Source organism: Siphateles boraxobius, unplaced genomic scaffold (genome assembly GCF_051911475.1).
Source record: "Siphateles boraxobius isolate OS27281-9 unplaced genomic scaffold, OSU_SipBor_1 7, whole genome shotgun sequence".
Taxonomy (NCBI): domain Eukaryota; kingdom Metazoa; phylum Chordata; class Actinopteri; order Cypriniformes; family Leuciscidae; genus Siphateles; species Siphateles boraxobius.
This window is the reverse complement of record NW_027509197.1, coordinates 24,726,396-24,798,484: the sequence shown is the minus strand read 5'-3', so window position 1 is coordinate 24,798,484 and position 72,089 is coordinate 24,726,396. Positions and strand designations below refer to the sequence as shown.

At 38.5% G+C, this 72,089-nt stretch overlaps 2 protein-coding genes and 2 long non-coding RNA genes across 5 annotated transcripts in view; 2 read left to right on the top strand and 2 right to left on the bottom strand.

The window, feature by feature from the left end:
* Nucleotides 1-6,854: 6,854 nt before the first annotated feature.
* Nucleotides 6,855-8,378, bottom strand: LOC143723709 (uncharacterized). The gene is made up of 2 exons (XR_013197169.1): nt 8,203-8,378; nt 6,855-8,033 (listed from the first exon to the last, which is right to left on the bottom strand). It is a non-coding gene; the product is annotated as an uncharacterized LOC143723709 (long non-coding RNA).
* Nucleotides 8,379-54,704: 46,326 nt separating this feature from the next.
* Nucleotides 54,705-60,890, bottom strand: zic2a (zic family member 2 (odd-paired homolog, Drosophila), a). Of its 2 annotated transcripts, XM_077216435.1 has the most exons (4): nt 60,427-60,890; nt 57,572-59,144; nt 56,024-56,187; nt 54,705-55,712 (listed from the first exon to the last, which is right to left on the bottom strand). In XM_077216435.1, exons 2-4 carry the CDS (start codon nt 58,548-58,550, stop codon nt 55,518-55,520), a joined length of 1,338 nt encoding a protein of 445 aa, XP_077072550.1. In that variant the 5' UTR covers nt 58,551-59,144; nt 60,427-60,890; the 3' UTR covers nt 54,705-55,517. The 2 variants fall into 2 exon arrangements, with proteins under 2 accessions (XP_077072550.1, XP_077072549.1); XM_077216434.1 differs by having other exon boundaries at nt 57,572-60,787.
* A 2,319-nt stretch (nt 60,891-63,209) lies between these two features.
* zic5 (Zic family zinc finger 5) lies at nt 63,210-67,415 on the top strand. The gene is made up of 2 exons (XM_077216433.1): nt 63,210-64,459; nt 65,947-67,415. The coding sequence occupies exons 1-2, from the start codon at nt 63,403-63,405 to the stop codon at nt 66,390-66,392; spliced, it is 1,503 nt and encodes a 500-aa protein (XP_077072548.1). The 5' UTR covers nt 63,210-63,402; the 3' UTR covers nt 66,393-67,415.
* Nucleotides 67,416-70,010: 2,595 nt separating this feature from the next.
* Nucleotides 70,011-72,089, top strand: part of LOC143723929 (uncharacterized) — a 4,667-nt gene continuing 2,588 nt past the window's right edge. The window contains exon 1 of the long non-coding RNA XR_013197197.1: nt 70,011-70,142. This is a non-coding gene — a long non-coding RNA (uncharacterized LOC143723929). The remainder of the gene's footprint in view (nt 70,143-72,089) is intronic.

Genomic DNA, 72,089 nt, shown 5'->3' with positions numbered 1-72,089 from the left:
CTCAACCACTGAGAAGCATCATGTGAGTCTAAACCGAAGTCAAGAGACAATGGGCATCAATGAATAGAAAGGGTGCTTATTTTCAGTGAACTCTCTAATGCAATTTAGATGAGTGTGTGTTTGGAGTAGCAGACGTGACAGGGTGGTCATTGTGTCTCTTTAGTGGGTGGCGGAAGCTTTAAAATAATGCAATTAAACACTGACCTCTTTGATACGCTAACACACCCATCTGGGTATAGGCCTTGTCAATCAACTGTGACAAGTATTCCCCTTAACGTCGTTCAAACCCATCTGATTTTTTTTCTATGGCATACAAATTGGGAGGTTTTACTGGTCAATAGAATGTCCATACTACTCATGCACTATATTCCATGTCTTCACCCACATAGCAAAATAAATAAAGCTGTCACTTAAATTGAATGCATTCTAGCTGAATAAAAGCAGTAATTTCTTAAATAAATAAAAAATAAATAAAAAATCTTACTGACCCAAAACTTTTTGTATATTTAAAGAATATATTCAAACATACAAACATATTTGGCTAATAGTTGTAATCAAAATTATTCAACTCCCATTGCAAATCAGGTTTATTGGCAAGAATTTCAGTTCTTTGCAATAAACAAAACAAACAAAAGTAATAGAAATGGCTCAACAAAACAAATGTTTCAAGTGGTTTCCCCAAATTCAACTGAAAATGCTATTTTTAATGACTTCTGCAGTCTCAAAATCATTCAACCCCTTCATGGCAAGCATCTTTAGTACTTAATAGAACACCCTATTGCTGTTATGACCTGCTGCAAACAAGATGTATAACCAGACAGCAGCTTCTGGCAGTGTTTCTGAGGAATCTTAGCCCATTCCTCATGAGCAATGGCCCCCAGTTCAATATTCTCGGGTTTGTGTTATTCAAATCCCACGAGAGACTTTCTATGGGGTTCAAGTCGGGTGACTGATGGCCACTGTAGAATCTTCCAGGACTTCTTCAGTAACCAAGCCTTGGTGGAATTTGAGGTATATGCTTGGGATCATTTACCTGTTGGAAGGTCCAATGATGCCCAAGCTTCAGTTTCCTCACTGACGGCATGACATTTTCTCCTAGGGTTTTCTGATTTACAAAAATTAATCAATCTGGCCTTCCACACTCTGCAGGTTTCCAGTGCCAGAGGATGCAAGGCAGCTCCAGAGCATCACCGAGCCACCTTCATGCTTAGGCAGAGTGTTTTTTTTTTTCCAGCTTATGCTTCATTCTTCTTCCTCCAGACATACCGCTGATCCATAAGGCAGAAAATTTCCCATTTGTTTATTTGCTCCACAGAACAGAATCCCAAAACTTTTGTGGCTTGTTTAAATGATTTTAAGCAGTTTAAGCTTTTGGGTCAGTTGTGGTGTACGTCTTGGAGTTCTGGCATGGACACCGCATGCGTTTAGTACGCGCCTTACTGTGCAAGCTGAAACCTCAGTGCCTGTTGCCACCAAGCCTTGCTGCAGGTCTTTTGCAGTCACTCTCAGTTTTTTCTGAATTTGCCTTCTCAGAAATCTGGTTGTAGCCGTTGATAGCTTTCTTTTTCTGCCCCGTCCAGGTAGTGTAATCACTGTTCCTTTAACTTTGAATTTACGAATTATGCTTCCAATGGTGTCTCTAGGAACATTTAGTGTCTTTGCTGTCTTTTTGTATCCTGTTCCTTGTTTGTGAAGGGCGATGATATCTTCTCTTAACTTTTTTGACCATTCTTTTGAGTTAGCCATATTTCTAACATTCAGTCAAATGTGACACTACAGTTCAGATATCTTATGTGTTCTACCTCAAGCGCACCTGTTGAAACTGAAAATGAAGCCGTTGATTAGTTGCATCAGGTGTGCTTGAGACAACACCTGTTTTGCAGATTTGTGCTGTTGTGAGGGACTCCTATCAGGTGGTTGAATAACTTTGATACTACAGAAGTCAATGAAAGTTGCATTTTCAGTTGAATTTGAATATATATATATATATATATATATATATATATATATATATATATATATATACACACATACATACATGTATTTGACTATTAAATACATTTATATTTTTAAAAATACATTGTAATATGTATATATTTATATTATATTTATATATTTTTTCAAGACTGGAAATATATTTTTTTGAACCTTGAAATACGTTTTGTAATATATTTTGACATTTAAAGGTTAAACCAGTACCATTTTTCATTTTGAAAGCTGCACTGCTCTTTTTAAATGCTTAATTTTGTTAAACACCCACTACCGCTGTCATAGTGAACAGCAGTCAGAACAAAGTCCCCCAAAATATTTTTGTCCAGTGTTGCAGGTGGAAGTATTTCTCTCCACCTCACAAAGACCTCCAGAGCAGCTATGAAGACTAAACACTACATTAGTATTATGCTAACATAGCCCAGGATTAAAGGACAATTCCCGCCAAAAATGAACCTAGGGCTAAATAACACATGGGTACTGAGTCGACCGTTCTATGGGATACGTTTTCATGATAATCGAATGTACCCCGTTTTAACGTTATTTTAGTTTAACCACAGATTAGCTTATAACGCTAGTGAATGGGGCATCGAATAATACCACTAACAAGCCTCAAAATAGCCCCACACTAACACGGAAGCATAATTAGGGTCTCTACCTGCAAACCGAAGCATTGAAAACTTTGTAAGTGTACAGACAGTTTAATAAGAACATAGGCTACTTTGTAAAGACAGTACACTTCGCGTATACAAGCAGGAGCCATCTTTGGAAATCAGTCTTGACCAGTCGAACCACGAACGCCGTACAAAAAAATAAAATAAAAAAATAATATTAAAACTTGCTACATTCGATTAACATGAAAACGCATTCCATAGAACGGTCGACTCGGTACCCATGTGTCATTTAGCCCTAGGTATATTTTTGGCCGGAATTGTCCTTTAAGGGACATAAAAGGCAGGAGAAATCGATGTCAGAAAGACAAGCAAGTCAAGTCTACTTGAGTCTCTCTAACAGATAGAAGAAAAGCTGGGCCACACAGAAAGAAGACCTCCTTTTCTTAAAACACTACATTGCACTGGCATCGTAGAAACTCCATAATATACATCCAAAAAGTGTGTAGTTCAGCCTCTGATGAATCAATAAATATCCTCATAAATGCACAATTAGGGAGAAATATAAGCAAACGTTTTTAAAAATCTGAGCGATTGGCTGCCATTCAGTGCGCTCTCACTGCTTTTCTCCACTCCACAATCCTCTACGGATGTTTCTACTCCAGCTTCTAAAGGGAAATAATTATTTCTGCTGAGTATTTTATTTTATTAAATTTTATTTGATGGAATGCTAAAAACAAGGTTTTCGAAAGTGATGTAAAAGTGTCTTGAGATCACACTCATCTCTGTGTTTTCTGACACCGCTGCATGGCCTGGCTGCAATATTGAGACAAGTGCACTGCATATGAATGCGGATCACCCACTGAAACGCCTACAGCACAAAATATTCCTGCACCTTCCTGCCCGTATAAACAAAATAAATCAATCATGTTAAAAACCCACACAAAAACAAGCCATGTCAACACTATGCCTGATATGAGATGGATCGTAATTTTCTAAGTAGATTTTCATGTTACATCCTTGGCCATTACAACAGAACACAAATACAGTGGTGAGCTTTGATCACAGCATGGTGAAAAATTTATGAAGAACAAGATAGGGAGACCAGACCGAGGTATCAGTAGGCAGGACAGAAGGTTCTTGGATGTGCACAAAAATGTGCCGTCACACTTGTCTGCTGCCAAGAGAGAGACGAAGGGCTTCCAACAAACCTTTAAATCACAAGCTGTAGGAACAAGACACATTTGAGACATTAAATACCTTAACACAATCTGGACGTTAGGTTTTTGCAGTTCAGTAAATTCATGTTCCATTTGTTAATATCTGATGTAAAAATGTGTGTATGTATATATATAGTGTCCTCTAACATTTTGTTTTTACGTGGCCACATCATTTTTTTTTTCGCATTCTATTTTTTTATTCCTATTCTTCTATAATATGGGTGGCAGTATGCACAAATATATGCATTTAAAATGAGTATTAGAAATGGAAGTGTTTCATATACTTACATACTTTAACATTTGGGTTTTGGGTCATACAAAAACAAACAACAAAATAGGTTATTGGAGATTTTGAGTTGATGAGCAGCCCTCATGCATTCAGTTCCACTTGGTTCCACACAGATAAGACAGGAATTTTAACACACTCAAGCATGGACTAATTAAAACCCCACACTCTGTGTTGCCAGAACAGGAATCAATATGCTTATTTAATTAATCTATACATCACACAGGAACACACAAGATCAGCCCCAAAACAGCTCACTTGACTAAAAAAAAAAATACAGAAAGAGAAAAAAGACACATTCTTGGTTCTCAATTGTGCTTGACAATAACATTAAATGTTTTAAAACTGCTAAAAGTTTGTTCCTTGAGGGCTTACAAAGTCAATTACATATAGAAACACATATATACTGTGCACTCTATATCACAAACATGGGCCCTTTTCACTAATTGAATCGAGTTCAATGGCATTAACTAAAGATTCTCATTATCCAGACTTCTCCAAATGCTTTGCCCTCTGGAACTCTTTCACACTTTCAAGCCGCTCAGAAAACTCGGCTCCGTAAAGCAGGTCCCAGGCCTGTGAGAAGTGATAATTTGTAAACGTGCCTGTGAAAGAGAACAGAAGGTTATTAATAATTCCCTTGACCTTGTTCGAATCAGATATCCCAATGAAGGGTAATGTTCAATAATTGATTTACTCAGGCTCAGTTGTCACTTTAAGAATGATGATTTTTAAACATATTGACACTTTTGCTATAGTTAAGGAAACCGTCTTATTAAGGGATACTGGCAAAAACTGGTTGAGATTTTAAACCGAATGTGGGCTTAATTTTCTTGAGGCCTGGATTTTATATTCTAATGCAGTTTCTGGCAAATTGCACTGAAACCCCTGAAGGGGTCTTGAGGGGGTGTTCTAATTTTTGTCATTTAAAATGCAAAAGGTTTCAGTTAAATATAAAGCACAGAAAACATTGAAAGCTGATGTGCTAATAAACGTTAGACAAAACTGCAGCAATGATTTAGAGTGCATCTCTTCATCGGCCACAGAGAGTTCCTTTGTAAATGATGAGATGCTATTTTTTTTTTTTAAAGCAATTCAGAAATCCAAGAATTAAAAGAATACAATTCTTGAAAAGAAAACCATTAAGCAGTTTGGGGGGAAATTAAAATGGTAAATAACAAATTGAGTTCAGACATACAATGTCATGCAGTGAACGTAAATATTTATGAATATCAATAAAAAAAATACTATTTATTAGGGCTGGGAAAAGATTAATCGCGATTAATCGGATCCAAAATAAAAGTTTGTGTTTACATAAATATTTTCATGTATATACTGTATATATTTATTTATAATTTATATTATATATAAATATAAATATTTTATATATAAATAAAAATAATTTCTTATATGTATACATGCATGTGTGTGTATTTATATTTACAAAATGATTATACACAGTGCACACACATATATTATGTTAACACAAACTTTTATTTTGGATGCGATTAATGGCGATTAATCTTTTTCCAGCCCTACTATTTATATAATTAATCGATTAAGCTCACTCACATATATTTGAAAAGATTTATGCTTGGTTATATCACATTAAAATAAAAGTTTACAAGAAACAAAACAAAACAAACAAGAAAAGAGTACATTTATAAATGTTTTAAATTATATTCTTTCCATTCATTTAAAAGATGTCATAGACCCTCCTACATTGGCTTTGACCTCAAACGAGGATCTCGACCATATATTTTCTCTCTCCTCAGCTGTGACTACAGTTCAATCCCCTTTCACTTTATCAATTCAGTCTTCCCCTCTGTTATCTAACCCTTGTTTCTTTTATTTCTCCTTTTGTTTTTGGCCTCAAAATCCAATTAGCCTTCATCTGAAACACCAGCAGTGTGGGAACTTTATCCATTCATGAGGGGAGATAACTAAACTAATTAAACCTAGGTTCCTCTCTGAAGCTCGCTTGAATGTGCAAATTAAAAATGCAGACACAGCCTAGATTGGATTAGATAGATAGGCCATGTAAATAAGAGGAGGACGTTATCTTTAAATGCCACTAAATTGTTTTCTGCTCCCTCTCGGCACCCGGTTTTTACACCTCCTCTCACAGACACTTTTAATGACGCCACGGCGCAGGGAGGGAGGGGAGAGAGAGCAGAAACAGTGAGAGATCTGGAAAGCGGGGCCATCTGGGCACACTGGCTGGGTGTTAGTAGTGCCAAACAGGAGTGAATGAAGGTTGGGGTGATTTTCAGCAACATGTGAAGAAACGCTGGCTGTTTGCTCTAATGGCCTCCTCTCCAGCAGAGTAAACACAAACACTAAGCCTGCTGAGTCCTGTTTACTCCAGTTAGCTGCCCTCTCTAGCCCACAGGACCACCCTGTGCTCCCTAACACACCCACACGCTGCAGCCAGGCCCAAATAAGCTTCCTCTTGGGGCTTATGGCGCGTCCAATCAATGGACGGGGGGACTAGACAGAATGCTTCTGTTTGAGAGAATGAAAGGGTGATTAGGAGAAGATCCAACATTGTCGGACACAATGCATTCATCAGTCAGTATGTTAACATGCACTGTACAACATGACACAATGCACCATTTAATATTTGAAGGATTAAATGCGTGTCAGGCATTACCTCCAATCCACCAATTGTAGTCTGATTAACAGTGCATACATTGCCATTCAAAAGTTTGCGGTTAGAAAGAATTTGTTTTTGAAAGACGTCTCTTATGCTCACCAAGGCTGTATTTATTTGAACTAACATACAGCAAAAACAGAAATATTGTGAAATATTATTACAATTTTAAAAAAAACTTTTCTATTTTAAAATACTTTACAATGTAATTTATTCCTGTTTTGGCAAAGCTGATTTAGATTTTTCAGCATCATTACTTCAGTGTCACATGATCCTTCAGAAATGATTCTAATATGCCAATTTGGTGCTCAAGAAACATTTCTTATTATTGTCAATGATGAAAATAGCTGTGCTGCTTAATATTGTCATGGAAACTATGATCATTTTTTTCAAGATTTTTCAATTAATAGAAAGTTCAAAAGAACATTTAAAAAAAATTATATATTTTTTTTGTAACATTACATATGTCTTTACTGTCACGTTTGATAAATTAAATGCATCCTTGCTGATGGAAGTCTATTCGCAAAAATCAGACTGGTATGATCTGCAAAAAAAACTATTTTAAAAAGACATTATTTTAAAAATCTTAATGTGAACAGACACATAGGACCAAGTGTGAAGTCAAACTGTAAAAAAATTTAATGTGAGATTTATATCTATTCACAATATTTAGAACTACATTATGTTCTTGTTTTTCAGCCCTGTTTGCTAGGAAATTCTGGGAAAATTCTAATTGGAAATTTCCCTTTCACACAATCACAACACGTACTGAAAGCAAAGCCTACCAGCAGAGAGCAACTTAATTTGAAGTTTTGATCAAGTAAAATTAAGAGTATGACAACTGACCACGTTTAATATTACATGGGATCCGTACTATTACAGTAAAGAGGCCTAAAAAAAACATTTAAAGCTCTCAAGCATGATCAGATGAACACAGAGTAACATCAAGACCCAGTAGGATGTCAAACACGAGAATCGTGCATTTCAGAGGCGGATGATTGAGTTCAATGGGACTTGATGACAAGGTGATTACAGTTATTATGTTGGCACGCAGAAACATTTCTAACAGGAGATTAAATTAAGCAAGCGTCAGTCCTAGTAAATTTAACCCACAAACTCAGCGCTACAGAGCCGGAGAACAGCAGCTGTATCCGTAAGAACGAGCCTCCGAGGTTTCTATTCTCTCCCACTAGCCTTACAGGCCTCCTTGATAGTCCTCTGCTCATGTCAGCCACTGTCAAACGAGTATCATCAGGATCGTCCTGACTGTTTCACTGCAGAGAGAAAGAGAGAGGGAAATAGGGATAAAAGGAGAGGAAATGTGAAGGGTGATGATGTGTGCCAATGGAATGGGTGAGGGAAGAGGAAGTTGTAGCATGAGATAGGCAGCAGGGGGAGCAGCTCTTCTATTGATTGGAGGCAGTGATAGAGGTGGCTTCAAACCTGCTGTGGGGCGGCCGGGCGAGACCGGCCAAAACACCCAACTACGGCTTCACTTCAGCGGGCTCTGGAGGGGCCGTCTACCCAATCCTCCTCTGTCTCCCCACTGCTCTTATGTGGGAATCATTGGCTTTGTTGCTAAGCAGGGAACAGATGACAGCGGTGTAAATAAACTTCATCCTGTATCGCCGTCTTCTAAAATGACTAATCAAACATATTGCAGTTTTAGTCGAAAATGGATGCTAGAATTGTGAAAAGAAATTCAAAGACAATTATCTAATATTTTGACAATTCAAAAGCTGTAATGACAAAAATGGATGTGCATGTGAGTGAGATTAAAAACTACAATTCACTGTAAGAAATTAAACAGACTCCTCTGACAAGTCTGCAATTGAGTATTGGACAGCATAGCAACGGAGGTATAAATGAGGCCATCCGACCGGAATTAATACCTGATTTATCAGTTTATTTAGTATAAAGTAAAAGTATTTGTCATTTTAAATTGTGAAGTAAAAGGCACCTGAATGGAAGGGGGAAATTGGCAGAAAAGGTAATTTCCTTTCATTAACTCGTCTGCTCGGGTAAGTGCTTGTTAAATTTAGGGTTCACCAGATCACACTGAGGTGTGTGTGTGTTGTGGCCAAAAACATCTGCTAATGAGAGATTCCTGATGGAAAATTGGCTGGCGGACAGAACTAGGCGCAGCTAAAATCTCAAAATTTCTCGGTGGGAAATTTTCTCTTGGCATGTTTAATTCGGTCACTATGGATTTTGAATATATTTGCATGCATGTGCATGTGTGTGTGTGTGTGTGTTTGTTCTGCATCTAGGCCATTCCCCATTCATTTTTAGCTATGCAAGGGCATTCAGGCGAGGCCACTCAAGTCAGGAAGTGTTAAACTTGCCAAATACAGACAATTAAGGGCTTTTGACACAAAACCGAGAACTGAGAATCTGCAGAGCTGCTATTGAACGAGGTTTAATACTCTTTCATACTTTCAGAATTACACACACATACCGCAGGGTTGTTCACCTCCTCATCTTTGTGTTAGCCTCTAACCCCAATATTTTAACAACAGTAATGCAAGACTTAAATTGGGTGAAACCATTTTTCCACAGCCGCTAACCATATTAAATCACGGCCCCCGGAAGAGGCTTTGCTTTTGCAGCAGCATCATTAGGGCTTTAAATGTTTTCAAAACATCCCTCATTAGCAACGGCCCTTCCACCACACACACACACACACACACACACACACACACACGTACATCCAAAAACAGTGAGTTTCTGGATCTCATTTCATGGTAGGTAAGAATTTGCAACAGCGGCGACGTATCAAAAAAGGCATAATCTGTTATTCCTCCCAGAGCTGACAGCTAACTGACAACACCTAGTCTTTATAAACACACACATCAGTGCCGATGCCCCTTTGACGGAAAGACAGACGTGAGATGAGTCATTTGAGGTGGCTGGAAGAATAGACGTGTGTTTGTGTGTGTATGAAACTCTCCTCACCTTGACCAGCCCCACGCGCATGGGGGCACGACACTGACCTTGGCATCTTGGCGATTAATTTGCCCCTGATCTTGTCTCCCATGGTTTGAGTAGCATGTGTGTCAGGTCCGATGAAGGTGACACCTTCTGCTGCCTGCCGAGATAATAAAGGCTTTACCTTTACAGCTCAAGCATATCAGGTAGAAGCAGAGCATGTTCACTCGCGTGTAAATATGCGTGTGTGAGTGAAAGACAGTGTAGTTGGGCAAAGAAATTCCGCTATATATGCTCATTCCTACCCATTTTCTTCAGAGCAGCTCATCGTCATGTGAACAAAGCTGGAGATATTCACTTGAAACAGAGCGGTGGGTTCCGTGGCAGACCTCCGGGCCCATCTAGATCAGAGAAGGCAGGGCAGTACAAGACGCAGGCCGGTGGAAATTTAATCTGCACGCTGAAGATGAAACTGTGGAGAACACAATGTCTGTCTGCTAATTTCTGCTTGGATGATCCTGCACTCGGAAGTCATACGGACTGAGAGGTATACTGTAAATATAAAAATTGACATTAAAAGATTACCAAATTACAAAATGATGGCCCGGTTTCACAGACAGGGTTTAGATTAAGCCAGGATTAGGCCTTAGTTCGATTAGGGCATTTAAGTATCTTATATAAATGTGACTTAGAAACAAAATCATTACTGTTGTGCATCTTGAGACAAAACAATGGCACTGACATATTTTAAGATATATAAGTGCAAGTTGCTTTAAAACAGCTTAAACATGCATTTTAGTTTGGGACTAGGCTTAAGCCTTATCTGTGAAACTGGGGGTAAATACAAGGAATATTTATTTATTTGATTTGTTTATTTAACAGGGAATGCAGAATAATATTGCTACAATTTCAAGCAGCCGATGCTATATATACAAGCTTCTTGCCAAAGGCTTATTTGCAGCCCCCCAGTCCCTGGTGAGGCTTTTTTTTTTTAACACAATAATAACAAGAGGCTGAGACTGTGTGCAACCATCAATGTTCGCAAACCTGGTTTTGTATGAAACTATTTCGTTTTTAGTTTGTTTGTTTTTTGAAAAATGCTCAACTGTTTTCATTTTCAGTTCAACTGGCATACTGTTCCAAAGCAGTGCACATTTAACTCAAATGAGGACTGTGCTAATTTAGTTTTTCTCTTCGATACAATGCAATTCTGATTAGATGCACCTCTTTAGTGATCCCCTTATTACTCTGTTTGTATATTAATTGGCATATGATATCTGGAGCAAACATCTTAATAATAGACTAATTTATAAAATTTTCAAAACTAAGCAAACTATATTTTTGTAAAATATTACAATGATGCCATCTGATTGATTTCTTGTCCAAAAAGTTAAGTGTTTGTTTATAAAAAGACAGGTTTAGGCCTAATAGTCAATTAATATCAGATTATTTTTGTTTTGTTGACGACTGGAGTGATTTCAAAACTTACTGTGTTTCATATTATAAATAAATATTATCCAGAAACTATTAGACACAGTAAGAAATTAATACAGTATATAATGTTTTCTATGATGATGATTTTTTTATTATTTATTTTATATTATAAATGAATAAATCTCATTATTAATATTATTTACACATAATTCATATTATTTGCAATTTTATATTAGTTGCAGTATATATATATATATATATATATATATATATATATATATATATATATATATACACACACACACACACACATTTTATAGGTATATTATTTTTTACATTCCCAGAGGAACAATTTCTTCTGCTTCCCACAACAGCACAGACTTTAGCCAACCGTGATGTTGTGACATCTTACAAATTAACCACAATTAAAAGTTCATGCGCTCCAAAATGTCACTCACTTTCCCTTCACAGGTTTCTATTTACTTAAAACAAACCAGAGAGGGGCTGAAGGGGGTGACAGGAGCTGTTCTTCTGCTGAAAACAGGTGTTTCACTGTCAATGACTGTGAACAACCTCATTGCAGCACACTCTGGCATTTGTCTGTCAGTGTGAGCGTTTCTGTGTGTAAACTGTGTCCAATATCACTGTTATCATGCCATTGAGGCCCAGCAGAGGAGGATACGTGCCCCCTCCCCAACACAAAACCTTTACTTTAACTCACTTTTCCCTCATTCCCATTTACTACAGACTCTTAACATAATAAAGGGAACCTGGAGAAGTAATCCTCAGAAATCTGCTTTCCTCTCTCGACTGCTCCTTCAGGCAATACAGCACGAGAAAACACTTCATTTGAATTCTTAAACTGTACAAACTGTGAATGAGCTCCTTTTAGCTGCAAATGTCATTACATCTCCATTTCCAGGGGAGAGCAGTAGGGGAAAAGAGGCTCTCTCACATTCATGACAAACCCTTTTAAATAGGGCACAATGGGGCAAGGGGGCTGATGAACCCCCCACCCCCAAAAGGCAGGGGCCATAATATCACATGTATTTACCTGGCACTTATGCTGCAAATGGGGTTCTTTGCTCTCATTCCACAAAACAAATACTCACACTCGAGTGGCACTCACCCTTTTGATTGCAATTGTATCGCTGTCTCTTAAGAATTTAAAAGGATGAATAATTAAAATTTGACTATGTTGTTCAAAAAATTTATGAATTTCTTTCTTCTACAGAACATAAAAGATATTTTGAGAAAGAGTTTTTTTTTTCCATATTATGGAAGTCAATGGTTGCCAAAATGTTTGGGTTACCAACATCCTTCAAAACATCTTTTTTTGAGAAGAAAGAAGAATTTGAAACAGTAATAGGGTGATTAAATGATGACAAAATGTTCATTTGGATCGAACTAAACCTTTAAACCATGAATTGTGTCATGTTTAAAATAAATAACAATAATAAAAAACTCTCTGTGATCATTTTTTTTTTTTTTGACTGCTGAAAGTCTTTATTCTTAAGAAACGGTCGGAAAATCCATTCAAGACTGGTGTGTGCTTGTCATAATGACATGTGAGGTGTCCGTCCATATTCACAAACAGCAGTGAGAAACATTAAACATGACATGAGAGAAATCTTGACAATCCTAAAAGCCGCAAAACACAAGCACAACATCTTGCGGGAAACTAGCCAAACCAAACATGGCATATGGCAGCCATTAAAGTGATCCGGCATCAGAGCCGACTTCAGCCATTAAAAAAGCCACACACAGGATTTCTGCTTGATCATGTCACTTTAGCAGATCTAATTGGCTACGTTCTGTCCATGTTTCACAGCAACAGTAAACCACACTTCCCAGCCGGTCCCTTTCATCTCAGCAGAATTACATTAGCGCAGCTGTGTTCGACAGAGGCCGCAACACATCACGACAGCTAAGAACACTCGGAATGATTAGAAAAGCAATAAATCCCAGCTTTCACGAGCTGCACATTAGCACGTTATGATATTTAAAATCACAGCCTCATCACTGTCAGCGGTCAGATGGCATTTGAACGCAAGTCTAGGTATTTTGAAAATGATGAAATGTGAAATTTGAGGCTCAGGTTTTCAGATAGCCCATTTTCTGAGCTACGTTGTGAATTAGCACATGCTAGCAGGCAGTCAGGGACTGAGACGATTAGCGCTGCATTGATATTCTCTGAGATTACGTCCATTCATGACTTAACTCTGTTCACCCTGGTAGCATTCGGATCAAAGGAAACTTTCCTCGAAGCACATCTGATCAAACTTTGCCGTGCTTCAATCATACACGGCCACATTTGTATTCCAACAGTCATTCTACTCAAAGATACTATTTACAATACTATACTTGTAAACCAGCACAACTGTAGGACTTAAAATGTATTTAAAATAAGTTCTATATTGAGTCGTTTCTAGATGGAAATCGCCAAATAGCCAGTCATTCACTATGGTTATTCCTCTTTTTTCAGTTCTCAGAACCATCTACATTGATTTGTGACGAAACTACTGGCATGGGGGGGCCGCAAGCCCTCTGAATAGGGCAACACACACACACACACACACACATGTTTGACTACCACTGAGCCTGGCACAAAAAAGGAGAAAAAAATGGCAAAGATTAACTTATTGAGGTCTCCATTGCCATAGCAACACAGAATAGTTTTGATGCGTCTCCCTTCACAGTCAATGAGGTTTGAACGTATCACGGAGCAGATAGCTTTTCCGTGGCTTGTTACTATGGGGGCTATTTAATGCAGATACTGCTGTGCGTCTGAGCACAGATGGCTGAATACTCGAGCATGGCCACTTTGAAGAGAGCTCCCGTCCACATTTTCAGGGGGCCGCTTTGCAACATTGATCTGAAAGGGGGGAACGGTTGTTAATAATGAATAAATCAACAATGGGGAGAATAGCCCAGGCAGAAGCAGTTAAAATGGAATAGTGTATGACTCTGGAGTGATGCAGCGGATTAAAACATGATGGTTGTCATCGCTCGCTGTACGATCGGGCCGTAGTGATATGACACACCAGAATCAAGTAAATATGGGTTTGAGAGAGATTCTAATCAAGCGGACATCATCTTAATTGAGCTGTCTGTCAAACTGAATACTGTTGTTCTGTTTTTTGTCACATATTACTGTATTACTCGTAGATGCATGCTCGTTCTGGACAGCGTAACAGCTTCGTTTAGTCGCTCTGGTGTGGAGGAACACGCTGTGGGTTTGGCCCATTCAAAATCGTGCTCACTAGCTGTCATGGAATCGTAGTTGAATATTTTATTCTCCTCTTTTTGCGGTTTATTTTTGAATATTGTATGAGCAGGGAGAAATATAAGAGAACAAAAATCTCCCTCACATTTTTTGAGTAAACAACGTGCTCATTAACATGCTAATTTTCTCAGCAGGAATATGAAAAGTTGTGCAAAATACACTCCATTTGCAAAAACACTTCCGTCCTCACAGAAGAATTTAATTACGCCGTAGGACAAGAGCCATTCAGTGCGCACCGGCAACACTGAGACGAAACAGACACACACCAAGCATATATCCAAAACATAGCAAACACCTGCCGTCACTGAAAATCCCCACACCTGTGAATGTTGCTGTGTGAACATCCATGTTTGACATGTTTTCCGCGGTTGTTCATACACGCACCTGAAGATATTGTTGACCCAGTGGCAGTGCCGCCACCCCTTTCCCGTCGCTCGGGCCTATCCCCCCGACGCTGAAGGATGTGGCCGACAGGTGAGTGTAAACAATTCATCACTACTGTGACACCTCCACATCTGCCAGGCACAACAGGGCCAGGGAAGCTGTCAGTCAATTCAGCCAGCCTGACTCCCCTCAGCCTCGCTGGAGCAGGACCACTATTACAAGCAGATGTTTCCTTTTATGAAAGCCGCATGTAAGACTTTCAGACCCCTTGGAGACCTATAGGAGATAATAATAAACATAATTATTACATAGATTTACCAAATATCTACACAAATACAAAGTAACACATTATAATACATAATATGTATTGCTTGAATATACCGTTTCTGATAGTAGATTTAACTTCTTTTTTTTGCAGTTTGTTTTTAGATATGAAAAACACAGAACATTTAAAATCATGTATATAAAGAGACCAGAAATTCACAAGCTAAAAAAAGCACAAGCTATCAAATATATGCAATAATAATAATAACACCATCAAAATATGATTATTATTATTCATTAGCTGTTGTTGAAATTATTATAATTGTTATTGTAATTATTATTATGTAATTTCTTAGGTACAGTTGTTCAGATTCTAAGGCATTAATAAAATAATATTTTTAGCTGAACTACCTACATAATCATATTCTAAAAATATTGAAATAATAATAAGTGAAACTCATCAAGTAACATCTAATTTTTCTATAACTTTAGTAGGTCAGTCGGCGGCTGAAAGATATCGACATCTTCTTGATATGAAAAGCTCTCAATTACAAGTGTCACTTTGTGATGACCACCCTTGTCTAAATACACATAGAGGCCTGAAGGAAAAAGCACCTACAGTGCTGGAACTGTGACAGGGTAGTATTTTCATACGAATGAGGCTGACTAACAGGTGATGAGTGTCAGACCCACAAGTGGCCCATTGTCACACAGAACAAGGACAATATGAAGCCGAGTTGTTTCATGCCCTCTCCAGCAGGGGCTGGGATCATGTGCGACCACAGACATCCATCACCCAGGCAGCAGGCTTTAAAGGGATAGTTCACCCAAAAATGAAAATTCTGTCAGTATTTACTCACCCTCATGTTGTTCCAACCCCAGTGTAATAGCGTAGAGCTACGTCACACGTAGGCTCACTATTGGCTGACGCTGGTCATGTGGGCGATGCGTACAACAACAGAAGCTTACGCTTTTACACTAGTGAACTGACTCTAGGCCTACAGAGAAGGAAATGAATAGTTGAAATAAAGTTGTTATTTTTGTTTTTTTGCGCACAAAAAGTATTCTCGTCGTTTGATAAAATTAAGATTGAGCAACTTTAGTCACTTGGACTATTTTAACGATGTCTGTAATAACTTTTTGGGGCCTGCAAGTTCGATCCCTCAAGAAGCCTATGGAGGAGTATGGAGGAGTGATCCAGCTCTCAGAATTCATCAAAAATATCTTAATTCGTGTTCTGAAGATTAACGAAGGTCTTACAGGGTTGGAACAACATGAGGGTGAGTAAATACTGACAGAATTTTCATTTTTGGGTGAACTAACCCTTTAACAATAATGAAGCTATGTCTCCCCATTACATGTACTGACCCCTAAACCCCCCTTAAATACACAATGATATAGTAAGCAAACGAATACAATTAGGGCATTTCATATATACACCCTCCCTCGTACACCAACCTCATAATGCACCTTATTCTTACGGTGGCTTTTTTTTAATGAATTTTGATGTAAATCAACCCCACATGGTGGTACAACTCAAACTAGATCACATGCTTAAGTACTATACGACAGATTAACAAAACCATCGGCAACAAGGTCTCACGGGTTGAGAAACTCAAGAGCAAATACTCACAGGGGACTCAATAACAATGCTGGGGTCCTGATGGGCCACAAAACCCATCGAGGCCTTTTGTTTCCAGAGGAGGGCTTGCATGACAATTACAGACTGACAAGCAGAGCAGGGGGTCAAAGGAACCTGGGACAAGGCCGTATTGTTCCTCTCCCTGTGCACAAGGTGCACCTCCTTTTTACCAACAGGAAACAGAGAGCCGACTAAGAATAATCTGGGCAGGCCAGAGGGTTTTCAAACCAAATTACAACTAAAAAAGGCCTTCATTTAACATTAGAGCTTACCTGTTTTGGTTTGGGGTGGAGAGTGGAGGAAGGAGAGAATGAGGCAGGGACTAAGGGATAAAGAGACAAAAAAGATAGAGAAAGCCACTGTGTGAATTAACCCACCATTTTCCTACTCTTTAAAAGGTAATAATTATGGAAGCAGCTGGAAACTTTTGCGGCTAGAATGAAAAGCTAAAAGCATAGCTCCCATTTGATTTTTGTTTGTTTTGCCTTGAATGGCCATTGGCTGGCCAGCAGAGGGTTTTCATGGTTGCAGGGGGACTGCTCTTCTATTAGGCTTTTTTTCCATGCCTCAATTTTTTCTTATCTAACACATACAAATTGAAGCAAAAGGAAAGACATGTAAATGTTGTGACATACAGAGAGGACTGCGAGTAAACAGAGGTAGGTGAAAATTGGGCAGGGTGGGGTAAAATCCCCTCAGGTAACAGAGGCAAAGATACCCCTCCCCTTTTTTGGAGATTCGCCCCCATTTCAACAAGCTCGTCAAAATACAGAATGCGCATAAGAAAAGCTGTCAGAGATGGTGAGTGTCTGATTATTAACATTAAAGCCAGATATAACAAGTTAACAACCATGGCCAGGAAACACAAAAGAGCCTCTATTACCTGGATGTTTACAGTTATTTACCGCTACAGAGAGTCCTTTCCTCCTGCTTTTCTCTGGACAATAGATGAAAATGGCCTTTTTAACATGTCAAGAGCAGCGGTGAGGATTTCCACTACTAAACTGCTGAGGGCTTGACCTCAGTCCAGGTTCCCTTTAGACTGCTGGAAGGTTGGACGGCATACTTGGTTAAGATGTGGGAAGCCAGACCAAATTAACCTAGAAGTCGGGCCATCGGCCAAAGACTGCAGCTGCAGACAACAGGTGTCTCCATCAGGGTTGTGTACCATTCAGAATTAAATTGAGAATGGCTTTTAAAGTCAATCACTGAATCTGAATTGAGCTAGCAAATAGGATGTGCAGAGAATTAGAAAGTAAAATTATAATAAATGGAAATTCAACAAATTTCATAACTGTATTTAACTAGGGCCAGCGATAGATAGATAGATAGATAGATAGATAGATAGATAGATAGATAGATAGATAGATAGATAGATAGATAGATAGATAGATAGATAGATAGATAGATAGATAGATAGATAGATAGATAGATAGATAGATAGATAGATATTGAACAACTCTGAAGTGGAACCATGTCTTCAATTTGATAAGATTAGTTTCAAAGCACACTGCACTTGACAGAACAATCTGTGCATTTACCAAGAAAGACACATGCATGCTCATGCAAATACCCATGCATTAAATATAAAGATACAAACATAATTAGTGTATCAGACTCAATATTGTGATATTTTGTGGCAGACAAAAGTCTTTTGTAACTTTTAGGCCTTTAGGGAAATTCCTTTCATTATATGAATAACTTTTTTTAGCCAGTGATTTTCCGTATTGAAATACTTTCCATTGTACTCACATTTTGACAACTCCCAGACAGTCCTCGTCATTTCTGACCGAACAATTTTCTGTTTCGAATTTTTAAAAATCACAGCTTCCTCGGAATGTTATGAAACTTGGTGACTGTTATGGCATTAGGTATGTGCACACACAAAAAAATTGAGATCACGATTCGAGCATGCTAAGTGGTCGTAAAAAAATAGTACCGATTTTGGTCTTCGGTCAAAAATGACCGACCCATAGGAAATGAATGGGAAATTGACAACAAAAAAAATTCTCTACATTTTTGTTTGTACAATCTACAAATCGGCCACAATCCTAAAAAAAAGTACACAGCTGTAAAGGGGTGACACTCTTGTTTAGGTGTGACACCCTTGTTTAGGTTTGACTGTAATCATAATGTATAAACTAACACTTTAAAACACTATTTGTAAAATATATATATATATATAAAACTTGATAAGAAATAGTTTTTGAGATTGTTTAAATATATATTCAAATCCACCCAAAAAAAAAAAAAAAGTAAATGTGTCCATGAACAGCTGGGGAATTCAAATGCCTCTCCATAGAGAGCAGTAGACGCCATCTAGTGGTTACCCAATTGTCCTACTCTTTCTCTCCATACACCGGATGGTGCTAATCTGCTTAAAACATTTTTTTGAAGGCCTAGACCTGGGCTATTCAATTGGCGGCCCGCGGGCCAGGCCCGCCAATCAACTCCATATGGCCCGAGGCCACCCCAACCTCCCTCCTCTTCTTTTCCTGGCGGTGCGGCTAAATTTGGTTAGATATGCGCGAGACCGCAGTGGCGCCTGCAGCTGTAGCTATACGCACTGTGTGTGTACCATGAGCGTTCCGATTGACCTGAGAAACACTTTTTTCAGTCCGAATATTTCAGCAGTTATTATGTGTGTGTCCCGTATTTCTGTCGACTGAACCAGCGATATCAATCATTCCTGGTTTAATAATTTGGTTCGATTATTTCCTTTCCATGAATTGGCCAAACGCGCTTGCATAACGGTCTGAAACGATTCGGATTCGTTCGGACCGTTCTGTCACTGAATCACCTAAAGCTGTTTCTCGGTCAGTAAGAACAAATAGCGCTGTTTTCAGTTGTTTCACTACTTTACTTTGAACTACGCAGCACGGCCCAGTGGATAACGGAACGCAAGCTCAAAGGAGTTGCGTTTACTCCCGGTCCCGGACACTATTATTAAACATTGCTGCGACATCCAGTGAGAGGCGTTTCAATCTGACACATCCCTCTGTTACAAACCACAAATCACTCAATGATTTTAACTAGTTTTAAATCGGATGAAACACCCTCAACATTCCCAACACGACTGATGAGGTAAATAGCAGAAACATTGTGCCATGAACGAAGTTAGAAGACTAAATCCCTAATCACCACCCTTACAAACATTAACCATGAATGTACTGTAGTAATTTACCATGGTTTGGGGAGAAATGTGGAATATTTATATTGAATACCAAGTTATAGTCATTTATATTGCATTAGATTTATTAGGGGGCTAGAGAAATATATAATTGATTGTGTGTATAGTTTTTACCTGTTTAGGCATTTTTTATACAGTGGAAGTGAGTGAGTAGCCATGCATGGTTTTACCTATGGTTACGAAGTCTCACTTTCAGAATATTTTAAGTTAAGCCTATAATAATTAGTAATAAAATAATTCTAACCAATAGAATATATGATCTTGTATAATTCATATATTTGTACATAGCTGTAAATAAGTTATTTATTATGGTCTGATAAATCTGCATACTGTTGGCTACCACATTTCCAAGTAAATAGCCTACAATACTTTTATGTTTACTTTAGCTTACTTATTGATACTGTTATGTTTCAATAAATAAGCTAAACCCATCGGCCCACCTCAACTTTTCGATTTAATAATCCGGCCCTCGAATGAAGCTAATTGAATAGCCCTGGCCTAGACTCTATATTAAAATAAAATACTGCATTAAAAAAAAAAAAAAAAAATATATATATATATATATATATATATATATATATATATATATATATATATATATATATATACATTTATTTATTATTTTTAATGGCAAAAATAGACCATAAATATTGCATAAATATTAATAAATTCAATAAAATTCTCTCAAAATACAAAATTGAAAAGAAAAAATATTATAGAACGAAAATAAATTGCATTGGTTTACTGGGATGGAGGAAGTTTCATTTTTAGGTGTCCGGTCACTTCTGACCGGGTAGGCCCAGGAGGTGACTCAGAAACGAAGACCGTCTTGCAACACTATGTCGTTTTTCAACCTTCATTATATATTTCCAAGACCCTTCAGATGGTACATCGACTTACAATAGGTTGAATGATACGTCGGCCATAGCCTGACAGTGTCTGTATCGCTTTTACTGGCACTATGTAACTTCGGGTTTCGGGTAGTAACCCGAGCACAAAAAAAACTAAAAAATTTGACTGCTTTACGGCATACGTTACTTCCCCCACCATCCCAACTTCCTCAGAGCCCAACTAGCGTTTGATACCAGGCTGTATGTTGTTTTCATGACTGAAGGAGCAAAAACTAAAAGGAAGAAGGCAAAGGTTTTGTCAGAGGAGACTAAAAGAAGAAAAATGGAGAGTGACAAATTAAAAGGCCGAACGAGGATCAATATTGGAGGGAGAGCAAGTTTGAAGACGGTGAGAGTGTGTGCGCGCGCACGACCGGTCTCTCTCTATGCTCGTTCTTTCAGTAACATCCACCCTGTCACAAGCGCAGCAGTCAGTCATCTATAAAGTGTTTATACATTTATAAATAAATCAGAGAGTCAGGGAGCTGACTACCGCCCAAAATTTAAAAGACTGAATAACATGGCTGGCCATGTTACGGAATCTATCTGGTCCCCCTGCTGAAAAATCCAGCTAAAACCAGCCTAGGCTGGTTGCCTGGTCTTAGCTGGTTTAAGCTGGAAGTAGCTGGTTTTAGTTGGTCTCCCAGCCTGGCTTAGATGGTCAAGCTGGTCTCCCAGCCTGGTCAAGTTGGTGGTCAGCTGGTTTCAGCTGGCCTCCCTGCCTGGCCAAGCTGATGAACATCTTACCTTACAAATTAATCAGATTTCATAGTCCATATACAGATAAGGTTTTAGCATCATAGTTAGGCTGGCTAGATGGTACAGCCTAAATTATTATAGTTGTTAATACAACAGTATATCTGAACAGTATTAAACAAAATTATATTAAAATTATTAAATTAAATTATAATAAATTAAGTATTAAATTAAATTATAGCTTAAATCTGTAGCATGCCCGGACTCGAATCAGATTCAAATATCGTTTGAACAAACACATTCACCATAGTTGTCTGACCAAGTATAGTCAGCTTTTTTTATTTTTAATAAGACTTGTTCACAAATTAAAAGTGAAACAATGTCTCAATACAATGACCAATTTAATGTCATATGTAATCACAAAACTAGATAAGCTGTACAATATTTTAAGACACCAAACACATGATACACATAATCTGATACAGGTTTATTTTACTTTAAGTTCCATTCACAAATTACACAAACATAAAACTGATTGTGTCATTGAAGACTGCAGTTAGGGGAGAACAACTGACAGTTAGACAGAAACACAGCAGCACTACACCAAAACATCTGCACTGTGGCACACCTACATTTACATTCCCCCCACACCCTAGACACCCCCTCTTCCTCATCGACACCCCCTCACCCAAAACTTGTGTGTTAAGTTTGACACTTAAGTTACACTATGAATGCAATATTATATATATATATATATATATACAAATACAATGATCAAAAGCAAAGTGATGGTATAAAAAATATTGCAAGCACGTTTACAAATAAAATAAAGAGGTTGTGTTAAATTCTTAAACTAAGTGCCACTTTGTCCCACTATCACCTGCTGCAGGGGTGGCATTTTGCACGTTAATGGGTCATGGAACTATACACAATGAGTTTTAAATTCATGATTTAATATTAATGATATTTTAAATTATGTTATATGTTTTTATTCTAGATGTTTATTTATATGCTGCGTGCCTTTGACGTGTTTTAATGCGCGTGCGCGTAAACATTCGAGTTTAAAGACTGGAGCGCGCGCGAGAGAAGATGGAAACGTCATCAACTGACAAACACCAAAACTCCCGTCTCTCGCTGTTGTTTTCACTGCTTTTAGGTAAGTTTAGTAAAAAAAAATCACACAAATAATACATACAAACGTTCCTGACACCTTTCTTAAGTGTAACTGATTCGCTTCTGTTGAATATTTACTTTATAGAAATGGTTTTGTGTCTTCGAAAAAGTTGGTTAGCATCTCAACCCTTTTCTGCTCCTTATGCTTTTGACTCGCTCTCACGGCACTTTGATATCATAAACCGATCGGTCTGTGGCTGTGCAGCGCAGGTTCAAGTCGAACAAGCCTTCACTCTTTTGAATCGAAATGGAATAGCATAACAATCTAGCATAACGAGTAACAGTGACGCTCTGAAATCTTTGGAGTGGTTTCTCACTTGGTATTACCGCGATACTTTTGAACACAAAGTATCCTAAGTAAACTATTTACTTACAGTTATTTAGCCTACCTGATATTTTGCTTCTGCGTGGCCACCTGTCAGCGACAAAGAAAGGTTCGACACTTATACGTGCAGCTTGTTAACGCCCCTGTGCTGCAGGTAAGGCTACATTTGCCTACCACAGAGCAGCAATAGAGGGAATTCGCTTGACGTCACCGTCAGCTGGAGTGATTGAGGCCACGCACACTGAGTGGCAAAAAGACTGAGCGGCAGCATTGGTTTTCAGCGTGAATGCCGTGAAAAACACAAAAAACACATCTAAAACAGGAACGAGCTTAGCGATTGACTGTACAAGTACATTTGACAAGAAATCTGAGGTATATTTTTACAGACTGCCGAAAGCTATAGAACAGAGAAGCAAATATATCGCTGCAATTCATAGAAACAACTGGACTCCAGGCAGCGAAAGGTGGATTTGCAGTTATCATTTTTGTGTCAATATGCTGAATTTAGTGGTAAAATCATTCTCTGTATATTGTATTGTTATATATTGCAGTGACAACTCCTCAATCAAATATTTACCACTGTATATTCTGTATAATTTGACATTTTTAAATAAACACGGACAAAAAACTATACAAGTTTTAAGTCTAGACGATATGATGATATATATAACATTGATATAAGTGATCACCTGGATTTAGACCTGCCTATATTGTATTTATATAAAGCGTTCACAGGCAAATTTGCTGTATGTATTTCCCCGGTGTCAAAATCAGGCACATATAAATGTTAGAAAACACGATTCCTGGCTGCATGTCAATATCCATGGATCACTGGATCTTTAGTAAGTTGTAAGGAACACTATATTGAGTCCAATCTTTAGTTAAAACTGATAATCGTTTGTTTTACTTGCGTTTTCGCAGTTTCCCCTATTAAATCCAGTCACGCAGATGCCCTTCTGCCACTCAGTCCGGCTGAGGGGGCGTGTTCCGGCGGGAAAGTGACGTTAATGCATTCCCTCTGACATTTATATGTGCCTGATTTCAACACCAGGGAAATACATACAGCAAATTTGCCTGTGAATGCTTTATATAAATACAAAATAGGCAGGTCTAAATCCAGGTTATCACTTATCAATGTTATATATATCATCATATCGTCTAGAGACTTAAAACTTGTATAGTTTTTTGTCAGTGTTTATTTAAAAATGTCAAATTATACAGAATATACAGCAGTAAATATTTGATTGATGAGTTGTCACTGCAATATATAACAATACAATATATAGAGAATTAAACCACTAAATTCAGCATATTGACACAAAAATGATAACTGCAAATCCACCTTTCGCTGCCTGGAGTCCAGTTGTTTCTATGAATTGCAGCAATCTATTTGCTTCTCTGTTCTGTAGCTTTAGGTAGTCTGTAAAAATATTCCTCATATTTCTTGTCAAATCTAGTTGTACAGTCAGTCTCAAAGCTCTTTCCCGTTTTAGACGCGTTTTGTGTGTTTTTCCGCAGCATTCACACTGAAAACCAATGCTGCCGCTTTTTTGCCACTTGTGGGCGTAACTGCAGTCACTCCGGCCAACGGTGACGTCACGTGCATTCCCTCTATACACTGCCCATTGTTACTTTAGTCGAACTACGTTCTTTTCCTTAAATTCGCATGTATTCATTTAAATGATTACCCATGATCTCTGCATGTAGGCATAGGCATAGCCCACACAGAAAAAACCCATGAGGTTTTAAAGGAGTAGGCCTAGTTCACTTTCAAATGAAAATTAGCCCATGATTTACTCACCCTCAAGCCATCCTAGGTGTATATGACTTTCTTCATTCAGACAAATACAATCGGAGTTATATTAAAAAATATCCTGGATCTTCCAAGTTTTATAATGACAGTGGATGGAAACCAACAGATTGAAGCTCTGAAACTGCACCCATCCAATGAACTCCAAACGGCTCCAGGGGGTAAAGGAAGCAAAACTATCTGAAGCAAAACTATGAGTTTGTGTAAGAAAAATAGACAGTATTTAAAACTTTATAAAGCAAAATAACTAGCTTCCGGCCAAACAAACATACAGATTCCACTTAAGTGTTAAGAACAACTTTTGCGAGTAATGCGATGGACTGCTGATATTTATGTTATGCCATGACCACTACACCACTTCTGACGTCATAAATTTCGTAAATTGCGCATTAGGGGCAAGTAGGCTTCATTGTATGGCCGTTTGGCCGGAAGCTAGAATTTTACGGTGTAATATTTTTCATACACAAACTCTTGCTTCAGAAGGCCTTTATTAACCCACAGGAGGCGTTTGGAGTTTATGATGGATGGATGCACGTTTTTGATCTTCAATCTGTTGGTTGCTTTCCACTGCCATTATAAAACTTGGAAGAGCCAGAATATTTTTTAATATTCTCTGTTTATATTCGTCTGATAGAAGAAAGTCATATACACCTAGGATGGCTTGAGGGTGGGAAAATCATGGGCTAATTTTCATTTTAAAGTGAACTAATCTTTTAATGTGCATGTAGGATTTTCCAAATTTTGTGGTCAGACCTTTTTTTTAACTCAATGGTTGATTGATTGATATATGTGATGTTTGCTATATTTAAGTCATCATGAATGGAAGTTGCAAAGGTTTTTTCTTCACTATTGTGATGTGTATCCGAGTGAAATGGCTTTTCAAACAAGACAAAATGTAGGGCAGGCCTCAGGGCTTCATTTTGTCCATCAGGAATTAATTGGATTGTTGTCAGCCATTTGGATTGTTGTGGTTTGCTATTGCTGTGATCTCATGTGATTGACAGTTTGTCTTTCTCTTGTCGAAAAATACATCACTAGAGAAGAGATGTCATTGCAAGAGGAAGGGGATGATATGTTAATTCCATGGTGTTTTTAATAGGAAAATACAAGCTTCAAACATGGTTTGAGTTTCAGATAACAAATGTTTTGGACCCCATTTACACCTGTATTTAGAGCTGACCTCTTGAGATTGGATCACCCAAGACAGATGATAATACAATATGTTAATGGCTTAAACCACTAGTGATTTCCATTACACGAGAGTAGATGTTAAAACTTCATGCTGATTTGTACTCGGCTTTCGCCAAGATAAGCACCAACTAAGACATAGCTTTACAGTAACCTATGCTTCTCCATCCATTTACGCTTCTTTCCATATGGTGATGTAAATCTCCTTCGGTCTAGTGTTAACACGCGTCAGCACACACAACGGCTGCAACCACAGTGCGGTCCCCCCATGACAACCGTCTGGATTGAGCTGAGTAGGGGACATCTCTAGGGTCTTCAAGTGGGCACCTTCCGGTCCTCAGTGTTTCGTCGACTAGCCCACGACACCTCAAGAGGGCTCGACAGTGACTCTGGCGTCCCAGAGTCCCCCCCCCTCTGTCCCCCACTCAACTCAGCCCAGCTTACTGACCTCTACATCCCTCCTGATGCTGAGACCTAACCACAATCTCTCCGCAACCCAACCATACGCGCCAACCCGTTTGCCTAAGGCTGTCGAGCCCCACTGGTGCGTTAATATGCAGTTTCAGTGGCAACGGTTCCGTATGGCATACCACCTACCGCAAAACACAATATCTGCCCAACCACCCGTCATTCACGCAATATACACAGGAACGTAATGACTGTAAATACTACACAACCTATACAAATAAACCAACAGACTCTTCAAGTTTTCAAGAATTCTACGAAACCGCAGCATGGCGGCCTGTACACAGCCAGCTAGAATCTTTCCGTCTCAACCACAGCCAGTTGCTGCTCCTTTCTGCTGCTTCAGATAAGTTCTTTACTGTGCGACGCAACTCTTGGCCACTGAATCCGACGTCTCTAAGAAACCGGGTTGTAGAGTGTGCCACAAAACCTCGGCAACCCACTTCCACTGGATAAACCTGGACTCTCCATCCTCGCTGTTCTGCTTCAGTGGCCAGATGAGCATACCGCAATTTCTTCCTCTCATATGCCTCATCTACCGCATCCTCCCATGGCACTGTTAACTCTATCAGTTGAACAATGGGTGCTGATCCAGACCACAAAACAATATCTGGTCGTAGGTTAGTGGTGGCAATCTCAGGTGGAAAAATAAGCCGTTGATCAAGATCAGCCAGCATCTTCCAGTCCCTAGCAGCTTCCAGCTTCCAGTCCTGGGCGAGAATTGGTGTTAGCACCTTTTCTTGGCGGTTGCTCGCCTGGGCGGAGGAATATTGTCTTCTGCGTGTAATGTTTTGCTAGAACAGGCGGCAACTTATTGGTCATACTACGCTTGCCTTCCAATGCTAAAGCCAAACATCGCAATACTTGGTCATGGCGCCAAGTAAACCGACCTTGGCTAAGAGCCACCTTACATCCTTTCAAAATGTGCCTTAATGTGGCAGGTGATGAACACAAAGGACAAGAGGGATCCTCTCCTACCCAAAGGTTTAGGTTCTGCGGTGATGGGAGAACATCATATGTTGACCTAATAAGGAAACTGATCCTACTCTCTTCCATTGACCAAAGGTCTTGCCAGCCCATTTTGCGTTGTTCCACACTCTCCAATCTCATCCACTCTCCCTGCTTGGCCTGGGAAATGGCCTTTATAAATCTCATCCTCTCCTCCTGCTTTCGCACCTCGTTGACTACCAATTTCCTCCTTTGAGCTGGGCCTGCCTTGTGCCATTTAGGAGGAGCTAAACTGAGCCCAAAACCCCCTCTTCCATTCTGTACCTGTCCCACGATATCCCCAATTTGAAGGTCAGCCTTTGCCTCTACTACAGATTTCTTTGCTGACCACTTTCTACCGGTTTTTACCACAGGGGCTGCCTCCCTTACACATTTGTCGCGTGACTCTGCTAAAGTCATTTCCAGTCTGACCTTGGCACACTTAAGCTCCTCGGTTAAAGCAGAGACTGGCAGCTGCTATACTCCTTTACTATAAAGTCCCACTCTGCTGAGGCAGCGTGGAACTCCCAACCATTCCCTGATGTATGAACTTATTAACGCTTCTAGCTTATCCACTGTTGTCAAAGAAACCTCGTACACAGTCAGAGTCCACAGCAACCTTGTCAGTAGACCAAACTGAAAGCACCAGAGTTTTAGTATGCCTGGTAGAGCACAGCTGTTTATGCTCTTCAACCCTTCCACCGCTTGTCGTCTAACTTCTCCCACTCGAACTGTGTCCTTTAGATCCCCATCGTACCATCTCCCAAGACTCTTCACTGGCTTCTCAGAAACTGTTGGTATTGCCTCACCATTAATAAAGAATGTTTTATCTACTACCTTTCCTTTAACTATCGAGATGCTCCTTGATTTAGAGGGCTTGAATTGCATTTGTGCCCATTCGATATTATCTGTTAACTTCCCCAATAACCGATTAGTGCAGGCTACTGTTGTAGTCATGGTTGTCATGTCATCCATGTATGCTCTGATTGGTGGTAGTCGCATCCCAGAAGCCAAGCGCTCTCCTCCTACTACCCATCTTGATGCCCTAATGATTACTTCCATTGCCATGGTAAAAGCCAGTGGAGAAATGGTGCATCCTGCCATTATTCCAACCTCCAAGCATTGCCATGCGGTGCTGAATTTTGGAGTTGAGAAACTAAATTGCAAATCTCCAAAATAGGCTTTCACTAAATTTGTTATTGACATTGGTACTCTAAAAAAAATCAAATGCTACCCAAAGAAGCTCATGTGGCACTGAACCATATGCATTAGCCAAATCCAGGAATGTCACATGGAGCTCCTTCCTCTCCTTTTTAGCTGATTGAATTCGTTGCCAGATAACATTGATGTGTTCTAAGCATCCTGAGAACCCTGAAATGCCTGCTTTTTGAACTGAAGTGTCAATGAAGCCATTCTTTAATAGGTAGGTTGACAAACTCTGCGCAATAATGCTGAAGAAAATCTTACCTTCGACGTTTAATAGTGAAATAGGACGAAACTGACTGATGCTTGTAGCATCTTTTTCTTTAGGTATAAAGACTCCACCTGCTCGGCACCATGCTCTAGGTACAACCTGCTTTTCCCATGCCACTTTTATCAATTTCCATAGAATTTGTAGAACTTCTGAAGCACTCTTGTACACTCTGTACGGAACACCATTAGGCCCTGGAGATGATGAAGCCCTTGCCTTTCTCACAACCTGCTCTATCTCTTTCCACTTAGGTGCACAGACCTCCATTTGGTATTCTGGTGGATTGATAGGTGGGATATCTGACGGAATTGACATAGGCTCATGCCTTTTTGCATCTGTGTGCGTTTCCTCCAAATATCTCTCTAGCTCAACCCTAGATGCTTTTAAAGTGCCATTCTTCTCACTGGTGAATAACTTTTTTTACGAATTTGAATGGGTCTTTATAGAAATTAGCCCTCGCACGCTCCTTCTTTTTGTAGCGTTTCCGTAGGCGCTCAGCTCTGCGTAATGTTGCAAGCTTATCTTTTATGGCCCTTTGTAAGAGATTGAGTCCCTCCTTCTGACTTTGTTCTGCTTTTTTCCATTGCTTCCTCAGCTGTCTCCTTTCTCTAACTAACCCTTCAATTTTCTGCTGCCGTCTAGATACAGCAGGAGTAGTTTGTGCTTTTTCCTTCCTTTTTTCCACACCAAACCTCTCACTTCCATATGCGTAAATGATTTCCCCAAATTTATCCAGCTTCTTTTCAACTGTACCAGTTAATCTTTCCAATGCAAAGCATAGATCTGTGTTTACCGTGTCCCATGCAGTTTTCTCACAAGCTCTTGGCCATCTAACTCCAGGCCTATGCCGATTGAGGTTCTTTTCTCTCTTATGCTGGTTAGTCTGACCGGGTTCACAAGTATCAATGTGTTCATCACTAACTGTGCAAACCCTCATCTCCTCTATGACAGGGGTACTGATATCCTGCGAACTGTGGTTTGCTTCCTGTCGCTGGATTTCATTCGTCTGACTTGACTGACTTTGTAAGAAGTACTGATCAATACGAGGCCCTTGTCCCTTCTCCCTCAAGCATTTAATTTTCCCTTGATGAATCTTCAACCCCCTGACCGTTGTCGCCTTGCTCCAGCCGCAGACACAAGCTTGGAGTTCAATGACTTTGCTAACTGCAGAACCTGAACTAGTCTTTTGTGAAGTACCCTCCATACTCATATCCGTTTCCATTCCAACGTCGTTAACCATGTTGTCCAACATTGAGTCATCTTCCGCCCCTGCTCTCGCAGACTCTAGGGGTATTTTTCTCTTTAATTTCTCAGAAGCCTTGGGAGGGTGTCTCCAGCATCCTGTAAACACAGAGCTGGATACTGCCGACAAGGGCAGCTAACCCTTACCAGCCCCATTAGGGTCTCTTTCCTCCTCTCAGCTGTCTCTACGAGATATATCCAGCTGCAGACCCGCAGCACCAACAGTTTCAGAACCCCAGCGCCAGAACCGGAAGTCAGGGAGGGGGGGAATTATTATTATTGCATTGTAGTTATTTTTGCAAGAATGTAAGGACAATATGGGCCTGAGAGTGAGTTCCTCATTTGATACATTGTACATTAAATTTATACAGGATTGTTGTGATAAAATGGGCCTAGGGGTGAATTGGTCATTTGTTGTATACATTTTTATTGTTTCTTTTAAAACAATGCCGAATTTTCTCTCTCTTTTTTAGATTTTTGACATTATTATTTTACATAAAGAAAAATGCATGCTGCACATGTTCTTGTGAAATAAAGTATATTTTATATAAAATGCCCATACGTTTTTTTTTTATTAAACAATCAAAACCAGGCATTGCAAATTCATATTAACAATACATACCTTCAATATCACAACAATTTAAAATTTTTGTAAACACAATAAATAAATAAATAAATAGAAAATAAAATATCACAGAGGTCTAATCAGTTGTCAAATTGTATATAAGTTTGAAAACCTCCAAGGCTTGTCTTGTTTTTATATATTTCAAAACTTTCTTATACAGAGTTAACTCCTTCATAAAAACCAAAAACAAAGGTCTTACCTTCATAAATCTACACTTATGTATAAACTGCTTAGCTGAAACAATTAAACTGTTATACATTAAAATGCCCATAAGTTTCAAGCATCATTTTTAACCATCATGATCAGGAAGTAACTCTCATAATACAATGAAACGGATAACTATATACAATTATATTACACAAAATCAACACGCGTCAGCACACACAATGGCTGCAACCTAAGTGCGGTCCCCCCATGACAACTGTCTGGATTGAGCTGAGTAGGGGACATCTCTAGGGTCTTCAAGTGGGCAAGTTTGTTGTTCCCAACCTGGTAACCAACAGTTGAAGGCAAGCCTTGGGCAGCCTTACCACCAAAATAGTACTTGAGGTTTGAACAACACAGCATGTACTCCATTAGGAAAAGATTTGATTCTTGTTAGTAGGAATGGTTAGCAAGGAAGTGACCTTGTATTTGACAGGGACTATTGTCATTGCAATTGTCTTATGACTGGTGTTACCAGTCAGGCCATTGACTTCATTAACACAAGAATTGATCAGCCATTTTTGTTTTTTAAGTGCAGTTTATTGAGTATAGCCACAGCTAAATGTTAAACAGAATGACTCATGGGAAAGCATACAAATAGAGCCTCTACTTCTTTGCTACTCCACATCTGCAGGTCATCGGAAGAAAGAAGCACCGGTGAGCTCTGAGATAAAAGATAAAGATGACAGAGCTCTTTAGTGCCCTGCTAAAAAAGAAAAGAGAGCAAGACGCCACTCGTCCTCACCAGGCCAGCTTCATTTGCTTAATGGCACACAGCTTGACTAGGACCAGCTCCCCTAATAATGATCTAACAGGGCAACAAGGCGAGAACTAAGATATGGAAAAATTGAAATTCATATAGGCAGGCTGAAAGCATCTCAGCATTGATCTAGCCTCAGCATGGGTAAAAAGCTGTGCTCCTTTAATCAGGGCAGGCCAGGAGCCTTTGGCTGAACAGAGGTCCCTCTCAAGATAAGCCTGTCCTACTGTACAGTTAGCTTAGATGAGGGAGAGAGAGAGTGAAGCCTGGGGGCCTGAGCAGAGAGGAGAACCAGGACTGAATCTCAAATCAACTCATTATTCCCTACCTGCTGCACCTTTGTCGTGCATGGAGTTTGCATCTGTATTCAAGGACCATTGCAGGACCACTGCTACTTTTTTTTCTAACCAGGGAACAAATGTGATGTTCCTTTTGTTTTGGGCTAAATGCATGGCACTAATATTCTTTTTGTTGTCTATTCATTTATTAAAAATGAATTTTCCATGTATACAATGACTTGATTACACCTCTATGATTTAGATTTTTTTTCTAATTCATTTTAATATGTTTTGGTGCAAGTCAAAATGTCAAGGTAATACAACTGTTCTGATATAATAATGAAAAAAAAGCTTTATTATTAGGTTCTGGTTGTAAAATGTCATGTTGTGTGACTCCCCTATAACTTGAGGAAAGAAAAATATATTTATGAATTGATGGTATACATTTAGCAATTTACATTACACATTTGACATTTTCTTAAACTAATGATTAAAATGACATTTTAAATAGTCATTAAAAAATATTTTCTTAATTTATGAAAATGTAATGTTTTTCAAAATCAACATGAATACAAAAAGTACATGTTTTATACTAGATTTTCCTAATTTTAAATTTTTATTTTATTTTATGTCATTGACCCTTGTGCCCTTTTGACCAATTTTTTGTTAGTTTGGACTAATTGTTCTTTCTTTTCTCCTTATGTCCCTTCCTATTTCTTTTTTCTCCTCTGCATGTGTGCAAATGAAGTTTTCACCCTGGCAATCACACCTTTAATTAAATTAAAACAAAAGGTGCTAAGGCTGTTGATTGTAATGGCAGAGGACGAAGGAGGGGAGGAGAGGGTTGCAGAATGCAATGAATATCAATGTGTGATGAATGACTGGGCTCCCCCAGCTGTCATCTAAATGAACGTGAATATTCAACTCTTTCCCCTCCACTTAGCTTCCATTTAGATCTGATGACATTTCATTAGCTTGTCCCATGGTGCTGTGAAACGATAAGTGATCCGCGGAAAGCTGTTTCGCCTTCATGTTTATTCTAAAACAATACTCACTCCGTTCTGCCATGCATTTCCGTTTCTTTCTTAGTTGTGGCATACGTCATCACGACCAGCACAGGATCAAAGTTTGTGTCATTTTGCTGATTGTTTTAATTTGTATCGAACTGATTAGCAGAACAGACCTGTCCCTCTGGGACAGAGGGTTTTGTGTTCACTCATTGCAACAGTACTTTGTAATATGTGTAATATTTTGGCATCTAGAGTTTCACTACACATGGGAAGAGGAGATTTTAGCCTAGCTTTAATTGAAATCATACAAATCCGTGCAGTGCTAGAAAACATTGTTGGACTAGCGTCAGGATTTCAGACTGTGACAAAGATAGCTGTAAATATGACAGAAAAAACTTTGAATGATTCTTGTAAAGCCGTTCTTTTTAATGAGTCCGTCAAGAAGATTCTTAAACTCACTTGTGAGATAGGGGATTCAGTCAGTGAATCATTCAGAGCCATTACTAAGTTTACAACTTCACGACAAGCAAGGAGTTGTATATATTATATATAGATATATAGATATATAGATATTGTATATAGAGCTGTCAAGAATTTTTTTTTTATTTATCTAATCAACTACATGATGTGGTGATTCATTAATTTCAAATTAATAGCACATCAAATTTGGCTGAGAAATTATCCCCAAAAAATAATTCTAAAATCATTATTGTGTTGACTGAGAAAAACATCAAATAGACATTATAAAAAGTAGTTTTAGAAAGAAATATCTTGATTCAACATAGAATTTATTACACATAAACGTTTAGGCTACAACGGCCTTGATTTTATTTAACTAATGTTTCATAAGCTGCGTCTGAATTATTTAAATATATTTACAGACCAGAGATGGTTTGGTTACCAACATTAATCAAAAGATCGTCATTTATGTTCCGCAAAAGAAAAAAAAAGTCATACAGGTTTGAAATGACATGTGAGTAAATGTAAAGAAAAAGAATTAAAATATTTGGGCAAACTATCCCCAAAATATGTTTATTTTTTATAAAGTGATACTTTAAATAAGAAACTAAAACTGCCAGTAGGTGTCAGAAAATGTCTAAATGAGTAAGTCATTCAGTCATTAATTCGATTCATTCAAACGTCTGATTCAGGAATGAAGTAAATGGCTCTCTTAATGAATGGACCATAAAATAATTGGTTTACCGATTGATTTGCTCAGAATGCGGATTCATTCAGAAATGTGTTGCTCAGAGACGCACAACAGTTCTGCTCTGGCTTTACAGGTAATATTTCTGTTGGCAAAATTGAGACAATAACAAAACAGTAAATACTGTGCCTAAAATAGGCTGTAACACAATATTAACTTTGTATTTATTGACCTGTTGTATAACATCAATATCCCATTTACTTGTGCTATTTGGGAAAAAAACAGCACTCATGTGATCTTGCTTAACTATATCATATAACGTGAGAAAAAATAATAAAGAGGCAATTTTGCCCTGATATCTTGAATTTAAAAGGCATTCTTTCTAACTGCATTCATAGAGTTGTGAACTATGACATAAATGTGTAGGCCTAATTAGGAAGTAGCATTTGAGCACTTCCGGTTCCAATGGATTTTCATTTAATGGGTTTTTGGTTAAATGGCTAAAATAAGGTCTGTGGTTAACACAAGCTCAAATTACTTTCACGTTTTATTCTACGGCATAATAAAGTTTAATTCAGAAATAAGAAATAAAATCAGTATTACCCCACTCGTGATTTGTTTTAAGTGTCTTGAAAAGGTGGTTTCTAACATTCTTTAGCTTTTTACTTCTGGCAACTGCATTTAGGTTCAAAAGTAATAAAAGTTGTTACTTTGTGAAAACAATCTTGATGGAAAAAACGTGTTAAAGTATCATAAACTTTTGTTGATCACCGAGCTTGTTTTTTTGCAATAATCCCAAAGCCTGTGGAAAAATCCAAGTCGAGGGAACCAGTGTGACGCTAACTGCCGGTAGTGACACTATATTTTTTTTGTTTTTAGTCTGGCAAATGTAGACATAACTTTTGCAGATGAAAGGTACGCTTGAAAGAGCAGCAAACTGTCTTCTTTCTCTTTCCATTTGCCTTCACCTGCTCTTAGCCTATCCGCTCCACCACACCAATGTCAACACATCCTCTTCATGTCAAGACAGATTGGTGCATTATCCCGATGCTAAGCCTTGCATTTCAATCTTTGCTTTCCCATTCCTGCGCCACGTATTGATTTTGATAAAAAACAACTTGCTAATCCAAATAAACAACATGTCAGTGAGCCATTCAAGCTAACAGAAATATTAGCACAGCATGATCCCTTGGCTGGGCTAGCCCAGGGTCTACCAGAGCTCCTGACCTGGCAGGGGGTTGCAATGGAGGGTGGGGGTAGTTGTGTGTGTGTGAGGGGGATGCTTTTGCATGAACATCAAACCAGCAGTAGCGGCAGATTCCACTTCATTAATGCACTATAATTCAATGACTGTCAGATTTGCACATACATTTCTTGGCAAATTTTTATTTTAAGCTGTAAATTGAATTCACTGCCTCCCAAATTAAATGGCTAGTTAATCCAAAAATGAAATTTCTGTCATTTACTCTCCTTCTTGTCGAGACTTTATTTTCTTTGTTGAACACAAATGTGGATATTCTAAGGAATGTTTCAATTGTTTGAGCCCATATGAAAGTCAATGCAACATTGCCAAAACAACAGTGAACTATTGATTTTCATTGTATGGACAAAAAAGTCTAATATTCAAAATATATTTTATGTGCTCCACAGAAGAAAGAAAGTAATACAGGTTTGAAACAACATGTGGTTGAGAAAATGATGATAGAATGTTTAATCTGTCCACTGTCCCTTTAAATTCATGCTCTGAATTGGTTGCACCGAAACTAGCCTGACTAGGCCTCTCATTGCCATCTAAATTCCTTATACATATGGTAGGCCTATGGGTAGCCCTTTAATGTGTATTACGCTGTTGTGCACGTACACGCTCACGCGAATTCCACCAGAGCGGTTTTCATCTTTTGAAGTATTCGTCTCTGCCGCCATCTTCTACGAGTGGTAAATGTGCGTGCATGAATGTAAGTTCATTTATTCTTATATTTAGCTGTTATATTGTGATATATTCATACTTTCATGTCGCAGCTGTATCCCATTGTTGCTACTCTGTTCATACTGCAATTAATGTGTTTAGAGGCGAGTGATGCCATGTCATCTGTAATTCACGTGCATATGTTTAGCGCCATTTACCTCGCTGTGGACAATATAAACATGTATAGATGATGTATACTGAGGTAATCTTTATGTTGACTGTATTTAGACATATTCTGATATATTTATTTGTTTATTTCAGACTAAACCACATTTTACCACTCAGTAATGGCTAATGGCTGTGTAAAGCTGGACATGTAAATTGACACATCTGAAGAGATAAAACGTTAATCGATCTTCTGTCTCCTGTCATACTTCTTGCCGGAGTTCCGTAGTAGATTAGCCTTCCACCTAACTTCACAAATTAGAATCCTTACAGTGATAGGCCTACATGACCCTCAAACTCTCCTTACTGCTAGATTTACCTCAAGTGATGTTAATTTTAAGTTCAGGCCTCTCCCACCTCCTCCCACAGGCCCTTATCTGCCCCAGTGACCCCTGGGCTAGTTCCACTCACTGCTGCAGGGGAGCGTGTCAGCTTGGGGGCCATCTCGATCACCCCAGCATGCCATGGGGGCAGGCAAGGCTCTGCACAGCATGGGAAAGAGAGTGTCCGTGCTGTTTTTAAGGTCATGCTAATTGCCACACTCCTCCGTCGTGCCGTCACTTAGCGGCGGAGGCTGCATTCAGAGCATGGTGCAGGTGTTGGGTGCCCTTTAAACCTTTAATTAAATATCACTGTAAAAGGTTAATGCAGAAAGCCAGGTATTACAGCCTGCAATGAGCGTCCAACCATAAAACTATTCGAGTCTGTTAGCGTGTGAAGGATTGACATGACGGTTATTTGATCAAATGAAACGGCAAGACGAGTCAGAATAACACCACTATTTTATGACATCTGACAGCATTCTTTTAATCTAATGAGAAAACCCCTGTTTGAATAAATTGTTGCCTGCACAATTAGATATAATATTCCAGCATAAACGTGTGAACTGGAGCATCTGTATGATTTAGATCTAATATTTTTGCCGCTATATAAAGAACAATTGTCACCTTTTGATAATCTAATCAGGATTTTGTGTGACCCTAGATAATGAGATCCATCTGCTAGTGGCTTACAGTAATGCAAGGGGAAAAAAATACAAATGCAGTACAACTTCTTTCACTAGGCTGTAAAGAGATTTTACCAATTTAGTACATAATTAAAACGTGACAAAATATAATGCCAAACAATTACGAATTACTAAACCTTCACAAGGACCATAAATTGCAGACTAAGTAAAGAGAGAAACAAGACAAAAACACTGTATGTGAATGAGGAATGATTTGGAAATGTGGCCAACAATTCTTCAAATTTTTGATTCCACCCAGCCACAAATCAATAGACTCAATGTTGCACACTGTGGAAATATTTGGATATATTAGGAAAATATGTCTCTGCCCGAATTCTGAGCTGTGATATGAGACTTTATAAATATTTGCAGAGGAAATTTTACAGTGTCTGTTATTCAGCCTTTTGAGGAGAGCACAGCTGTGATGGAAGAGCATGTATGATTGGTATGACACTAGGTTCCAACACACAATTAATGTAAATAACCCTAATTAACAGCCTTTTTCTGAGATATGGAAATGCTGCCAAAAAAAAATATCAGCCTTACCTGGATCCTGTTGTCAAATCCACTCGATAAACCTCAGTATTTTCAATAAAAAAATGTTTTTCAATAAATTAAAATAAATTAAAGGGATAGTTAATCAAAATATAAAAATGTTGTCAAAATTATTTAGTCACCCATATATTGTCTCAAACTTTAAGGACTTTTTGTCCTTATGAAGGTAAGTAAATAATTACAGTATTTTCATTTTTGGGTGAGCTATCCCTTTAAATGGTAGCTTTTCAAACCATGATGTAAATATTAAGATATTAATTATGCTAATTAAGTTATTTAGCAGTAAATTAAATCCGTCAGTCTATTTTTTTATCTCGTTATTATCATTTACCTCTTTCTAAAGGCATATCATGAGCATCTTATTGCAGTGTATTCAGTATGCATCGAGTGTCTGGAGGTGTCAGCCATTTTCATACGGTATTTTCATACCATATTTCAGCAAGGGAGAATAATCTCACTTAACATAAGAACGGTCCTTCCCTCTGGTGCGCTGCATTGCCCCCTGCTGTGGTTTTGTTGTTTCTAGTTTTGTTAAATAATTAATTCTTCGTCACGATTCCTTCCATAATCTATAGCTCACCATAACCAGGAGTAACAGTGCCAGTGCCTTATCCACCCTGCCATGAAAATGAAATTATGGACTTTGTGTGAACAAACATCTGTGGTATTAAGTATTAAAAATTTAAGTTTTATTAACGTTTTCATTGCAAAAACATCTTAATTTTTGAGATCTCTATTGTGGCTCCTGGTTTTTCAAGGTTCTTTTGTGGCCCAGCAGATCAAGGCATGAAGAGCTCAGTAATTTAATTCTCTTACCATCCACCTCCCAGCCCAACCTCCGGACCACAGCTTCTCTCGATCTCTTGTTTTCTTTTCAAGCCTGTATTTGCCTTCTCCCTCTCTCCCTCTCTCTCTATCTCTATCTGGGCTGAGCTGCCTCCCCGTGGTGAGGGTTGAATCCAGGGGCCACCTGCAGCAGCCGCCGCTAGCGCAGCCAGACGCCGTCGGCCCCCTTTGATATCTGTGCGGCAGCCACCCCAGCCACATTTACGCCCGCGCACCAGCCGCAAAAACCACCAGCTAATGTGGGATATCAAACAACAGTCGCCTTCTCTTTCTGGCCCGTTTTTTGTCTGTCTCTCTCTCCCTTCAGCCTTCATTCTCTCTTTTTCCCTCTCGTTTTCCGGGGGTTTGAATTTGGAGTATGTTTAAGCCGCCACACCAGCCGGGCTCAGGCCCTTTCAGAGGCACAGCTTGGGCTCCCCGTCTGGCCCATGGCCTCTGTGGCCGCCTCTATATTACACTGGCTTTTGTTAGTGGCGGCCCAGCCAAACAGGACCAGCCATAGGCCGCCATTTTCACCACCACCTGAGAGGAGATGAGAAATGGGGGAAACACACACTCGCACACAATGAAAAGAGCCGCATTTTTCAAGTGAGCTCCTCAGGGAATCCAAAGTGAAGATGAAAAGAGAGTAAGGAGGGACGGAGAATAAAACGCAAGAAAAAAAAACTTTCATAAATACACGTCTGACCAATCGTCGACATCAGTGCGCAAAATTAAAAAGAAATTCCGACTAGTGCAATATGTTACCCCAGTGAGTGACAGTCTGAGGCTATTTTTCCCCCCAGTGTATATGTAAGCACCAGTAATTGACTGAATTGAGAGGATAGGAAATATGGTTCGGTCACGTATGACAACGTTTATACTTTTCAGACCAAGAAAAGTATGGTGTATGGAATCCATGTTCACGGAGGGATACTAGCAGGCACCCCAAGAAGACTGGGATAATTAAATGAATTGACTAAAAGGATGCAATGAATATCCCTGCACAGCATCAGGTTAAAGCCCACAAAATTGAAGTCTAATCTAAAGAGTTTCATATCAATTTACTTGAACAGTAGAATGTATATCAACTGTCTCTGTGGTTAATTTCTGTTTGAGATGTATATGTGCGCATAGTTATCCAACCATTAGTGGCAAAGCCTTCTCTATAAAGCCACCTGATGCTAAAAAATATACTTTCTAATATGTTCTCGAATACAAACTGCAACAATAGCAAAGCTTTCACTTTACCTTGCTATTCATTTCACTGACAACTGGGTAAAAAAAACAGTATCAGGGTCCTCGACGTGTGGGCAAGCCCCTCTGTCTTTTACACGTAAACAAAAACATACGCATGCTAAAAAAATAAACAACGAACAAGTAATGTGTGTGCAAACACCTACTTACAAAGACGCTAACACACCAGAGCAAATGCACACGCACACCTGAGGAACATGTGGTGCTAAACTTAAGCTAATTAAGTGACAGACAATTGCACACAGGGGAGACATTCCTAGGAATCACTATCAACAACTGGATCAACATGGCAGGGAAGAGAAGGTGTTTATTAGCCAGTTGTTCGTACTTTGCTTCGCACTAAAGTGTCAAAATTACTCATTGTTTCTGCGATCTCGGGTGTCATCGCAAACTGTCATGAGGAACATTTATATTAGATCCAAGGACAGTTTGTGGAACTGCTGGGCTAAGAAGAATAAAAATGAATTTTTAAGACATAATTCAACCAAAAATGAAAATTTGTGTCATTCCTAACCTCTATCACTTTCTTTAGTGAAACACGAAAGAAGTTATTTTGAAGAATTTTGGTTACCAATGACAAAATATCACCTTTTGTGTTCAAACAGGTTTAGAATGATGGGTAAATTTTTGCTGATCTAGAACTAGCTGACAGTGGGACTATCCTGTAATTTTATATTATAAATATAAATTTTATCAAATATTTCCTGTCTGTTAGGAAGACTATTTTTTCTAGGAAATGGTGCTGTTACTGTTGAGATCATTCAAACACTTTAAGAAAATCTGTGGCCCTGTGAGTATTTAAGTGGTAGATTGAACAATCATGCTGAAAGCGAGATTTTGTAAACGTAAAAATAGAGTGACATCACACAAGGGCTGTCTGATGCAAGAAAGTAGACAATAATTCCGTCAAAAGGGATAGAGAGAACATAGAAGATAACAAATGCCTGTCAAATTTGTTAAGAGTTGAAAATGTCTGATGAAAGCCTTTGCCGCTAAAACATCTATCACAAACAATAAATGTTAATTCTACTACTATCTACCAGATAGATCCCAGATAGATGCAGATCCATTGTGCTTCACAGGAGGAGTTTGGAACGCTCTGTGGTTATGGCTCTAATGGCTAGTCGTTAGTAATGCTCAATGATTGTCATTAGGAAAACTCGTGGCTGAGCATGGAAAAGCATATTACAATACACACCAGGCTGGATGAAATACAGAGTAAGGCATGAATGTCTCACAAAGAAACTTAATGTTTTAAAAATGTTTTATAGACGTAATGATAAAGTCTTTGATGGATATCTATGAAGGCAGGAGGGCCACTGTCCTGCAAAGTTTAGCTCCAACCCCAATTAAACACACCTGAACCAGATAATCAAGGTCTCACTAGGGATACTAGAAACAAAACCACTTGAACGCAAACCTCCAAGGTTAGCAGAAAAAAAAAGTGTAACGCCTACCAATGCTGCGGTATGCAGGGAAGGAGACCAGAGACAATTTTTTTTAATGGATGTCAATGGAAGAGAGGCTTCACTATGGTGAATAAACTGCTTTTGTGGGAAACCGGCTTTTCACTTTATGGCTCTCATTCAAGAAACATTCGTAAATATACGAGTAAATATGTGAGTGATTTGCGCGTAAAGAGACCTTCCCGAAAACTCTTCTCCTGATTCACAAATACTTTGTAAACGTCAGATGTGATAGTGAAATGTGTGTTTGTGTTAATGAATTCCAATCAGTCGTAAATGGGATGCGCGTGCACGTTCATTCTCAATTACCATAAATCCCGCCCATTAAATCCTACTGACAACTATATATGGGCATCATATTATGACATGAATGCGAATGAAAAAGAAAAATTTCTCAGATGCAGAAATTGAAGTTTTATTATCAGAAGTTCATTCAAAACGGCACATTTTATTTTCAAGCGTACATAGTGGCGTATCGGGTCCTAAAAAAAAGGAAGCTTGGCAGCATTACAGATGCAGTCAATGGAGTTTCATCTGTTAATCGAACATTCCCAGAAGTGAGAAGAAAATGGTTCGACATTAAGCTTGAGAGCAAAAAACAAATTAGTTCACTTCGGAAAAATCGCATTAAAACTGGAGAAGGACCACCATCACAGATGCTATTACTGGCTCTCATAATAAGAAAAAACGTATATAATTACTATATATAATATTTTTTCAAAATGCTGTGTAAATATGTACCCGATTAAGGTGAATTAAAATGCAGCCTTATTAATGAGCAAAACTTTCGGGTGTTAAGCGCACTATTTACGCGTGGCTGGGAGCAAGTGTAGATTTCTTGCGTACCAACTAACATTTGGAAAATACGAACATTTTAATGAATCCGAAAATTTACGCCAGAACCACTTTACACACGATTTACACAAAAATTCGTTCTGCTCGTGTTTCATGAATGAGACCCAATGACTCAACAGCCCATCGGCTAATCTCCAAAATGTTTGCTCTTAAACATTAGTTATGTATTGTTGTATTTTTAGAGTTTACACCGAAAAAAATTGTTGTTTTATAAGAGAAGTTACTGACAATTGCGCAATAGGTATGATTCAGTCTACGGCACTTCTCATTTATTTCTAGGTATCCACAAACAGACAACTGTGCGTGAAATTCAATGACTTCAAGGCTGTAATGGGATTGGTTATCAAGGCACATGTGATCCAATGGTCGAGCCACAGACCCTTGTATCTCCCAATAATAAGACCATATCTGCTGAAACTTCCTGGCAGGTGTGTGTTGAGGCAAGTTTGAGCTAAATTCTAAACCCTCCAGGACCGACTTTGGACACCCTTGTTAGAGAAGGAACAATAAAGAGCCCTCTGTGAGTGCCGTGTTCCAGTCACTTCACCTTGAACAAGCATGCTATTATGCCGTCTTTTGTTGTAGACTGTCTACAAAAGCTGAGAAAACCTTAAACTGTCCCACTAAAAGCCCGTTTCTAAGACATGACCATGGCTAAATGGATTCAGTTGTAAGAAATTGTGTAAAAGGTTATAGATTACAGCACAGGAAGTGTTTTAGACTGGCACACTTGATATTTAACAATCGTATTTTGGTTATAGAAGTTATCTATCATTTTAGAATTATTTACAATGAGAGGATTAATATTTATGTTAATAAGATCCAATTACATCACCAACTACTCTTTCATTTGTTCTCAAAACTGAGATGCATCTGTGCGACATTTCCTGTCATTGCTTAACAATATAGTGGTCTACGTAGCTTAACTAAACTTTTTCCTGGGGTCTGCAAAGGTTAAACTCAGGTGGCTGGTAACAACTCTATTATGTGGTGAGTCTCTCGTTGGCAAACAGAAGCGATGCATGTAAAACTGCAGTGGAGGCCTGTCCCTGGAGACCCCTGTGCACAGCAGGTTAACCTGTCAGTGCTTTTTTTAAGGCCTGATTGCTAAGCCCCCTGTAGCTTGAGGTAAACTGACAATTTTCCATCAGCAGGGAGGTTGGCTTTATTAGTGATAGGGTGAAAAAAGTAAATTCGAGCACAAAGGGTATTGTTCCACTCCGATGGAGGATTAACATATGGTTCGATCTATTATCGTGATGCTAAGAAACACATAAGCCTGGTTAATGAAGAGACATTCAGAAAAACTGAATGAGTAGATTTTAAAGAACAAAACAGTAATTGATGTAGTCAGGTTAAGGTCATTTAAGGATTATGAAATCAACTGAATTGCAAAGAAATCATCACTGAATAACTGGATAACGTAGGCTATTGTAACTATGCTTGTATTTACAAAATATTTGAAAGAATGGAAGATCAACACGCATTTTCCAAATCTAATATGGGATCTTAAAAATTAGTGTTGCTCTACAGTGAAGATGTGGCCTTCACACTTAATGGGATAGTTTACCCAAAATGAAAAAAAGTTCTGCCTATACACTTATTTGCAACAAAAATTTGTATTGTGCAAAACAAGCACCTGTTTTCCTTATTCTTCATGTGACTTCTGGCATAAAGCCTAGTCACCCTCATGTCAGAAAACACAAAAGCAGAAGTATTTTCAAGAATGCTTCTGTCTTTGTCCATACAAACATAGAGACTTTTTTTCTTTGTGTGTGTGTGTGTGTGTGTGTGTGTGTGTGTGTGTGTGTGTGTGTGTGTGTGTGTGTGTGTGTGTGTGTGTGTGTGTGTGTGTGTGTGTGTGTGTGTGTGTGTGTGTGTGTGTGTGTGTGTGTGTGTGTGTGTGTTTGTTTTCTGCAGCTGAAAAAAATTCATGTGGGTTTGGAACGACATGAGAATGAGTATGACAATTTTTATTTTTGTATAAACTATCCCCTTTAACTCAAGGTCACTATTTTTCAAATGGAGAAGTGTTAGTTCGTTGAATATGATGGACATGCATTGTTGGTGAGGCACCAAGTGATAAATCATTCAGGCCAAACAACCAGACATATATATATATATATATATATATATATATATATATATATATATATATATATATATATATATATATGCATATATACATATATATATATACACACACACTCATCCATAAGTCATTAAGGTAGATGCTGACCCTAATAAGAAGATGCTGAGAATGGGGGTAGATTCCTGACAGCATGGGAGCCATTTAATCTAGCCCCTGATTAACTCATCGTCTGTCCACTTGTCCTACAGACATGTGCTAACATGTCATAATCGTCATAATTCTCATCAGCCTCAACTTGCTCCCCTGCTTCCTGATTAGGGTCCTTTTCCCAGAAGTCCCCTGGTTAAAGCTTAATAATTCCCCTTAGCCTCACCCCAGCGTACCGTGGGCCCTTCAATTAAATACAGAATATCTTACACACGCAAACTGACTCAGGATGGACCGTACCTCCAGCTATACGCCATGCTGACAACCTGCACTGTTCTTCGGTTTGCAGCAATTAGTCCCCTCTTATCAAACCCCTGGCACAGAGTGTGCTCTCCAAATATGCTTGCTTGTTTTATTTTGTGGAGTGCCACCACAGTGCATTGTGGACAGGGAGGGGGGATTTGTGCTGCACAGAATTCGGCATTAAAAACGCAGCTTGTTGCTCACTGCACCTTCAAATAGCTTTCCTCCCTTTTTTATGTGCTTTTTTGTTTGTTTATCGACAGGACAATATCTGAGTGCCACTCTTTTAACGCAATTCCCTCTCTTCGACATCATTGTGAACAGCTGTCAACAGTGTTTCCCATTTATTTGTCGAGTGCTAGAAGGATGGGGGCCCAGCAGAATCCCCTAGTTTGTCAGATAGCCCACCGGGGACCGTCTTCACTCAGACTTCCCACACGAGCTATACACGAGGTGGGAAGTAAATGCACTCGTTTCCCTTCCAGCTAGGCGCTGTTTACTTTTCAACACCTCCTTTGAGGGCCGCATCCCAGAGACCAGACAGCCAAGAGACAGGAGGGATGTCACTACACAACACCAATTTGTGGAGTAGTGCGTTTGGCTCTCCATGTTTATGAAGCTATCCTCTGACTCACAAGCGCTCATGTGATGATGAGATGTGCCGCCTCAAATAAGAATGCCTCTGTCAGGATGAGCGAGCCGACCATGTCCTTCTCACCATAAATATGACTGCCAGGAGTTTGGGGATGTGCAGCTTTCTCATTGTTTTTGCCACTTGTGATTTGTCAAGAAATCAATATACTCATTATCACCGTGGCTGCCTGAGAGTAGTGAAATAATGTATGTCAGGTGCAGAAATGAAGCAGAGAGGAGCATGAATGTGGCTGACACATAGAAAAGTGGGAGTATTAAGACGACACCTGTGTATAAGATCACAAATGACATCACAGATGAGTGTGAGTGTATGAATCATCCAAACAGCTTCTACTGATGTTAACTTAAAGGGACAATTCACCCAAAAATGGTGGAACCCATTGATTTCTCCCCCCAATATCGTCTTTTGTTTTCCGTTTGTTTGGAACCACATCATTTTGACTATTTTTAATTAAATTAAATATAAATAAATATAGGCCTAGTAATATTCAATATATTTAGTATTTAATATATAAATGTTATTATATCTTAAAAATAATAGTGCTGTCAAATTGATTAAACATGATTTTTTTTGTTTACGTGTGTGTGTGTGTGTGTGTGTGTGTATATATATATATATATATATATATATATATATATATACGTGCATAAATTATATAAACAAACATTTTTATGTTAGATGAGAGATTAATCACGATCAATCGATTTGACAGCCCTAAAAAAATGTATATTTAACATATACAGGTATTTATAATTAAATATTACATTTGATTTAATAAATATACATAAATGCTTTTATTTAATAGGACAGTGAAAAACAACAGGAACGGAAAGTAAAAAAGTGAAATGACCTAGGCCAGGCTCAAACCTGGGTCCCCATGACTGCAACAGCTCTTCATATGTTGGGAGTTGCAGCTATTTTAAGGGGACAGAACCTAGTTAAATGCATTTAATTAAATTAATTTAGGACTTTTTTTACTCCTTATAAGTTTTCTTTTAGTAAGATTAACTATAGATAAATTGTTATTGTTGCTGGGACAATTTCTGTTCTGTTTAAAATGTAAATTAGGCGCATGCAGGGTTTGCTTCAGTTCAGGTTTTTATTATTTTATTCATTTTTAAGTGTTTTATCATTTTTTATTATCATTTTATTAATGAGTTGAATATTATAAACATTACATTCTTTCCAGTGAACGGCAACATCATTTATATTCTTTTGAAATAACACATCCAAATACATTGACTTTGTTTGAGCTGAGGTCACAAGGGAATCATTAGGTTCAGAACTGTCATTACGATATGTATTTGCACACATAAATTTAAATCTGCTCCATTCATTCAAATCACCATCACTTTGGGCATTAGCTTAGGTTAGCGTGTATTGTTGTTCTAGACATTGACATGTCAGGTGCTACCTGACTATCCTCTGATGAGCTCACTGACCATGATCGTCGAGACTGTCAGGGGACCCTGGACCTCCAGCATGGAAACTTGACGTTCAAAGTCAATCAAATTAGCTCCTTCCAGTCCACTAGCCTGAGCAATGAACAGCCTGCCCAAACCCAATAGCTTGGAGCTGACGACATCGATGGAGTGATCTCACATGCACCTCATGGGGTACGACACATTGATAAATATGGAGGACATGAACAATACCATTTGAAGAGTCTTCATAGAATAACAGTCAGTGCAGCATAATGACGATAAGTCAGAGATATGCTTTCTCTCTCAGTGCCATGAGCATTGTTTTGAAGAGAAAGTATCAAATTGGACTAATATTTGCATGAGACAGAGATGTTTTTGTAGTATTCATAGAGCTCCACGGGCGCGCGGCCTCCTCATGTGACGACCAGACAGTGAAAATAAAAAAGGATCAGTTCTACAACTTACGGCACAGGAATCCATTCCGCACAGACTGCTACTGTTTTGATGTTCATCTTCAACTGTTCCTGGTGTTTTAATAACCTGTGGAGGGCCACTTGTAAATGCTTGATGTGGGCAAAGTCAAAAACTTGTAAGATATTAGATATGCACAGGAATATCAAACCAAATCCTTGGAGCACCAGGGTTTTCTGCTTTCACATTGCTTTTAAGATTTAGTCAAAGGTGCTCAATGAGGAAAGTACGAAAGAGACAGCTGGAAAGAAGCTTATCTGTGAGACGTAAGGAGTGTATCTGCGCACTCCTTGATATTTTGAAAAAAGCCATCAACACTCATTTCTGTCAGCTTGTGTGTAAATTCTCCTGAATGGCGTTTGCCTGCTCTAAGTATCGTTATATGCAAGAATAACAGCAGGAGATAGACATGGGGCGTCTCAGATACAGCTTATCGAAAGTACAAGTTTTCTGAAGACTTTGACTGTTTCCATTAACCGATTGAATTAAGTGCTAAAACAAATAGATTTTGACTTAAAATGCGTATTTTTCCTCTATATTTTAGTTTCTCACATGTTTTTGATATTGGCGGTATCGAGGGTTTTTTATTTGTGAAAACAGCCAGTTGAGTCCAATTACCTTTCCCTCTTTAAAACTGATTTTAAAAACAAATGCTGAAATAAACCGGTAACTCCAAACCTTATTCTGGTTTCCATGACAAACACAACATAAAGGTGGAGAACATGATGGGTTCTGTTCCATTAAGTCCTTATAAAACCAAACTCTGAGAGCATCTTTAGCCCTGCTGCTGCCCTCAGGCAGAGAACCGCTGTGTTTGAAGATCAAAGGCGTAGAGGTGTGACTCTAGGTTTTTATGTGCAGGGAAATTGAAAATTTCCCTAAACTGGAGGGGTCTGCATAAAAAAAAAATAGGCCACAGCCCAGTAATAGTTTTCAAAAACACAGGAGTTTTGTCATGACAACTGTCTCTGAGTAGTGGGCATAGTAATGGATATTACAATGTTGATATGTTTGGTCTTGGCGGAATTAGATCTGCTACGCTGCTTCTGCTGGTGCTGTTATTGCTGCTGCAGAGTAAGTATGGGACTTGCTACTGCCAAACATTAAACAACACACTGCTGTACAATAATGTACAATATAGCATACAATTAACCATTGCAGATCTATACAGGTGGAGCTGGGGAAGGTGGAGGGTTTCTGAAACGTGATGCACTGCTACAACAAATGCTGGCCAAGTATTTGAAGGTTGAGCAGCGAGCTTATTGGCTACTGATACAGAAGTAGCAGAAACCAATCATCTGTGTGCTATATTGAATGATGTGACAGCAAGCAGATTTAGTTAAGGACCTATCAGCCTGCGCCATCTAGAGTTTCATGGCATAACTTTTTAGCAAGGTTTTCAGGGCTGAATAATACAAAGTGCACCTTCTGAACTGAGTTTTAATGAGTAACTGGCTTACGCCATTAGACCTCAATTAGTGACTCAAATCTGACATCCATAGGTGTGTCAACCGGTTCGTCCAAATCACCTACCACAATCAAAGATCCATTACAGTAAAAAAAGCAAAACACAAAAATCTACCCATAAGCGGCATATTTTATGTTCTTAACCTTCTATACAGTAATTACTGAAATTGTTTTACTGAATATTCTGAATGTGAACTTTCAAGAGAGATTTAACCAGCCAGTTTTCAGAATATAATAATAGTAATACTGGAATACCAAAATTTTTTAGATCTGGTAAAACATTGTGACTCAAAAGAAGTATACAATGTTTATGGTGTGTGCTGTAGCATGAATCTACTTGTAATTCACACTCAACTCCACTTCTGTGACTCTCTAACAAAATGACTACTATGAGTGAAAAAAAAACGCATTCAAAGTGATTGTATGCACATTATATAAAAGGGAAAGTGTTTAGCAGGGGAGGTTTTCAATGGCTCGGTCATGTTTGTCCTGAATAGGCGGTGCCAGCTTGGGTTTCCTCCAGGAATTAGGCTTTTTGTTTTTGTCTATAGGCCAGAAGTGACAGCTATTCCTGCTTGCTCAAAGTAAGCTTATACATTTGTCATGAGAAAGGCTGTGTCTAGGTCTACCTCTCATGACATGAAAGTCTCAGTTCTGTAACAGGAAGCTCAACTGTAGACTTCCACATAAACATACTATAATAGAGGGGTGGTCTAAACAGCCAGGGAGACATAAAGAGGAAGAGAGAAAAGGCCTGAGCTGTGCTTTGAGTAAAATGACATACCGTGTGATCCCAAAGTAATATATTAATTAAATGTATTGTGTGATATCTATTTGTTTTTGGATTCCTCACAAACCCATTTAGAAACATGATAAATGTGCCACATTATATGACAAATCAGAGACTATTTACTGATAATTATTCAAACTGACATTTTATACATTTCCTTACCTCTCTGTAACATATTTTAACACACGACAATATCTGTAATAAATAATTTGTCATGCCTCACACCTGTTTCTGTGTCTTATTTATGGGTTCAGATCATGCATTTTGACCATTTACAATGTATACTGGTCATAATAAATTATTTGGAACATAACTGTTTTTGATGTGGGTTATAGACATTTACACAGTTTCTTTAAAGATTTATCGTCATTACTGTCCGGTTTCTAGCAGAACACAGTTCAACATTAGTAGCTCATAAGGAGCACAAATCTCTACTGCACATTTCCCCAAACATCTCATAATTGAACGTCAGATAGGTGGGCCTTGAACCACTCATAAGTAGGCTATATAATGTGCATTTAACCGGAGAAAATGTACACAAAAGTATGCATTTTCATTATTGTATAGCCAAAATTCCCTATTCCAGATTAGAAGAATTTTTTTTGTTAAAATAATCGCTTTTAAAACGATACTCCGCCCGTTGTGCATGACACGTGACAGGCCGGAATGAGTGACAGTCAGACAAGACGTTAGTCTACTGTTAGGCTATATCTAGTGCTAAATTATTTTAATTGAGGTATGATAATAGGCCTATTTATTAAAACACCCGTTGGTTTTAATAAATATATATTGTTAACAAATGAGATTTTAGTGAGTGTTTTCTAAACGAGCACCGGACACTCTTTTTTTCTTCATTCTTTTTTATCATCTTCTTTCGGGGTATAACAGGTTGCATAATTGCAGTTATTGCACACCTTAAGCCATCTATGCTATAACCGTGACATCGTCTATCAATATGTTGATATGGTGAACAACTACAGTGTGGATGCAGTAGTCGCCATTGTAATCTATGTTTAAAACACTGTCTTTCCGAAGACATAGTTTATTTATTTTTTTATACATTCGGTAATGTCAGGATTTCTTCACCAATATATAGCCTATCAGCTTTATGTGTGATTTCAAGTTATATTTGAGCGTTTTACTCGCTGAAGTGGACTAATCTTTTGAACGTATAGGCGACAAAAATCTCCAACTCTATTACCCGGGGGAAATATGTGTTTTTAAAGTTATTTTTGCTGTTTTATTTATTCCCCTGAAAGAAATATTTAATTTAATGTTTGCATAGCCTATTTTAAAGTAACAAAATGTGTCAACAAATGCCTTTTCCCTAATAAAACCATTTATATTGTTTTTCTCTCATATCTGCTGTTTTACACTCAAATGTGAGTCACTAAAAAATGTAACCAAATTACAATGTTCTCTCTTTATTTGCGTATAGCTACACCTGATCAAGAGCCCCAGAAATATTGTTCGTTTATTTGTCTGTAAATTCGTTATGAAAAATTATTAAATTATATTCAATCATAATTTTTCATTTCAATATTTAATTCAAATGAATAGTAAATATAGCCTAGGCTACTGTTGAATATTTGCTGTGGACCTCAATTAGAAACGTGTCGGATTACTGCAGGTCACATAAGGTTACAAGGGGTATTCAGTGTTACAGGCCTATGTGTTTTTTGGTTGTTAGTTTTGTTTTTGTCTTCATATCACTATTTAACTCAGCGCAAGACGAACATTTAAAATGTAGTAATTGTAGCATTTAATGTTGATATTTGTGTTTGTTAACCATCTATAATCGCAAAGCACTTTCTCTCACATTCTCTCACAAAAATACTCTTCACTTAGCAGAAAACTAATTAATATTTACATAAGTTATGTCATTAGTTCGGTGGAATACAGTGACAAAACTGTTAAGCTTATTTTAGCTAGACATATTATTCAGAGTTAAACGTCAATCATAAGAACAATTACTATTTGATTCGATGCAGGCTTGCACTGTTTTTAACAAAGAAAACGAAAGACTGTGCGATTTTCGTCAATAAAAATTATATTAATATGAATAAAATCAATATTAAACGTAAAACCTGCATTGATCATTTATTTATTCTCATTTCATCTGAGATTTACAGATACATGCTGTTAACAAAAATACGTCCGACCTGGCTATTCTGTCTCTTTCCTGTCTCAAAGAGGAAGCTGACTGTTTCATCAACATTCTAATGTTTATTAAGCATTATTCTAGTTATTCAATGGCAATCTGTAAGACTGTAACACAAAAAACGTTTGGCACATAACCTACGATTAAAAAAAATCTTACAAAAACCAATATATGTGTAATCTAAATGTGTATTTAACCGATCAAAATATGAATACATAATTAACAGGCTAATAATTTAGAATTAATTTTACTTCACAAAAACTGATTAGACTGAGGTACAATACGGCGAAATAATATGATACCAAAATAGCTCTCAAATTGGTGATCTGTCTTGGATTTATTTTTTCCAAATTAATTAAAAAAAGAAAGATAAAGGATGGGAAAACAATCTGTTATATCAGTGTCTGTGTGTGTGTGTGTGTGTGTGTGTGTGTGTGTGTGTGTGTGTGTGTGTGTGTGTGTGTGTGTGTGTGTGTGTGTGTGTGTGTGTGTGTGTGTGTGTGTGTGTGTGTGTGTGTGTGAGAGAGAGAGAGAGAGAGAGAGAGAGAGAGAGAGAGAGAGAGAGAGAGAGAGAGAGAGAGAGAGAGAGAGAGAGAGAGAGAGAGAGAGAGAGAGAGAGAGACTGCGCATATACGTCTGCGTATATTTCTGCAGGTTTGGATGAAATCGGCTGGAAAATGAAGGCAGCAATTGCTCTAAGCATTGAAATTGAGGTTATTTCCTCCGCCTAGGAACAATTAGGCCCTACAGCTATTGGTTAACATTTTGGTGTTAATTAGTACATGTTGGAACTTTTTTTTTATTATTATTTTATAATGTATATTTATTTTACAAATATGATCTAGTGTCCCTGAAATGTAAGTTACGATATTTCGGTTGAAAAATACAATATAATGTGTATCCAGTGTTTTGTTTGTAGGTGGCCTCCATCCCTCCAGTCGGTTAAATGGTAAGCTCCGCTGTATGAGCTCTATGAGTGGGAGTTGGCAGCACTCACCAGTGTCATAAATCAAAAAACAAAGAAGTATTTTAAACCATAACGTAAATGCATTTATTCAAGCACACAATAAAAAACTGCAGCAAAGTATGCTTTGTACTTTATTATTATTACTATTATTATTATTATTGTTATTATAGCCTACCTAATTATTATTATTATTAGGCCTAATAGTTTCATTTCTACATTCATGCGTTAGTAGACGCGTTGTTTTGTTTGTTTCGATTGTTGCATTTCAGTGTTAAAATGCCCTATAAAATAACGATTTGAAGTCACTAACCAATATATATATATATATATATATATATATATATATATATAATTTATTTTTTTATTTTTTTCAGGAGAAATTCACAAACATTAGCCTACGTGTCTTTTTTAAATTGGAATGTGCGGTCTTGAACAGTATTTTTTATTATTATTATTTTCTTTTCTGTGGGCAGGTTTTTCTACACAGATCAATATCAGAGCAGCATGCGCTGAGAAGGAAACGCCATCCAAGCACCGCAGGACGCTGACCTTTCACTCTCCCTACAGGTCACACCATCCTCCCGTAAACAGGTCAACACACCAACACACAACTATGTCAAAGTATGCCTTAACAGAGAATATTTATATCCAGCGGATAACTAACACAAGCCAAGCAGTGGGCGATTCAATCAACAGCCGATAACACAAGGGAAGATCGTAGGCTGCGCGGCAGCCCATCAGCAGCTACACATTAATAATCAGTATTCTGATGATTTCTGAACGGACCAACTGGCTTTTTGGGGGTGGCTCCAAGTTGTATTTCCTGTGAATAAAATACGTAGGATATGCATTTGTTAATCTCAAAACACTCTGTGGCTCCGGGTGGTGTTTTTTACAGTCAACAACAATATAGGTAAAGCTTCTATCCCTCCCCCAGGCTTTACACATATGAATATTAATCTGATCCTTCACAGTATAAAGTTTTACACATTGCACTGGAGATTTAACACAGATAGTGACACGGATGCGATCGCCCACAGTCTCAAGAACCTGTAGTCTGCTATTATATTCATAACACTTTTCGTGTTGTCACTGATATCCTCATACACGAAAAATAACCTGCGACACTATTCCTTGATGTTGCTGCATAATGTCACATGTCTATTTTTACAGTTATTTTATTTTATTCCGATGAGGGGGGATCGTCTGGACTTGGAAAGCACACGAAATTAAATAGAAAATAAATAAATGTTTGTATATGTTTTATTGTTTTTAGTATTAAATGTGAAGTACTTTGGGCAAAACGTTGCTATTAAATATGCTATATAAATAAATAAAAGTTGAAGTTGAAGAAAAACCGGATTATGATCGAGCGAACAAGTTGCAGGAACTGCCAGTCACCTCTTTCTTTTTTAGCCACCTCAGGATTTTTTTTAAGAGCTTGTCAAGAGTGTGCAGAGTCAAGTTCAAGTTCACGGCCACTTGATTTCAAACTCCATTTTATCCCAAGTGTGGAAGGAAGGGCGATTGTGGCATTATCCAAATTTAAGCAAGTGCGTTTTAAGAAGAAAATGCAATATGCTTCCCCAATAGCGAAGAAAAGCTTTATAGTATTATTAGGCTACTTATCTTAAAAATCAGATCACGTTTCCTGTGTATCTATTGTATTCGTACTGCACTCAGTATGCCTTCGCAGTGTTGCGAAAGCGCTATTAAAATGTTTGTCTTTTTTTCTTTTAAAATTCTGAAAGATCTCTGTCAGTTCTAGGGGTCATTGGAGTTTGAAACGCCGTGATGTTTATGGAAAAATAATTAACACTCTGCCCAGCAACACAACAGCTGAATGCGCCTTGCTTTCAGACCACTGTCAAAATTCTGGATAAAAGTCTATTTAGACTACAAAAAGAAGGCCTACAAGTTGTCAAAGTTTACTAATATACTCTGTAGATAACATGGAAAGAACACGACGCGTTGTAAAGATTGTACACTTGCACCACGTTTTATTATATCTGTATGCAGTAAAATTTTTATCACAATAATGGAGAAAACACTTCTCAAACTTTGAACAAAACACATATAACAAAACAACTGCCCCTGTTCAGCCCATAATTGTACATATTTATAGTAAAGAAACATTCTTTATAAATATTGTTTCATCTGTAGCAAGTAAATACCATAATTTAATTACAAATGGATAAATATGGCAGTCGTTAATATTTACAAAAAGAAGGGTGTAGTTACAGATATTTAACGGCACGACATTAATTTGCCCCACAATCTTCCAAATATATTTCACAATTCAAACTTGCAAAGCACAAAACATCACAAGTTAAGCCCAGCAAACTAAGATATACATTCACAAGCAAATATTGTGTTTGTCTTTGTTAAATGTTGACTTTGGCACTCTTTCCAGTTAATAGTTGTTTAGTTTACAATCAGTTTGCCTTAATTTGATCACAATATTCTTTATGATAATACAACTTTATGGTAAGGTAATATGTGCACTAAAAAGTCCAGTTAGAGAAATAGCTACCATTGAAGGAACATCTATACACCAAAAAACCGACAAAATCTATTACAACCATTGGGGAAAGAGAGCGCGTAGTATGTACAAAAAAAGAAGAAGAAAAAAAGATGATGTTTAGTGCTTTTGCGCACGTTTCTTCTGTCGATGTGGGAATTTTAAATCCTGCTGGACAAGCGCGTAATATAGGAGCGTTCGTTTTGTACAAGCTGTATATGGATCTCCTGGTTTTCTGAAATGGTTCCTCCTGGGATGGCACAGTCTTAAACATACCATTCACTGAAATTGGACGATAAACTGCTGTGGTTGTTGGAACTGTGGACCGCTGATGAAGGCGACAGATTGTTGTTGCTTTGGGTCTCAGTGGAGGGGGACACCAGACCAGGGGGTGTTGAGGACTCATAACCAGAACTTGCCGCTGGCGACGAGTCAGATGCAGGTGGGGATGCCTCGTGAACCTAAACAAACACACAAAAATTAAATAATGAATGATTCTCGGAATGAACGACGAATAGCGTGTTGGTAAAACTTGTTCATGAGTAGGCTATCAATTCTAGACAAATAAATAGTTCCTTCGAATATGACTAGGCCTATATATGCATCAAAATTTCATACCATTTCTAACAATTTGAATATGCATTAGCTAATGATCTGTTAGTGTCATTAATTAAATGTATCACTGTTATTAATAGGCTACACGAAGTTGCCCTTTAAACAGCTAAATGACAAATAAATGTATATTTCTCATTCTCTGTTCTAGAGGAATTACCTTCATATGCTTTCGAAGGGAACTGGGGTGAGTGTAGGACTTGTCACACATTTTGCACAAATACGGTTTGTCTGACGTGTGAACGTGCATGTGCTTCTTTCGGTCACTGCTGTTCGCGAAGCGCCGATCACATCCCTCATACTCACACTGAAATGGTTTCTCCCCTGAGAAGAAAAACGATATAAACATTAAGGTTTATTTCAGTTTTTTTAACACAACACAAAATAGCCCTGTTACAACATATAATAAATCTGCAATTCAGGTATAGCTTCAAGAGAATATCTATGTGTTTTTTTTTATTAAAAAAATGAACAGATTGTGTAGCATTTTGAATGAATTGAAATTAAATCACTCAGGGTTTTATCATGCACGTAGTTGTAATACAGAGCTGTACGCCTTACAACGACACAGGGGTTCACACTGCCTCATCTAGCCTTTCAAATATGTAAACAACAAAAAATAGATATATAAAATCTAATTCCGCTGATAATTACGTTTGCAAGAATTTCATTTTTTCAGCTATCTGTCCAAACAAAATAAAATTAAAAGAAGGGAGAATCAGTCACAGAAATTTCAACGTTCAGCTTTTGTCAGCCCCACACAAAACTTAGCCATTTGCTTAGAAATAATCAAAATGCAATTAACACCTTGACAAATAGAAGGCTCAATACCTCAGTGTATTCTAAAGAGGAAATTGCTCAAATGTGCAACCCTGGTAATGGCCTGTCTAACACATAGACTGTCAATGCAATGGAAAGAATAACAATAGGCCCACATATCGCCCATTCCTATAGGAAATATAGCCTATTCTTATTTTTATGTCGTCCTTTTTGTGTTGGAAATCGTCTGCATTAATTTTATAATTCTTAAATATGTACATGCATATGAATTTGTGTAGCTCTGCGCTATGTATATACACTTGTAATCGTTGTTTTTAAATATGTATTATTGTAAACATATAAAGTGTATTATTAAATAATATAGTGTATTATTTAAATATAAGTGTATTACTCCGTTATGTGGCCAAAAACCATACAAAATAAACTAGAGTAAATTTCAAAATCCTGACGTAGTCACCCGAGTGCTCGAGCATTGGTCCACGCAAACATTAAACCGGTTGGAGAGATTTACGGCTGCTCTGCGCACGCGACGAGCCCTCAAGTCGCCTTTGACCCGTTTAAAGTTTATGAACCACAAACCCTCGACAGTCTATTACATAATTCTGCACATTGTTGCAAAACGTCGCATTTAGCCTACTCCGTACGAGTTCATGTAGGCTATTATCGCTTTCAGCCGCGTTCACTTAAACTAATTTGATATCTGCTCACAAACATCCGTTTTCTTTTAAAGATCTAAATCTGCTTGCGCTCTGCTCTCAAAGTCTAAAAATACACCATCCTGGCATAATCAGCTTATTATTGTAACAACCACTATTTGCGAGACTATTTTGAGGGTTGATAAAATAGACTATTTTAGCTCCAAAACATATGTAAGACCTAGCAGATCGATAATGTGAAAAGCACAAGCAGAAATAAATATCACAATTACCTGTGTGTGTTCTCTTGTGAATCTTCAGGTTTTCTGATCTTGCGAAGACTTTGCCACATCCAGGGAACGGGCAGGGGAAAGGTTTTTCTCCCGTATGCACGCGAATGTGATTGACCAGTTTATATTTGGCTTTAAAGGGCTTGCTTTCCCGGGGACACTCTTCCCAAAAGCAGATGTGATTGCTCTGTTCGGGTCCTCCAACGTGCTCGACCGAGACGTGGGTGACCAGCTCGTGCATGGTGCTGAAAGTTTTATTGCAACTCTTCTTGGGATTACTGAGCTGCTCCGGATCGATCCACTTACAGATGAGCTCTTGCTTAATACACTGCTGCCTCATGTAGCGAAAGAAGGCACCGGGGTGATGGTGATGCGCTGCCATATTCATCCCCATGTTCATATTCATTGAGCCGTACTGGTTGTGCAGCTGGGCGGCTGAGTAAGGGTCGGTCCGCGGGCTGGAGACCTGGTGGTACTGGTCTGATCGCCCGAAAACCTCCCCCGGTAGTCCGAGTCGCATCTGCCCGTTGAGCACGTTCGGGGAGCCGTGTGATCCATGCTGCTCGTGGATGCCAGGGAACAGAATATGGCCTTGGCTGTCTGTGTGGGAGTGATGGAGCGAGCCGGCAGTGGGGCCGAAGAGTGCGTGCTGGCCTCCCGCCGGTGATGATTCCCCGAATCCACGGCTGCGAAAGAGAAAGTCCCGCGTGGAGTTAAACGGCGAGCTCGCGTATGATGTGACATGAGCCGCGTGCGCGCCCAGAGCCGCTGCGGGGTAACCGGGCGCTTGGCTCGTGAATGCAGAACTCTGTCCGGGCGAGAGATCGTGGTTCAGTTTGAAGGCGCCCATGTGCGCGGAGTCGACGAAGCTGTTCTGCGCTAAACTCAAGTCTCTGTCCTGCATCTCACTGGAGGAGTGATGATGCCTGGCAAAGGTGCCCACTCCCAAACCAGGGAACTGATGCCCAGCGTCCAGTAACATTCTTTCGTTGAGCAAAACCAATTCTCTTTCAAGCAGTCTTTGCACGGCGCTTCAACAAAACATATAACAAAATAAAATCGAATGCGCTACGGGAATATTAACTTCCAAATTTGATAACACGACATGAGGCGATGAAGTTCGATCCGCTCATTGGAGAAAAAAAAGCTTTGCGTATTAAGTTAGGCTATATTTTTCTTGTGGATAACTTGTTACTCAAAATCCCCAATGCAACGAAACGAGAAGATTCCTTTGCGCTTTTCCTTTCAAACGGAGTCGATGTCGTTATTTTCAGAATACACGAAAATACGAGTCATTATCTTACTAAGTCTTCCTTGTTCTTGAAGCATCTCGAATTGGAATGTTTATTTCTTTCGCTTGTCTATGTTTATCTCGGAGGGTCCCTCTTTCTCAGTGGACTGGCACTACCTCCTCTTACGCCCCCTTTAACTGGAGCCCGGTCATTCATTTGACGCGCTCTCATTGGTTGCCTCTCCTCATCAATCCCGTGTGCCCCTCCAATCCAACGCACTCCTTTGGCAACTAATCGCTGATCGCCATCTTCCACCGATAATTACCGCCTACTTTTCGGAAAGCCTTTTCGGTGAATAGGTAGAGGGAAAGCAAAAATACTCGTGTTTAATAAGATCGTTTAATAATTCTAAATTAATTGCCACGCTTGCTCATAAGTGTAACCCATTATTCTTTGGTGGACATGTAAATCCTTGTGAAACACAGTATAGTTTACATACGTCTTTAATGATTTAAAATGCCCGAGGCATTTAGCAACATCCAGTTAGTTACGTTTGCATACTGTAATGATCCAACAAACAACATTAAACAACATTAAGGTTAGCGTGAATGAAATACAAACTCACAAACCTCGCTCGTAGTGCCTTGACTCAATCTGCACGTGAGTATGACACCACATTTTGTTGATATGAAACACTAGTTTGCATCCAGTTCGTATCAGGACGTGACCATGTCTCAACGAGTGTTGATTGAAACAAACAAACGTGTAGTATGTAGTCATATCAATATAAAATTCCCTTTTATAGATATGGAGTGGGCCTACTAAAAATCAATGTAATGGAAAACTAGGCAGGAGACGTGTCGGCATTATAAAGTAGGCTACATTATCGTCATTGACATCAACATCGTTACATAGAAATACTTGGATTCATTTATTGGGTTAAAAAACGCACTTATTCGTAGATGGCACCAAAACTCTTTTATCTACTCTAAATAACAATGTTCAAATTGTATTCCCTTTATAACAGAAACATAAACTCTATATACGGTTTTAAAACACATCAAATACAACAATAGTATACATTTGAGACATAGGCTAGGTATTACTATAGGCTACTATCTTTTTTCCTACCACCAAAAGCACATAGCCTATGAACCTTAATTTGCGCACACCGAGTATTCTGAGAATTTTAGCACATCCAAGATCAAAATGGCAAAAGTATTTTAACGAGACATGGTAACAATCTCGAGTCAAACAAGCACAATATGATTTACCCTTAATAAAAAAGAGTGACGTCATGGACCGAGAGCCCAGTCTTTCCGATTGAATAAATCAGGGAATATGCATGATTTAAAATCAAGTTCAGCGGTATTTTGTGGTCACAGAACATGCGTACGTGCCATCTTTTTCTAGCCGATGTAGACTACCCTGTACACTCCCGGACAATAACGAAACCGTCCAAGTGAAGTTATCCAAGCACATGTGGATGGGGTTACTGCATTACGGATTCCAGGCCAACGTACATAAGACACTTCATGGATCATTTCTGATCTAAGAAAAAGTCCTTCATGTAACACTCCAGTGTTTATTTAAATGTTAGCATTCATTTAAAGGAGGTTTACTTACAATTTTATTGAACCTAAGTCCCAAGTCCGTTCCAACGCACAACACACTTTGTCTTGTCTTTCCTCTCCTCCGAACGCTTTAAGCTGTAAATAATAGGGCGGAGGATGTATAAAACTTTGGGAATTCTGTGTGCCTCAGCTCAAAGCCATGCTGTTTTAACGTTATGTACCATTCTTCCAAGACTATTTCTACCCTCTCCACAGGAAACACAGGATCTGATCCAAGTTCAAAGTCACGTCTGCCGACCTCTCTAAGAAGTTCTTTATTTCTTCAGAAAACCACAAAAACCTTTCCCCTTTTCAATGGGCAGGGAAAAGAAGAAAGAGAAATTAAACTGAGTGCAGTCGGCCTGGAACACATAGCCGCAGTTTTGTTCTTCTTTTCTCATGTAGCAAGGAAGGGAAAAAGTTCGAAAAGGCTAATACCACACACACACACACACACACACACACACACACACACACACACACACACACACACACACACACACACACACACACACACACACACAGACAGAAAGAGAGAGAGAGAGAGAGAGAGAGAGAGAGAGAGAGAGAGAGAGAGAGAGAGAGAGAGAGAGAGAGAGAGAGAGAGAGAGAGAGAGTACTTGTGGAAACGACTTTGGTTTATTATTAAAAATATAAGTCATTTGCCGATGCTGATTTTTTCCTCTTATGTGAAAGCTGAAAATCTCAACTAACCTTTAAATTGCCATATGCTAACTGAGGATCATAAACCGTTTACATGAAATATTGCTTTACATAATGTGTCAGGCTCTTAGACAAAGCGACAATTTGCATCTTTTTTTAACTTTGACATTATCAATATGGTGATGCGTTGTTGGTTACTTTTAGTGACCTTGGGTATTTCAAGAGTGTTTGATTTCGACCCGTGGAGAACACATAAGCTACCCTTTGAACTTATTAAGAAATCTTCTCTGTTCAGAGGTAGTAAGACAAGAGTGCTGCCCTTCTCTCCCCGTTACGTCGTTTCATAAACAGCAGCCAACGACAATTCTGATTCACCCACAAGTTTTTTTTTTAAACATATGTAACCTATTATTTATGAATTGGCATCATTATTAACGTTTATTGGAACTGTACTCTGCAATTAATACGATTTTATTATTTTTCAAGGCACTCTTGATTACGGTCTGTTCGTCCAACACAATTCAGAGGCAAATGTTGGCATGTCGTAAATCTCAATTAGAATGCATAGATTGTAATGCTTCTGTCATATTAACCTGCATAAATCGTGGTTCCATTCACCCTAAATTAAGACCCTTGACAAAGCTGACAGGCATGATTATGCAGGAACTTTTCTGTTACTAAAATAACAAAATCTCATAAATATTTTTTTTCAAGGTTTGATGAATTTGAGTGAGCAGTTTTACATCTGACTAAAATATTGATATATTTCATATTTATTCAGGGTGTTGAAATAATTTTTTTAGTATTGTTAGAAAGACTTGTGACCTAACAATTGGTAAGTAGAATTGTTATTTTCTATTGTTGATACAGGTTGTGCTTGTTATTCCAGTTTAACCTTTTGCTGTTGGTAATTAGTTTAAAAAAAAAATATTTAATATGGTAAAAACTGCCCTGAAGCATTTTAAAATATGTCTTTGAATTAAGACATTAAATCAATGGCATACACTTCCTGCTGAGTTCAACATGGACTTTAAAAGGGTGTGGACGTGCATTATGACACACACATACAGCACACACAAACAAATATGAGATGAAATTGTTTTTTTTAAACACTGAGAAAATAACTTTAAATTTAAAAGAAAAACGTTTGTTTATAGAATCATGACACAGAACGCTTTTTTTGGAGAGATTATATTTATATGTAGCCTAATATATATATATATATATATATATATATATATATATATATATATATATATATATATATATATATTAGTATGTCAAGAGGCGCTTTTTTTCTTCTGTAGGCTACTTTCTACATCGAAATCTATCAGTGTCTGACAGCGCCCACTGTACTGAAGATCTACAGTGTTCACAAATGCGTTTTTTTTAACCACAGATAACCTACTAAAATAGAATGATTGCATTTTAATTTAATTTTTAATTTTTAAAATTGCTAATGTTGATTATATAAAATGGCATTATTATAAACTCATCTGGACAAAGCAGGTTAAGAATTTCATGAACGTAGTTTCTTGCTATTTCTGTTAAGGCGTAAAGCATTTTTGATTCACACCAAAAATTTTTTTTATTGCTTTATGTATCTAATAATTAATTTTTACCTAGGGTATATATGGAAACAATTAAAAAAACAAGTTTGGTACAGCATGTATGTGTATGTATCCAAATGTTTTTTTTTTTTTTTTTTAATTTTCCCCTGGTGATCTTTAATCTGTACATCTGTCAACGTAATAAAGCATAACCCCCCATCCCCCCCCCCCCCCGGTTGCTCGACATTGTTTTAAATATTAATTTTATTTATTTTCCATTTTAATTTATAAGTATATTTCAAACAGTGTGTGTGGTGTTTTTGCACAATATGCTCCAGCGTGTGTAGTGTCACTGTTTTGTGCAAAGAGAAAGACAACATCCTTCCACGTGTGTGTGTGTGTCTCGGTAAACAGATTTGCCTGTAAGTTTGTGAGCACAACTTTCTGGAGTGAACAGTGATGAAGAGAGTGAGGGGGCGGAACCCCGCTGAGCCTCTGCGCTGAAAGACAGCCAATCGCTTCGTTCTCTTAACTGCCAGTCACCGAAATCTGTCCAATACCCGCAGTGCCATTTCTAAACTCTATTCCCCACTGTGTCCTCCAACTGTTGTATGTTCTGCCAATCGCTTGAGGACAGAGTGGGAAAAGGAGCAAGCAGAGTTAGAGGCAGGACAAAAGAAGTTCTATAGACGGCCATATACATATATTTTAATGGTTTCAGAAGGCCCGTAGTTGGCGAAAACAATAGCGGTGAGCGTGGACATGACAGCGTAGTGATGGAGCCCCCTTTAAGCAAGAGGAATTCGGCGATAAGATTAGCGGATTTGGCATCGACTCAAGCCCTTCCTCATCAGAATATGACAGGCTTCCCGGGGATAGGGGGGCATCACCCGCACTCCCACCATGCCCACCTCCACCCTGGGGAGATGGGCAACGACCCCGGAGTGGCTCTCACTCCATTTGGACCCGAGCACATGGCACAGACCAATGCTCTCAAACTTAGTCCCTCTCAGCCTGTTCAAAGCCATCCCGAAGCCCAGACCGCGGCATCCTTCACGTCTTCTCAGACCACAGTTGGTTTCCCCGTGGCTCACCCCCACACAGGCTACACCACCAACAGGGACTTCATCCTCAGGAGAGAGCTCTCAGCCTCTGCTATGCATGCACTTGGCGACCAGCATAGTTCCGCCTCCTCCCCTCATCACCATGGCATGTTCATTTCCCCAACAGGTGCTTATGGGCACGCGGAAGGTGGTGCCCATCCACTTTTCTCTGGACTGCACGAGCAAGCGGCCCCAGGTGCCCACCACCACCATCACCACCACCATGCCCTCAACGGGCAGATGCGTCTGGGTATACCGGGGGACATCTACGGCAGGCCAGAGCATTTCGGCCACAGGCCCGAGCACTATGGATCTTCTTCACTTCACAGCTACAACTCCATGAACTTAAATGTGAACCTCGCCACGGCTCCTCACGGAGCCACGGGGGCGTTTTTGCGGTACATGCGGCAGCCCATCAAGCAAGAGCTCATCTGCAAGTGGATTGACCAGGAACAGACGTCCAAGAAACCCTGCTCGAAAACTTACAGCACCATGCACGAGCTCGTCAACCATGTCACGGTGGAGCACGTCGGGGGACCGGAGCAGAGCAGTCACGTCTGCTTCTGGGAAGAGTGTCCGCGCGAGGGAAAGGCGTTTAAAGCCAAGTACAAACTGATCAATCACATTCGCGTGCACACGGGCGAGAAGCCGTTCCCGTGCCCCTTTCCCGGTTGTGGCAAAGTATTCGCGCGCTCAGAAAATCTCAAGATTCACAAGAGGACGCACACAGGTTAGTAAAAAGTCAACAAATTCCTTAAAAACAACTTTAGTCGGTTTCATAGGTGTCGCGTGTTTGCGCTACTTGACAGATAATCGAATTTACTTTTTATGTAGCAACGTTGGGAACAAAGTCACATTTTGTCCTCCGACCGCATGCAGAAATATCCCCCTTTGCACTGAACCGAGAGGTTAAATGGACTGTTTGTTTACAGTGCGTATTCGCCAAGCAAAAGTATCCCTTGGTGTTGTTTTGAGTCATGCACTTTGAAAATGCTGTGAGATCAACGTGCATATTGCTACTAGTACATGTTCTGTTCATGTTCTAAAAAGTACTCTACATACACGCTGTTATGAGCAGACCAGTGTATTACGTATTATTTTTTTTTCTAATGCACACAATGTTATATTAAGGAGTGCAAAAACTCCAAGGTGAAGATATGGCTGCAGTTGCACTTAAATGCCATGTGTGTAAATACTAATAAGCAAATAAACAAATTGTTTTATTAGGCACATACGTTTTCGGCACATTTGTGTCTCTTTTAAAGCCACAGGGAATTACAAACAGTGTGTGAATAGATCTATACTAATGTAATTATGTGCCAGGATTTTACACATTTTGATTAACCAAACTATGTTGGCATCTTTGCAGAGCGAGGAAGGCCTCAGCTTCTGGTGTTCCTCTCATACCTCTATTCTAAGAAAATGCTACACGTGTGTGCTGTGTAGCTTATCTGTTGCTACATAGACTAGGCTATAGACAATATTTTAATAAATATAAAGCTCTTCCTCTACTCAGTGCAAATATGCTCTCACGTGAACATTATACAGTGACAACTTGTTGGCAGTTGTTAAGAAGTTGCAGGTATTGTTTAGGGTCTTTATATACTGTATCATGTTATGCTCTCAACACGTGCTGACGTAAATTGTGCCCTGAATATGTAGGCTAGCGTGTCAAACCCACCTACATTTTAAATGGTTGCAACATGGTGGTTTCTTGAATCAGCAATGAATGTGTAAAAAAATCACCTGTTGTATTTTTACAATAAGGACTTATATGACATGGTATGATAAAGTGAATCAATACAACGTGTTGTAGGCTACAATACAATATCTTGCAAAGTCGGGCCAGTTCTTTTCCTACACACAATCTGATACATTTGGTGGGCCGAAATGTTTTATCAGTTGTCATATCTAGTAAAAACAATACAAATAAAAGTTTTCTTGAGAAGATTTGCCAACCTTCAGTCAGAGAAAATAAGAGCATTTACAGAGTGGTTGCATAAGTCATGTGGTGCGCCTGAACATTCAGCAGAAAATAAGTACTGTGGGGTTACAGTGGTAATGTTGTGATTTTTCTAACTCTGTTTACTGAAAGAGTATGTGACAGTAGCCTATATGGAACATTCATTAGCTCTTATTTTCTTGTAAACGAGGACATTTAAAAGATGTGTGTGTGTGGTTTCCACATCTAAATGCTCTGTTTTTCTCCCTTTCCAGGTGAGAAGCCGTTCAAATGCGAGTTTGATGGCTGTGACAGGAAATTCGCCAACAGCAGTGACCGGAAGAAGCATTCTCACGTCCACACGAGCGATAAGCCTTACTTCTGTAAAGTGAGGGGCTGTGACAAGTCGTACACACACCCGAGCTCTCTACGCAAACACATGAAGGTTCACTGCAAGTCTCCTCCGCCCCCTTCCGCCAACACGGGCTCCACTTACCACCCCTCGTCTACGACTATCGGTGATACCCTCTCACCAAACCTGGATCCCCACAGGAACCGTTCGTCGAACCTTTCCCCTCAGGTGACCAACCTTAACGAATGGTACGTGTGCCAAGGGAGTGCTGGACCAAACAATCTACACACCCCCTCCAGCGATGTGCCAACGTCGGATTCCGACGATGAGGACTCTTACAGACACACAGATCCAAGGGCAATGCTCTGATGTGAACAGCAAGGAATATATTCATTGTGAATGGTCCACATTAACAAAAATAATAATACAAAATTCAAGTGTTACAATTCGAAGAAGTGGAACACCTATGGATGTCAATGGGTGAACGATTTTGCCTCCCAGTTTGCCCTTAAAACATGCTCAGAGCATTGATGCAATTTATCTTTCATATGATAATCGCATTTATAAGCATCTGTAATTTGCAACATGAAATATCAGACATGAAGGAAACATCGATTTTAAAAAAAAGATTTTACCTGACTTGACAAAAATAATATGAGCTAAAATGATTTACATATTAGGTTTTAGATTGTTTTAGTAATACTACGCCCCTTTGTTGCACATACATCTTTTATAGAGAATCATTCTACACATTAAATGTCTGAGGGGGGAAAATTGCAGTGACAATAATTTTGAGTTTTTGTATTTTGTCAGTGTCAAAAAAATGAATGGGTGGAGTCTTTGTTAAAGTTTATACAAGATCTGTGGTCAGGACGGTTTTTTGTGATATTTAAAATATTTAAACCTATATTTTATGCAAAATCAATGTAACTCTGATTAAGGAGTACTAAATATGTCCACTGAGACCCTAAATAATGTATCAATGACAGGCCTGTCCCTGACTGATTTGTAAATAGTATATGGTATTGATGCTTGTGAATGTTTTCGTAGCGTCTCAACGAGTTTTGTACATTGTAATTTATTTGCTGGTATTAATGTTGGTCTGGAAGTACAGATACACCAAAGAATAATATAATTCTGGTGAAAAGAAGTGATGCTTTTTATCGTGTTCTGTAAAAAGGTCTTACTTGAATAGGCTGTATAATGTGAAGAATATTTCGCATGAACCGTGTAGTAACTCTTTCTGTTGAGGTGCATGATGGTGTTGATGGAAAAAACGTAAGAAGGTCGTGAAGAAATGTGATGTTTGTGTATAGATAAATGGAAAACTTGAATAAAAAGCAGGACGTGTAAATATGGTCTTTTCAATAAAAAAAGGCCTTGATTCATTCATTGATCATTGTGCGCATCTCTTTTAAAATTCGACAAACTAAACATTCATTGTGTAACAATATTTCATTTTCTGTAAAAATCGGGACAGTCAAACTGACCAAACGAAACAGCAATGTTCTACAGTACATACTTTCTATACAATATACAAATATTCCCTAGCCATTCAATGTCCGTTCAAAAGGGAACCGTCACTTAACTAATAGTGAAAAGTAGAATAGCACAAAGCCAACAATACATGAATCATTCATGAAATATAAGGCATAAAAGCTGCCTGACAATAAGAAGAAAAAGTACAATGGAGAATAAAGTGCCTCGACTTATTTCCTTCATTAAAACGCACAATCACACTTTCAAAGTGCCCCCTTGTCCTAGACTATACACTCAGAATTGACCAGTGCAAGTCCTGCACCACTTCAAAGAGTTCCACATCATAACGGAAGACTGCACGGTGCGTTAGGATTTCTATGGGTCCCATTTGAATATTTGTGGTAGAAAAACTACTAACTGCCGCTAAATGGTCAATCATCAAAGCAGGAACTTCTCCCGCGAACCGTTTTGTCCCTTAAAATCAGCATATTCGTTCATTCTATATAAGCGCAGAAACAGACAAACAGGCATCTTGAACATTTCATATGGTGGGTGGAAAATGCGCGTGAAGAAAAGTGTAGCCTATCAAGAAGTTATAAGTCTCTTCCTAAGAAAGTTTGATTTTTAATTTCGTGCTAATGAACATCACGTTAACCCCAGTGTTTAATAAAGCACCCAAGTCGGTGAGTCGTTTGAGTTAGTAATTCTAGTGTTTTGTGTCAGTGAAACGCCCCATAAATAGTGTGAAGTTCAAGGGCACATCATAAAGCGTGTGTGTATTTACCGGACTCTGGAAAAAGGCCACTTCAATTGGAAACACTCTATTAAGATACAGTCGCACTGACCTTTAGTTTCATGCTACGTTAGAGCAGTCAATTCGCTCTGAATCAGAATCGCTCATATTTTTGTTCCTAAATCTTTGAAATCCCTCGCTCGCATTAACGTTTAATTCGGAAGAAAAAAAACGCGCGCTCTGTCCATCTTTTCTCCACGAACTATTATTTGTTCAAGGAAAGAATGATCTTCTATTTATTTAAAACAAGTGCCCTTTGAATAGTGCAAAATAAACACGGTGAGAAATAACCAAAGAGATAGTCCGGTCCGAGTGAAAAGGGGGGGGATTTCATAAAAGCTGCAGCAGTCACAGCTGAATGGGAGACGCTTTGAAGTAGAACTTATTATCTGAGGAATACTTTTCGGTCGTCTTAACGACGCTATTGAATCGAAAAGCTACCCCCTTTGTCAGCGATTTGTTCTCCTTTAGTGCAGTGCCCGTGGAAATCACTTACATGGTCTACCTTAACATGCAGCCTGCAAATCAGTAACTCCAAGAGTCAGACTCTTAGACGCCACTTTTCAAAAGACAAAGCAGAAGTCAGTGTGAAAACGCAGCGAGTTCTCTCCCGTTTTGCCTTTATTGGACAGAATGATCACATCAGAGGAGGCTGTTTACTACAGTCTAGTCAGATTTCACACCGTCAGCTTCTCATTATGCGTTTGACGAGGGTTCAAAGTACACGAGTCATTGTGTTTGGTTTTAAGCGATGCACCGAGAGCATGTGAAGCACTTATAATGAAAAGAAAACATTACATTTTGCCGCAATTTCCCCATTAGAAAAATGCACTTCACACTTTATCTGTTTGAACGTCGCACATATGTTCAACTCACACTACCATATTTTATCTGCGAGCTTGCAAAGTGTCAGAGGTAAATTACGGCACTAATGGAATATTTGCCATAGTGTTTGAAGGTCTATAGGGAGAGAGAGAGAGAGAGAGAGAGAGAGAGAGAGAGAGAGGAAGAGAGAGAGAAAGAGACAAGTGCATTAAGTAGGCTATTAAATAACACAAATATAATTCCAAAATTGTACATGATGTTTATAATTTCTCTTTTGGTTTGGTCGTCAACTTTTGGATAATTAAAACGGTACACTTGTCAACCACGTAGAATGAATCAAGAATGAATCTATTTTTGTCAATAAAACGATTAGTGGTATCCACAAAATCTCATAGTGTTATAACTAATATTTTGATTTTGATAATTTACTAAATTATAGGTAGCCTACATTTGAATCAAATAAATATCATAAAAGAACATAACATTTTATTTGTAAAATTGTGCGACTGTTTATTAATAGATAATTTTATTATTTAATCACAAATCACGTTGAAGAATTGTTACATTGCTAAAAAAAATCAGTCTTGCTTAAAAAGCGTTATTTTTTTCTTTCCTTTTCAGTCGGTATCTTTAAAGACAGCCACGGAAGAAGAAGAAAAAAACATTTTAAAACAACCAAACTAAACTCTTCTCATCTGCACCATTTCAAAATAAAAACAACTTAAAGTATGCGAGGTAATATAAACATCCGTTGAGTTTTTTTTTTTTTTTTTTTTACCACAGTATGCTTTGAAGACCAAGAAAACTGGGCACATATTCATTCTCCAGGCACTCTGCCAAACTCTTCCAAGCACCCTACCTGCCTACTATCTTAAGTTTCCCGAATAAGTGAGAAAACACAATCCAGTTGCAGCTGCAGGGCTGCATGTTTCCTCCCTGCACTCCGAGACTGAACACTAAAAACGGACACCAAAACTTTTGACGCATGGGCGAAAACTCATGGGGTGTGTATACAGTGAAACGTGAGTACATGTTTTATGAGCTCAACTCTGAAGGAAAAAAAAATGCTGCATGGTTTTATCGTTGTGACTAACAGTCGTTTAGCGCACTTATTGATTAGGTGTCGTGTTTGTCCTTCGTGCATGCGTTTCAAGATGAGGCTGTTGAGAAAGTTTGCCGTCCCATTAAGTTAGAGGCCGGATGAGTAGTTGTTTGCTATTTGCTCTGAAAGCTCGAGCCCGACTCAGACAGCTGTGAGTTCACCTATTAGCCCCGATGTCTTTCCCAAAAGATTGCTTGAGTTAAACATCTGACAATGAACACTCAGGGGTGCCGCTCGCATGACCTCCACTCGCTTTTAATAGTTTCATAAGAACTTCATTAAATCAATTACTCCACGAGCACATCATAATTTATTTTGAACTTATCTCTCAAAAGATTCTTTGCTAACTCTTTCATTATAAAAAGCGTAACATATCAGTAGCCTACATGCAACTATGAAAATACATTAATAAAGTGTTACCGATTTGGCAACCACATAATTCCACACAAACTAAAAGTGTTTTTCTTGTTTGTTTTGTTTTTTGTAAGCTTCTTTTTATTTTATGTAGTGCAATCCTATTTGGTTGCAGTACGTTTACTTTCACTGTTGGGATTAAAAGTTTTCTTCGACCCATTTATATTTTATGAAGCTCTCATAACACTGACAGAGTCTTTGAATTAGTGAGGAATCCCTGCCCGGTATGACTATGGGAACATGTCTAGAGGGTCCGTTAAGTCTAGAGAAAAAAATATAATAAAACTGTAAATAAAGATCAATTAGCAGAATTGTTAAGCCTATCAGAACTGACTGCAAAGGTTTGTTTAAAAAAAATTGTCTATAATGCAAAATTTGTGTCAATATGTTTGTATATTTATTATTAAATGTTATTTTATAAGAAATGTTTAAGTAAACATTTAAAAAAGAAAACAAATACTGGTTAATTAATGATTGCCATTATGTTAGATTTGCCTTTTTTTCTCGAACAGCTTTGAGAGTAAAGAAGGACAGTGTATATAACATTATTTAAGTGTAGTGGTACATATTGTGGCCATATATCGACTACAAGATAAAAAAAATCTTGATAAAATACAAGATGAAATTATAATTTAAAACTCAACATATGCACCACATACCCTTTCATCGTTAACACATATGAATCAGCTTGACTGTCTGCATGAGACAACTGTCATAATATCTGGCCTCTCCACAACATCTGTGGGTCTCCAAACTTGGTGCTGGTCCAAATATGGATCCCCAGGATTGGGAGGCTTTCCAAGGCTCTTGGTGATGAGAGCAAGGTCGTCCACGGACATGTCCAAGAGCCAGAGCTCTACACCTGGTCCATTCAGCCTATGCAGCACATAAACCAAACCTCAGAGCCATGCGACCATTTCTCTGCTTGCCTTGTTTTTGACAGGTCCTGTTTAAATGGTCCTAAACGCAGGTCTGGACTTCAAATAGAAAAAAACCCACTTCTTTCATGTGGCAAATGTTCAGAAGCTTTTTCAGGCCGCGCCTTAACATAGGAAAGGATGTCATGTTTTATATAAAAGCAGTTTGTGTATATGTATATATACATATATAATGTTTTAGCTATCTTGAATGAGAACAGCGGACATAGTAGTTAATATACAGCTAGTTCACATATGCTTTGTTTACCAGTATTTTTAATTGCTGTATACTTTATTAGACAAGTAAATTGAAACATTTACCAGTAACAGTTCCACCTGCCAGGCCATGAATAGGAGTTGTTAAATCAAAAATATTCATAGGGCAGACAGATAGAGAAAGAAAGTTCAAAGTCCTGCAACTGTGCATGGCCTTTAAAAAAAGAAAAAGGTCTTTTATCGATCTGGTGGGATATCACAGGTCAAAAAGTACAATAAAATAAATATAATCATATTTGAAAATTGTTTTACATACAATT

Bases quoted from the DNA above. Each gene is read 5' to 3' on its own strand.
- zic2a (XM_077216435.1), bottom strand. From the start codon at position 58,550: ATGTTACTGGACGCTGGGCATCAGTTCCCTGGTTTGGGAGTGGGCACC. The intron at 56,188-57,571 runs GTAATTGTGATA...TTTTCTTCTCAG, and splicing joins TCACAAGAGAACACACACAG to GGGAGAAACCATTTCAGTGT. The intron at 55,713-56,023 runs GTAATTCCTCTA...GTGTTTGTTTAG, and splicing joins CCCTTCGAAAGCATATGAAG to GTTCACGAGGCATCCCCACC.
- zic5 (XM_077216433.1), top strand. From the start codon at position 63,403: ATGGAGCCCCCTTTAAGCAAGAGGAATTCGGCGATAAGATTAGCGGAT. The intron at 64,460-65,946 runs GTTAGTAAAAAG...CTCCCTTTCCAG, and splicing joins TCACAAGAGGACGCACACAG to GTGAGAAGCCGTTCAAATGC.